Source organism: Gossypium arboreum, chromosome 5, assembly GCF_025698485.1.
Source record: "Gossypium arboreum isolate Shixiya-1 chromosome 5, ASM2569848v2, whole genome shotgun sequence".
NCBI lineage: Eukaryota > Viridiplantae > Streptophyta > Magnoliopsida > Malvales > Malvaceae > Gossypium > Gossypium arboreum.
The window spans coordinates 8,580,372-8,651,486 of NC_069074.1; the positions used below are offsets into that span (position 1 = coordinate 8,580,372).

Here is a 71,115-nt window from a genome sequence, read left to right on the forward strand (position 1 = left end):
GAAGTAGGGTTGGACGTGTTTTGCCCATCCAAATCCACAATTTTATATATTATAATGTGATTCACAATTTTAGAATTAAAAAAAACTATATTACAATCCGTCGAGCCACTGCCTACTATACTTTCTTTATTTTCTTTATATATATATATATATATATATATATATATATATATTCCGACATTTCCAGTTTTATACGGCCAATAGATTACTATAATACTGTGTATTGGTAGATTCATGTTAGAACATTCTTCCGAAACTTATGCCGCAATCACTAGATGGATAGATTTTATAACAAAAATTGAGATAATTTTGTATTAGTTATTTTTACTTTGTAATTATTTGGTATTGATGTTTTCTTACAGTAACAGATAGCAAATATAGGATATTGATGTGTAAAGGAAATCAAATCATGTTTAGTAGAGTTTATAACTCTTTGAAGATGATAGTCGATCACTTTAAAAACCAGATAAGGGATCATCTAAAGGGATATATTTACTAAGACAAAAGGTGTTTTCTAAGAAGATATTATTAGGTTTTATTTGCAGGATTCATTCAAAAGAAGCATGGATAATTTTAAGGATTAGAGATTTATTTAGCCTCCAATTTTATAAAAAATATTTTACTCTTTCATTTAATTGTTTTTATTTTTTTAATTCTTGAATTTGTATTTTTATCAAATCATTTAAAAATAGATGGGAACGCTTTAAATTTATTGATGTGACATTTGTGTGATAGACTATATTATGCCACATTAGTAATTAATTAACTTTTGAAAATTAAATAAAATATTTTTAATAAATTTATTTTTAAAATAATTTTATAGATTTTAAAAAAATTAATTGTCAACTTGACATCAAGTAACAATCCACGATATGTCATATCAAAAAAGTTAAAAAATATTAACTTTTCTATTCATTTTGGGGTGATTCGACAAATAACGTAAATTTAAGAACTAAAAAAGAAAAAAATTAAATAAAAGGCTGAAATGAATTTTTATAAAGTTGGAGGGCCAAATAAACCATTATACCTAATTTAAACTACAAATAAATAGACTTGGAAGAGATTAATTTTGGTGGAATTCTTTTGGCTACAGATAAGTGAAAAACCTTATCAGTGAGTCAACTATGTTATCTCGTTAATGCTGGTTTGTAAACATGGATTTTAATTATTACATAAATGACAAGGATAAAATGTATATATTATGAGTAAATTAGTTTAAATTTAATTTATAATATTTCAAAAATATTTTAAGAATTTCAAATTTATTATCAAATATGTTTCTATTAAATCCATAGATTTGAAAAATGATCATAAATGTTATATTTCTAAATAATTTACTACTTAATTTACATTATTTTTATGAATTTAAAAATGATAAAAAATATCATGAATATTACATTTCTAAATAATTTACTACTTAATTTATACTGTTTTTGAAATCCAAATATAAATTTTGAAATCATACTTAAAAGTATTTAAAATAAATATAAATAAGCTTAGTTCAATTAAGTAAAATATTTTTATGGAAAAATAAGTAGCATTGAAAGTCTATATACACTCTCAATATATCAAAATTTAAATATAAATGATAATGATAAGTTTGAAACTTGTTAAAAATAAATTGAATGGATTATCACCAACACCAAGTCAATCCTTTAAAAAGAAAAAGTAAAATAAAATTTAAAAAAGAAGAAGAGAGGTTTGAATGCAATAATGCAATGCTTAGTGCTTAGATTAGAGTGCGAATAAGTTGATTATATTTTATAAGTTCGTTCGTATGCACCCAATCGTAGCAAAAGTTTGAAACCAACACTAATTGGGCTAAGCACTTTAGTATTTTTTTTTTTTTATCATTGTTTATTCATTGATAAGTAATAAGCAGTTTGTTTATTCTAATGTATACGGCCACTATACATTAAAAAAGAAAGAGCAGAGTGAAACAAGGAAGATAAGCATTGTTAATTACTCACCTTAAACCTTAAGGTGATGGCTTTTTTAAACAAATGTACTATCTTGACTATGATAAAGTAATGATTCGTTTACTAACATGAGATACATTCATAAAACTCTTAAATAATATTTAATTAAGTTGAAAGATATATATTTAGAGTTTAATTTCGCTACATTTATTGAATATTAAATTATTTTTGGATCGATGAATTTAATTAGATAAAGTCATTTACCACATGTTATATTTGTTTCGATGGTTGACCTCAGTAAACTTGGAAGGAAGAGTTTGTTCAATCTGTTCACTATTGGATAGTATGGTTCCCATCCCTCTATTCTAAAGTCTAATAATTGCTTCTGAGTTGATGAACGGAATGGTGTGTCTATTTGGTTAAATATGCTTTATCATGTGGAATTGGTAAGGAAGTTGGAAGTTGACGCCCCTAACGTTCAGTTGCAATCGCCGTTGGTTCTTATTTTTTGGTTGACAAATGTTCAATAATTTACTTCCTTCCTACGCATACTAATATTTTTCATCGTGGTATTTCTGAATACGTTTTGTGTAGGTTGTGTCGTTAAGATGTCAAAAAATGATTTTCTTTTCCTTTTTTTTTTTTTTGGCAGTGCCTGTGATATCTTTTGTAACAATGACTGATGTTTTGACAAACTTAATGCTAGCTTCTTACAGGAAGATTGCTGTGAATTTTGTTTCGCATTGTTACACGAACTCTTTTACAATTTATATTCTCATGGGTATATTACACATAAGGTCATTAAATTATTAGTAAATTTATATTTTGGTTACTCAACTTTAAAAAGATACAAAATGGTTATTGGACTATTCAAAATTTTTTATTTAAATCACTGAATTATTCGAAAGTTTTTATTGAAGTCACTAAATTATTAACTTTTTTTTAAAGTTTAACTAGCAAGCTCCAAGCAACGATTCAACGACCAATACGTTGGTTTAGTACGTATTGACGAGTAGAAAAACATACCTAAGATTCAAATCAATACAGTTAGTGTCAAAAATCGGATAAGAAAGTTACTTGAATTTTGATTTGTAGATTCGTGACGTTCAAATTTATTTCATTACAAAAAAATTAAATTGTAGAATAGAAGGGAAAGAAAACTTTCAATTGGTGTAGTAGGTGTGAACGGATAAGGGCATACAATATCAATTTTAACAGTTCAATAATTTAAATAAAAATTTTAAAATAATTTAATAATAATTTCGTAACTTTTTTGAAATTGAATGATGAAAATGTAAATTTTATTAATAGTTTAACACCACCTTGAGAGTAGAAAGGTTTGGCGCATAAGTTTTTCATCATGCAAATAGAGATGTTTATCTTTCTTAGGTTATGATCTTGTGCAAGAATTTTCTTGAAAGAGCTGACAGCTTTTTCCCAACTATATGTTAGCTGGCACTGTTCCCACGGCAACAAGGCGGTACAAGCCTCAGTCGGGTATGGTGAAATTAAATTTTGATGTGGGCGTTGATTGGTTGACCAGGAAAAAGCTGGTTTTGTGGGCAATGGGGGTACTTTTTGGCAGTGCAGACAGCTCACTATTTAACTAGTGATAAGATTATTTCTACTTGATGGCATCATCCACTGATTTGTATAGGATGAGAACAATTTTACTTGGTGACGATCCACCGATTTGTATAGTCATTGGAATTGAAAGGGCAAATTGTTTAATGAATGATCAACAGAATCACTTCTTTTAACAAGGCATTCTTTTTACATAAAATTTTAACTGACTGAAGCGTGACTACAGAGTATGTTCATTTTCTAGATTCCTATTCAGTCAGTAGTGAAAGAATCTGCACACATAAAAAACAAGTACCAATAAATTTTATTGTTATTGGGTACTAAAATAGTTTGAGACCACTAGGTCAAAGACCTAAAATTTCTAACTTGACATTCCAGATTTAGCACTTTGATCTAAGCCTAGGTATATTTACAAATTTTTTTACTACAAAAGTGTTCACAAATTCAGGGCATCACTGTTGTGTTGAATGAACCCCCAACTTTTCCAACAACTTGGAACTCTTCTTCTACATCTCTTTTCTCCCATAACATCACCTACCAACCGACCTCATCTTCAAGCAGTCTGTCACACCATTTCAAAATGTAAAAGCAAACATTAGATGTTTCATATCAAGAAATCTTCCTTGAAAGTAAGCTTTTACTATTATTATTAAATAAAACCACAGCATAGGCACAACTCTATTACTGCTTTAGAGCATACTATGATTTCTATTTCCTCCTCTTCCTTCTGTCTTTTTCAAGCATAACTGTTTCAGTTAATGCAGCTTAAAAACCTTCAACTTAACAAATTGACTTACACAAGACAAACACAATTCTAACAGGCTTCACTGACACGCTGTTAAAGCATGCTAGAGTCCATAACCCATGCATGGTGTGTGTAATTCTTGGATACCCTGGACCTATCCAGTCTCTAAGGCTACTATTTTCAGATTTTTGCTGGAACTTTGAATTTTCACTCAGTTGGAAAGAAACTGAAAAAGGCAAATATGAGTTTCCATTCACAATAACAAAAACCGATCTTTCAAATTGGAAAGAGTACCAGAGAGAAAATGAAAAAGATGAAAGATGTGAGTTCACTTAATGCAAATTTACAAGATATGCCATCCTTCTCTTAATCGCTGTTTCTTTTCACTTACAAAATATATGCCAATAAACTAACGTTAATTTTATTGTTTTCCTCTTTTCAATTGCGAATGTATACTCAAGAAGTTCAAAGTGACCTGGGACCAGAGGTAGTGTCAACACCGGCATACTTTAAGTAGGATGCATGATTCCCACTAGTTTCAATACAAGACTCTCAATGTTCAAGGGACATCATATCATGCCTATACATACCCTGCACTTCTGTTAAATGAGAAATCCTAACAGGTTTTAATTTCTGAAATTTGCCTTTCTATTTCATATGCACTATCTGTTCTTTTCTTGCTTATGGTCTGCTTTTCTAATAGGAATTCTTCCAAATGTTTCAACACCATCATAGATTTTTAAGGACAAGGCAAACAATCATAAAAAGATGTTCTGAGGTTAGAATCAACCAGGAAGAGGTGCACCAGAACTTACCACTAAATCCTTCAATGTTTTTCTTTGGCAAGAAACCGATCCATTTCATCTTCAGCATAAAGAATTTTAGCCCCACATCCTCCTTCATCCACTGACCCAACAGCTTCTTCATCGACCAAAACCGCATTCACCCTGTGAGATTCCATCTTGGTGTTTGGAATCTGTCCAAAATGCAAGAAATATACCGGGGCATAGAATAAATAGCTTTCTTCGAAAATATCACTTCTAGAAAAGAAAAGGTAAATATCAATTATCTGCGACTAAAAACTATGTTTTTATGTGGAATATAATATTAAGCTCACGAGCAGATATCCTTTTTTTCTGATGAAAGAAAAGAGAGCCCATAATACTGTTTACTGGCTTTAGGAAAAAACCAGCATAGGAAAAAGCACCAACCAGAACTAGTTTGCAATCATGTTACAAAGACAAAGAAACTTCAAGAAACCATTTTCTGTATATACCTCAAACATAGCTTCTGTAAGAATGTTTTCCAGTATGGCTCTTAAACCTCGAGCACCAGTATTCTTAGCCATTGCCTTCTTTGAAATCAATCTCAATGCAGTTTCAGTAAAATATAATTTGACCTGAAAAGCTAAACCGAAACAAGTAGTACATGGTACAACAAATGAAATGCTTGAATCATTTCTTGGAAGACCAAAAAAACCAACAGAAAAGAGAGAAAAGGGTGGACAGAAAAGGGTAGAAGAGTTTCTTGACCAACAGTAGAAAAGGATAGAAAGCTTACGCCATTCATGTTAAACATTTTCTTGTACTGCTTACCAAGAGCATTCTTTGGTTTCATGAGGACCTGTTAATGAATTAACAGTTTACATTTTGTCAATTATCATAACAGGTATGACTGAAACTGAGAAATCCATCCATGATTCATACAAAGTTTTCTAGATGAGGGAGCCCAATGGAGGTGTCCATGTGGCACCCACTTTTGGCTCCCTCCTCCTTTACCACTTTTGCCCAAAACCCACCATTTTTTACTTTTACATCTAACAGAAAGGAATGAAAGAAGAAGGATAATAGAGAGGTTGGTGAGAAAAATGATGACAGTAAAACATCAGTTGCTGAGAAAGAATGACATAAAAAACAAGGATCAGGAGTAGGACCCTTTTTCCTTTTGGAAGTGTCTTTATAGAACTCTTCATCAAAACAACGAATATCCATCTAGTTTATTTTGAATTTCTAAACATCACTCAACCATTATATAATCTAACATCTCAGGAAAAGACCCCTTACAGAACAACTTATGTCCAAGGCCCTAGAACAAAATACATGCAGAGCAAAAACAAAAAAAGAAGAAAAGAACGAACCTCAACAAGTTGGTCCTCATCCAAAGCTGACAAGCCAACTAAAATAGGAAAGCGGCCAATAAATTCAGGAATCAATCCATATGCAATAAGATCATCACTTTCAACCTGCAGGTTAAGCATGAGGCTTTCCAATATAGTGGACAGCAATTTTTAAGAGAAATATAGAATGAAACCAGAATTACACTCCAAGCAAATATGAGAAGGCAATCAAAAATATTTAGTTGCCTTCTAGCCATATTGAGTTTTGATTCTCACAGATTCCAACAATGATGATGCAACTGCAGCAGTAATCAAGGGACTGGTCCTCATATTTTCACGGACAGGTGCTCCAAAGCCGATAGAAGAATCTTGCCGCCTGAAAAAAAAAAAAAAAACACAGCTAGAAGAAAAGTTCAACAGACAATGGGCATGAGTATTAAGACAGTAAATGATAGTGTTACCTTTCTGAAATGGTTTTCTCCAAATCATTAAATGCTCCACCACATATGAAAAGTATATCTTTTGTATCTATCTGCAGCGTTGTAAGGTTACCATACCAATAAACTCAAGGTGAACTAAAAGAATGAATAATTCCAGACTCTTATTTATATGTTATTCTCTGTGTTCCTCCTAACAGATAATTACTTTGAAGACGACTCAAGATCATTGCACTATAAATCAAATGATAGGTTATTTAAATAGATGAGATTAGTAGATTGAATGCAGAATACCTTTCTCCCAGAACATTTAGGGTGTGCTTAGGAATTTAAATTTGGATTACAACTTTTTTAAAAAATATTGTGTTTAAAAACTTACTAAACCGTACATCTTCATTTGGCAAAATCCAATACATGAACAGAAGAAGCAATGTTTACCAAACACTTCCGAAAATTAGGATGAATTTTGCAAAATTCAACCTATATGAAGATGTAATTTGAAATCAAAAGTTGAGCCTTTTAAATTCCTAATAGTTTTTACTGATTCAAATTTAACCAGTTAAAACTATTTAACAATATATTGATTTTAAATCCAAAATAAAATTACAACCCAAAGATACAAGTTTCATGATGAACCATTAAAAAATATGTTTTTGCAATTTTGTGCCTTTGTTTACAACAAAAGACAAGTCAGTGGAATTCTATCGATCAATCAATGGATAAAACTTCCTAGCTTCTTGATACCAGTGTTAGGCATTCAACCTAAAATCAATTTGTTGATGTATGATAGCTAGCTGATTAGAGTTTATGGCAGTTATCTTATTTAAGTTCAGAAAATGTTCCAAAATTTTGAGAGAGAGAAGTATACCTGAAAGCTATCACCATGAGGATTCCTTCGAGCTCCTTTATCAGGCATGGGAATGTTCACTATCTGCCAACAAAATATTCACCATCTCAGATGGTCAAAATAGGGGACTCTTTTTCTATATATTGGGGATGGAGGAGCATTGCTTGGGTTCAAACCTAAGCCTAAATGTCTTACACACATTATTGTTGCCACTAGGCCAAGAAGTAGGGGGCAGAAAGATGTAGCAAAATTTCAACACATTATTTTTAACATAGATAGATGTTGCAAAAAGTATTTGGTAGAGGAAATTAGGTGAATTGCGTCTTTTCAAGTGTTTGACTTAGATTGAGATCATACTGAGGTAAGGTGAGAGAGAAGTTTAATGTTGGAAGAAAATTACATAATTGAGAATGAAAGATCGGGGAATTATTATTTAATGCTTTCATTGTTTAAAAAAACTATTGCATATTTGACGTTTGAATATTAGACTTAAGATAACTTATCATAATTATTTTCAATCGACCTAATAATAAAATAAAATTATACAAAGTATCCATGCATCCATTTCCTTTTCTTTTAACCTTAGTAGTTGTATCCCCATGTCTCAAATTTAGAATTGACATATCAAACACTTAGATACATACCAATACCTGATTCTCATACCCAGGTCCAAGCAACATAGCTCATATGTATAATAAATCAAGAATATGTTTTAAGGACCTTATTCTAAATTAGCACCTTGAAACATTAATCAAAAGCACAATGTTCATAGAATCTATGTATAACGCAAATTAGTGACAGTATAATGAGATCTGAAACCGATTTCAATTGAGGTAAGCAATAATAAGCAACATGCTTAAGGACCATATCAATTAGAAAAATGATTCACTCACTGTTCCTTCCAGCATTTTTAGCAATGCTTGTTGAACACCCTCTCCAGACACATCCCTCCCAATATTCGAACTCTCAGCCTGAAGAAAAAACAATCTAAGCTATCAAAATGGCATATTTAGCATCAATATGCTTGGCTCACATATTAACAATTCAAAATACCTTCTTAGTTATCTTATCAACTTCATCAATATATACAATTCCATGTTGAGCTGCTTCAACATCAAACTTTGCTTCCTATACACCAAGGAAAATAACAAAAAAAATGGCACCACTTGATATAAGATGAGACAGGATATGCAAAGAAATAGCAGAAATTCTCAGAAGCTTGAGAACAAAAATACAGTCTCATGCTTCAAGATTACGAAACAGAGGCAATAAAGATAAAGGGCAAGTACATTAATAAGGTAAAATAACTATTGTTCCATCATAAATTCAATTTTTGAGTTGTAACAACAACTGCTTAACAACAGGGGTACGACATTTCTGTAAGTGATTAAAATATGGTTCCATAACACACTTTTGTATTAGTTTGTAGGTCGTGCATTCCAGTTTTGTCTAATCTTTTTTTTTTTTTTTTTGCTGCATGTACATCACCTTCAAATATTTAATATGAAAAATCAGAAATAACAGAAGAAAGCAAAATAGAAAGGAAATGGAAGATAGCAGAGTGCCAAATTTTCTGCGTGAGTATATGAAAACCAGGACATACTACAATAAACATACCACAAGTAGCTTATACAATATTGATTCTACGTCTTCTCCAACATAACCTGCCTGAAGAATAAAAGGCCAAATTGTTAGCATGCTCTAGCTCAGTGGCAGCAAAAACATGTTCCTATCCTTAAAGACATATTACTAAATCAGAAACAAAAACAGCAGAGTTTCATTACACTTCAGAGCAGAGGTATAAGCAGTCCAAAAAGATCTATCATCTACCTTTTATGTCAACTTTTATCTCATTGGTTTCCCTTTAGAGTACAAAAGAACAATAAGATAGGAAAACAGTATATTGCATCCCAGTCCTCATTACAATATAGAGAAGCAAAATATTTTGACCAGTTGTTCGTTTTCAATACCTATATGCACACTTCAATAATGCAAGGCTGTCAATGTTGCCCATGTGACCAAGTTGTCTAAACAGTATTGTCAGTTATTGTCTTTGTTGAAGTTAAGAATGGCCTCCAGGACTAACTATTTTTGGAAAAATTTACCAGGTCATTAACAATATATTTGAAGATGTCCTCTAGGACTATTTCTGGAAAAAGGTACCAGTCATTAACATTTTTCTTTTTGAAACTGCATTAACAAAATATTTGAAACACAGATTGGCTAAATAAGGTATATATCTCTTTCCTAGTTCCTTTATCTAATGCAAACAATATGACCCTGAATATGATTTCTAATGTTATTCTTCGAAACACAAATTTGAAAACTTCACTTTAGATTTCATTTGCTGTATAATTTAGAAAGTGAAATGCATACATCACAATTTGAGCTAGTGCCTTTATTCTGGGGGTCAACTTGCCTGTGTTAAACTTGTTGCATCAGCAATGACAAATGGTACATTCACAATGCGTGCTAGTGTCTTTGCAAGTAATGTTTTTCCTGTCCTCATAATTAAGGTTTTAAAATTTAAACAAAAAAAAAAAAACACAAGAGAATAATCAATAGAAGCAGCAAGAAGTTATTCAGCATATAAGACTGTACCTGAACCAGTGGGACCTATTAACAGTACATTGCTCTTATCCAGCTCAACAAAATCATTGGCAACATGTTCATCATTGTCACCCAATTCAGATGCCCTGGCATTGAGATGCAAGTATTCAGTCTAGGAAGGTAAACCAAATAGACAAGCAATCTGTTATAAAGCATTCATAATTAAGTTAACATAAATCAGACATGAAACTGAAAGAAATTATATAAACCACTAATTGAGGACTCATTGGTTACTGAACTGATTAACCAAGAAGACCAGAAAGCACTAACTCATTTTTCTCGGAGGAATGGTATATCCTTTTATAGTGGTTGTAAACTGCCACAGATAACACCTGTTAAGATAAGTAGACCTTCAATAAAACAATGAAACTGTGAATGAAAACTGCTGTTGAAAATTTTAACAATGCTAGGGCTTTTTTTTCCAAAAATTCTAAAAGTTCTCATAAAAAAGGTTATTGTAATAATTACAGGCCATAAAAGTTTAATAAATGAGTGCAGAAAGGATTTCAACTTGGGAGGAAGATTAGGGGGATGGCAGGAGGGGAAAAGAAAAAGGTGCTATATTTTTCCTTGTTAGTGTAGAAATTAAAAATGTTTGGATGTGCTGCTTCCATCTCCTTGGGAAATCAATCCTTCCAACAATACGAGGAAAGTGGATGCGAATCAAACATTCAACAAAAGAATAGTTATTTTATTTAGGATTTTAAGATTAACTTTTTCTTTCCTTCCATTATCCATATCTTGTACTAAACATGTGTACCTAAAAACAAAAATCCCCATTCTTTCCTTCCCTCCATTGTCCTCCCTTCCATTCTAACAAATACAGAGAAGGAAACCTTGAAAAACCTTTCTAAGACGAAAAGGCTTCCTTACCCGCATTCATTGAGTAATCTCTCTTGCGTTGAAGCAAAGTTAAGATTTATTTGTTCAAAATTCAGAACATACTTAACCAGAAAAGTCAAGGAATTCAATTCAAAACAGGCATCGGAAGTAGAAGGAAGGGTTTACCTTCTTTGCCTTTTGTTGGCCGATGACAAATTCATCCAACCTCCCATAAATTTCCTTCGGGGTCGGTAATTCCCTCTCTAACCTCCCCGAAACGTCATCCTTGTCCCCATCACAGTCATCATTCAGTTTCTGAATTCCCCCCGGGTCTTTCCTCGAGATCCCCTCCGCATCCCCTTTGATCCTCCCCAACTCCACGAAGCTCCCTTGCAAGGGAACCAGCTTAAAGGGCCGGAAATAGAAGGCCGTTTTACAGTTACGGCAGAGATTGAGAGCCTGGAAAAGGCCTGGCTCCCTAGCGGTGATGGATAGTGGGCGGTTAGAGAAAAGGACGGGCATCTGATTAGAGCATCGAGGACAGTTCACTTCAGCCCTAATGTGGTCGTACTCCTCCGTGCCGTTCCATTTCTGACGAAAAATCGACCAGGATGAGGTAATCCCAACAGGGGTTTTACGGGAGCGGAGAGAGGTGAGTCTGAAGAGTGATGAAAGCATGGCGTAGGAGGTAGTTGGCTCCGTGGAGAGGGGAAAATACAAGCAGCCGATTAGGAAAAGTACAGAGATAGAGCGATTTGTGCTGTTGTTTGTAGGAAATTTGTTAGGTTTCGGTTTAGGAAGTAGTCCGGTCCTGTCCTGTGAGAACATGAGGCAGCAGTTTAGAGTGGTTCATTTTCCATCTGCTTAAAACGGCACCGTCCCTTTTGGTTTCCAGTTTAGGATTTTTTCTTTTCTTTTGTTTCTTATCAAATTGAAGGGCATTGATTGTTTCTTTCTTGGCGAGTAGTGATTGCTTGGATTTCATTCATGTCCTGCTAGTATTTTCTTCTTCCTTTTGTCCATTAGTCACGTCATACATGACCTTGTCTTCCATTACCATACAATCATTTTTTTGGCTTTATTTTGAATGGTGAAATGCCGTTGCAGCAACGGTCATAAAATTTGAAACCTAAACGGCATAGCATCTGCTTCTTCTTGACGCGCCTTTTTCTTGTGAGTAAGCATTAAAAAGCAGTGCAATTATTTCAGCACCGGCAGACTCAGTCTAGAATAAACGGTGAAAATGTTTAAAGCTGTGAAGAAGCTCAAATTCTGGTCAAGAAAGAAGAGGAAGAGGAAGAGGAAGTCCCTTGCCCCTCAGCCCTCCCATTGCATTTGCCATTGCTCTCACTCCACCTCCCCCCACTATTATCAATGCAATTACCCATACTCACCACTTCAGCCCTCAGCACCACCGTTACCGCCATGGCTCCAAGCAGAGTTGACCCAAGATGAGTTTCCAACATTAGAGCAGGCTGAGGCTGAGCCATTCCCTGAATTTTCCCATCCAACAGATTTGGTTCAAGATATTGAATCAGCCACCATGATTCCAGCAGCAGCAGGCCCATCCTATCAGCAGTACATGGTATCGAATCCCGTCTATGGGCCGCCTGTAGTGCAACAGACAGGTAGAAGAGAGAGATCAGGTGGGTATTTTGGATGTATTATTGATATTAGCCTCCGTCTAATCCGATGTTTTTGTCCGTGCGTCCATGTCAGAGAAGTTTCACAGAGAATTATGAAAAAGCCCTCAGTTTCCGTATTATCATAATATAGGACATTACAACGAGACCTCCATTTTCCTTTATAGACATATACGTTAGTTTAAAGGGTGTTTCTTCTTCTTCTTGTTATTATATTATTAGTATCAAGTGTTTGTAAGTAGAGATCGATGTTTTCTTCTTCTTTTTGTTTTTCATGAGTCATTTGTGATCCTGTCTATGCGACTTCTTTTCTTTTTTGGATATGCTTTATATTCATCCAAAGAAACAGCAAAGCTGCTGCAACAGTCATTGCTACTCATTTAAGTCCGGTGGCAGTTGCTGTGGCCACTACTAATGTGCAAAGATATGGTCTACAGGTAACTCATTTCATTGTATCAGTACTAGTGACAGAGTGGGGAAAAAAAATTAAAAAAAAATTTACATCGGAATTAAATTGTATATTTTTAGGATAGTAAAAATATAATTTTATTATTTTAATAGTTATTGATTTATCATTTTGAGGTTAATTAGTGATTTTATTATTACTAATTTAAAATTTTATAAATTATAAAAATTTAAAATTAAAAGGATGCCATTTTTTTCCATTTTATTAGTACTAAACTCTGCCACTTATTAGTACGAATTTAGTTTGCAGTTAGTATACAGACTGCCTAGACCCTATTGAAAACTGCAAATGCTTCCTAAATTTGTATTATGCACAAAGCAAAATTAATAGTTTGACGTATTACAAAGAGGAAAAGGAAAAATCAAAAAGAAAGAATCAGTGCTATTATGGTGCCCGATCGATCACCATGGCAGTTTGGATAAAAGACTCTGCATGGAAATCTCCAATTCTTTGTTGCAGAACAAGATATAGGATGAGCATTTGTCGTGATTAGTCAAGATAAGTTAGATTTGAATGATTTATGCAAGACTACATGTCTTAAAATTGAAGAAAACATAATTTTGCTGTAAATAAACAAATTATACTGCCATAATCTTTTATAATATATAAAAAATTTCAAACATTTTATAACATACATTTATAAATTCAATACCAATAAGTGATGGATGTAGTGGTAAAATATATTTTATATAAAATCTATAAAAAAAACCTAAAATAATGTGACACAATTCATATGATGTCCTCAAAATTCGAAAAAATTCATAAAACCTCAAAACCTAAAAATAATTGAGAACCTAAAAACTTGAGAAATTCAAAACCTGAGAAACCCAATAATCTAGGTTTACGTTTTTTACATTTCAAGGTTATGTTTTATGGTTTTGAAATTTTTAGATTTTTTTAGGGTTTTTTTGTGGTTTTTGTTTTAGAATTTTGACTTTATGATTAATATTTAGGGCTAATGTTTTAGTGTTTCAACTTTCAAGGTTTAGTGTTCATGTTCCAAGATTTTCTTTTAGGGTTTACGGTCTTGGTACCCAATGCTTTTATTTCACCTTTTATGATTTTTAGGGTTTAAAAGGTAAGGCTAGGGCTTATGAATTTTGTTTTATGGTTTAGGATTTAGGATTTTAAGGTTTATAATTTTATTGTTTATATTTGTGTTTTAAGGTTTTATCTTTTTCATTTAGGGTTAATGTTTTAGTGTTTTAATTTTCAAGGTTTAGTGTTCACATTTTAAGATTTTCTTTTGGGGTTTACAATCTTGGTACCCAATGCTTTTATTTTGCAGTTTTATGATTTTTAGGGTTTAAGAGGTAAGATTAGTGCTTATGAAATTTGTTTTATGGTTTAAGATTTACAGTTTATAATTTTATTGTTTATATTTGGGTTTTAAGGTTTTATTTTTTCTTTTAGGGTTTCAAGGCTAGAGTTGAGGGTCTTAGGTGCTGATTCAAGGTTTTCTTTCAGGGTTTTCGATTTTCCCTGTCTACTAGGATTTGTGGTCTTTATTGGTTGCATACACTATGAAATCAAAACCCACAAAACCTCAATTTGATGGTCTAAACCGAAACTTTATTAGTTTCTTCAGTAATATTTTTATAACATAGCTTTTACATAATTTCTTTTTCACGAGTTTGCTATAAAAATAATCCTACAAAGAAAAATATTCTTCACAAATATTTCGATTCACCACCCAAAAAGCCCCCAAGCAACTCGAGTTTATTGAACTCTCATAAGTGATACAATTCTTCCAAGATAAAGCGTTTTGCACTCGCTACAACTTTATAGAGGCCAACCAACATATTTTTGAATCAAAATTAAAAAATTGGAACAAATATGGTTGATAGACTATAACACACCACTAATTTCAAAATCTTCCCTCTTTTTTTTCCTCTAGATTATTTAACTCCTGTTAAATGTATTACTATTAGTTTGCCCTGAAAAAAGAAACCAAAAACAAAAGAACTGTTAAAAACAGGAAGCAAGCAGATGACTATAATAATATCATCATCCAAATTTAACAAATATTGCAAGAATAAACAGTACCTGGATATCGGTTCTTAAGAAATATCTACTATTCGATAGTTATCAATAATAAGCTTTTTCTTAATATTCACAATAGAAAACAAAAGAATATAGAGAAATGGAAAACAAGTGAGGTGGAAAAAAAGGAGAGACCACAAGAATGCTATTTTTCTTTCATTGTGCTTTTGGCATGGAGGATTAAATCCATGAAAGGAGGCCCAAGTAAAAATTGTTAATTTAAGTTGGAAGAGTGTCTTTTTTATTTTGGAAAATCATAGAGGGGAAAGCCAAGGAGCAAATTCACCTATTTTCCTTCCCTCCTACCAAATGGAAGAAAGAATGAAAATGATGTAATTCTTCCATTCCTCTTTCCCCACCGCCGACAAGTGTATGTGTGGAGGCAAGAATATAACTGAACATGGCTGATACTAGTTCAAATTGGTTCAAAGAGTATCAACCATACTGAGTTAAAGCACAAATCATTGCTTCCAATGCAGATTTTCCTACCAGTAACATCTTACATATTTTTTTTGTTTACTCGGTTGAGAATACTTTGCCCTCTGGCTCTCAATTATTCCTTCTCTTAAAGGCAAATCAAGCACAAAGGAAAAGAGAAAGAGAGATGCACATAGAAAAACGGTATGTCGTATTCATTTCATCAAGCAAACTAAACTCTTGCATACCCCATTCTTTCAGCTTAAAAGCATTTTAAATCTTTAAAGGAAAAAGCAAGCATGGCGCTCAAATGATAAAGAGCAAAACTTTATACCATTCCTGATGCATAAAAACTTAACCATGTGTCACCCTTTCAATAAAAATAGCAAAATATTCTCCGAAAGCAACCAAATGTCCACACAAGAGTCTAAATATGAGATGCCAAAGAAATTACGTAATGTAATTTATTGCAAGACAAATAGAATAGTGAAATTCACCTGCCAAGGTATGAATCATCTTCAGTACTGATAATTATTTCTTCTCCTGTATCAAGATAGGGCGGTACCTGAGGAAGTTGAAATTAAGTCGCAACATTCACATTAACTAAAAATATCGAAGGATATCAGAGCACCATAGAATCCATAAGCACGAGCATGAAGAAAGTTTCTAACTACATGCCCTACAACAATTATAATGAACAAATTCAACAAATAAGCAATAATATAGTCCATGGATGAAAGATGGAAATAAGTTCGTTGAGAGATTAAGATATCTAAGGCCTTTTTTAGGTGGGATTTTAATCTTTGCATGTATCTTGGCTTTTTTAGATTGTTAGTGTTATTTTGTAGGATCTTAGGATCTTCTCTTTGAAGCCTTGAGAGTTTTAGGGTTATATTTGGTATTTTAAATTTTATTAAGGTTTGAGTTCTGTTATTGTTAGTCTTGTACTAACTGCTATTCTTATATGACAAAAACTTCAAAGCTATGTTGGAAACTTAAATTTCAAAATTTTGATTTAGAGTTTGTCATATAAATTGTGAGAAAGAAATCCATGCATCATGTATAAATTAGTTAAAGATTCAATATGATTATATATTTGAAAGACAAAAAACATGAACTTCAAATTCAAAAATATATCCACCAATTTCAAAGTCACCAGAAAATAACTGTCCAAGAAACCAATGAATTTTAAAATAATCATTAATACTACATAGCATATGTTTTCTTATACAATTTATACTATTTCACAAATCTAAATCCATATTTAAAATTTAGTGCCCAAAAGCAACTTAAATGTGTTTTTCAAATAAAATTAATTAATATTTTTGTATATTTCTCAAACCAAAATGTCATAAATAGTATTTGTTTGAACTTAAATTTAAATGCCACTCCAACTGATAGTCAAAGAATATTTAATTTTCTTGGACTTTATATCAGTGTTTTTTCCTTTTTAATATCTGTTATTAACAATTTTAACTATCAAAACCAATATTTCATGTGCATATGCTTTAAGAATAGAATGATAATCATACAACAATAGAAAATTAAGAATAGCATGATAAAGAACATTTCATTTAGATATATAAGAATATATGCTGAAGTATCAGCAATAGCAAATTTGAAATGGATGACTAAATTTATGAATTAATGAAATTATTGCCTTGTCTATAATGATTAATCCATCCATCATAGGAGGGTTCAACTTAAAATAATATTATTTATTCAGGCATCTCAGAGCTAATATTGAAGAGTGTGTTGTCAAGGAATGCCAGATAACAAAAGTGCCTCAAACCTTTTCGGATGAGCCGCATTAAATCAGGTGCACACCTGAAGCACCTAGGCATGATAAAATATTCCTTTAAAAGACACCCCGATTGAATTCTCTTTAATTTCTTTAAATTGTTATTTATTTTTTCATTAGTTGTACCTCACCGGTAAGAAAGGAGATAATACCAAACTCCACCCTCCAATATTTGAGCATTTAACAACTAACATGAAACCATAAGGAAAACATGCATATTGGCCTTAAAAAAAAGGAGAAATTTTTTAATATCTTGTAAGATAAATCGGATTACATTTTAGAGTTTATTATAATTATATAACTTAAGCTTATTTTATTTTTATATATAGGCACATTCAAAACACGCATATATACATAATATGCCTCATTTTACTCAGGTAAGCAAATTTTTAGTTGCTAGCACCTCGGGTTCAGTGCCTAATGTCACCCTATGCCCTTGACAACACTAAGGAAGACAATGATATATTTTGGGTGTATGGTGTTGCAAGGATTTGAGCCCAAGCTCTCATGCATCACAAGCATCTTGCCACTAGGCCAAGAGATTGTTGGCAAAAGACTGAAATGTTAGTTAGGAAACTAACGTTCAAGTTCAATTTAACCAAGTCTGTTTGCGCTATATTGGTGTACAGGGGTCAGTTATACATTGTTTAAACTGTAGGTTTGTAAGGTTCAAGTTAGGAACACTCCTTGAGTCTCTATTTTGTGTTTTAGAATTAGGAATAGCTTACCTTGGAAATTGCTTGATGAAGGTTGTTAACTTTATTAGTTTAGTGAAATTAGGATTAGAAATCTTTGACAAGGATTGTCAAGGTAAAGGATGTAGGTTTAGGAGGGCCGAACCACTATAAATAGCTAGTGATGTCCACTTCTCAACCATTTCTTATTTGGTGAACTCTTTCCTTTTTCTTTTTAATTCTTCACAGTTTCATTTTGTTTAAGGTTCAAAGGTTAATGTTTTCTAACTGCCGTTCATCCTCCTCAAGCAATTTTACTATACAGCAGAATGAAGTGAAATGCCTATGGGTATAATCCTTTAAAAGATTCAAATACACAAAGAAAACAACTCCATGTTTGACTTACTTGAACAGTAACACCATTGTCCAGCAAAGCTTTTTTATACCTGCACCAACGAGAAGGATAAAGACAAAATCTTGAAGTCCAAAAATCTACAATAGATCTAGCAAGCGGAATTCTTTGACTGAGATTGTTGCCATCTTAACAAAAATTAATATGATGTCAAAATGCAGGGGATTTTCAATTATCACAAACAATCATTTACTAATTTCTTAATGAAGTAAAATGAGGGGAAATACAAATTGAAAAAGAAAAAGATAATTAACAATATTATCATACTCGACCATGAACGAGTCTATGGTTGCAATTTTCAAATGCAAATGCTGTTTGGGTTGAGGAAAAAAATCTTATCTAAATGCCTTTAAGAAAGAGAGAAAAAGACTGTTAGTGCTGTTGTTGAAAAGAAATTGCATAAATTTACAGTGACAACTGCCAATTTAAAGAAAGAATTCACATCAACAGGAAGAAAGTGGAAGTGTTTCAATAAGGAAAACTTCGTTGGATACTAAAATCTTTTAAGTGCAAATGAATTTGAAGCTTCGAAGTCCCAAAAGAATTTTGCTCAAAATCAAATTGATTTAAAATAATTCCTAAACTATGAATTCAGTTTTGTCTTAATTCAACTAAACATATATGGTTATCCTAAAAGCAATGCTGCCTAATGGCTAAAATAGTTTTCTTCAGTGAGTCCTGAAACAATGAACAGGCAGATAGAGGACATCACACCTAGAAAGGAATATAAAGAAAAGTAAACATTTTACTCAAAATTTAACCCAACACATATCAATATCCCCAAGCCCAAACCAACAGTTCGGCAATCTCTATCCATTACCAACTTCTTTAGTTCCATTGTGGCAACTAGTTGTGTAAAACTTGCCCATCATAAGCAACCACATCCATCACACACATTTACATTTTTATATATATGGATATCCAGTATCCACAGGAATCTAGGCCTACACAAAGATAGGCAATTACATGGAGTCTGAGGTTCTAAACACTGGGGTGTCCTGAAGGGGATACATCCTTTAAAATGTACTCCATTTTTCACCATATAAAAAACAGAACTTATTTGTCCAAAGTTCAAAACTAAAATTGACTTCCCAAGTAATAGAAGAGTAATACGGACCAACAAACAACTTAAGCCAAATTAATTTAAGTTGAAGGAAAAATAAGGCTCGTTTAAATGTATTTTCACATAAGATGTAAGTAAAATATACTTCCACTGGTCCTTTATAATACATGCAGACAAGATAATTAATGTAAATATAGCTAGCACTATTGATAGGATATTTAGTGTAACATTTTCAGCAACATGCCAAGTAGATATCTATAATAACTGAAACAAGTTGACACAATAATAACAAAGCATTGCTTGTCAGAGGATGTAGGAATAAGCAGGTTAACAAAATGACAGATATTATTGTATTAATATTGCTAAAAACAAATGAGAATTAATTGGAAAACATACCTAGGGGTGGCTGAAACCCCTTTCATTGGGGTTTGTGTTTCCTTAATAGTACATGTCACACGCTTTGGAACTGATGCAGTCAAAGGCCTTCCATCATATAACTGTAGTGTAACTTTCATTTCCTCTGTCATGAATGAAACAACATTCAGTGAGGCAAATACGAGTTCAATCCTGAAATCCACAACCATGCTTAAAGGAAAGAAGCAAAGGAAAATAATATGGCACTAGCACTTAATGCTTTAAAAAACTGGAGTACACTGGCAACAGCCTCAAAAGGTGTTTAGGATGCATACTAAAACTGGCCCTATTGCCAAAGCGATAATTTGCCCATAGGACCAATACCTGTTGGCGAGAAGCTAAGCTGTGGGAGTTTGTGTAACCTTTTGGTTTCTTATCCTTTTTCATTTTTTCTTTTTACTTGTTTTTTTTTCAGTACATAGACTTATTGTTTCTTTAATTCGTCATTTTTTTTCTTTCATTTTCTTGTCAATCATACTTTTATAATTTTTTGGTTTGATGGAAACTTCACTTTTTTACTATGCTCTTGGTTTGTGATTCCCTTATCTTGTTGCATTTGGTTGTTTTTTTATTTTTTTTTCAATATCAATTTGCCAATAGAGTATTTGTTAAATTCCTAAGAGACCAAGAATTTTTTTTTCTTTTAGCACTTGCACTAGGAATCATTATAAATCAGTTATCTCTGTGCTCTTCCAATCAAGATGTAGCTTAATATCAGAAATTTTCAAGTACTATCTCTCTGTGATTGTGTGATGTAATAAATCTCAGCCATGACTCCATAAGGAATTCTTTTTTTGTTCTTTTTAATATGGACTCTATAAGGATATCTATGTCTGAAACTTAAGGATCCTTTTTTTTTTTTACCCTTTCTCTTATTTAATTTTTCCTGTCTTCCTTGAGTATTCATATCTGAAAGCAGCCATGAACTTAACCTTCTAGTCCTAGATGTCCTACATTCGAAACATGGTAAAAAACATATATGATGTGCATAGAGGTAAGAAGGAAGGCAAAGATAGTGATACATCAACAATAAAGATATGATGAAACTAATAGATTAATAGTTCATTACTATTTTTTAATAAAACCATATAAATACATACAAGCACAATAAGACTACTGCAATATCCATCTATTACAACTAATTGCAGGATCATTCCCTCCAAATGATTGCCTTTCCTAAGAAGAGAAGACAGGCTTTTGTCTGGGGATGTAATTTGATAAAAGCCACTTGCAATAAAAATAACTGCTAAATGGCTCTGAACTAGAAGTGACATTCACTAGTAGATTACAATTGGGAAAAGAAGTTAAAATGGTGGTAGATCACATTCTAGTTTTAATGGCATAGCAAGATCTTAATGATGATGAAGATGAGTGCAAGGATAATTAGTGACTGTAGTAATGGAAGTGTCAACTTCATAACAGAAAACAGAGGTATTAGTTACCAGCAGACCAAGTACACAACAAGTCCAGTCTTAATTTTATCAACCTTTTAGGTAAGCAGCAGACTTGCCGAATAAGTCCAATGGTACTTGCAGTTGGTCAAATGTCTCAGGCCTGCAAAACAATATAAAAGGAATATAACTCATTGATCCCGTAGTAGAATCTTTCCATCACTTTCAATTCTTTAAATGCAAAATATTTTATGCAAGTCTTAAGAAGATGACGGTGAAAACAAATCAAACTCACTCAATCAGAAATGCAGTGTTTTTCTCTGTATACAAACACGTGAAAGACTTCTCCTCAACAAATACTCCTGCAAAAAATAATGAGACATTAATCTAATACCGACAAATAATGACCTTAAGTCATATCTGATGTTCAAGCTCAATGCAATAACATAACCATAGCCCACAAATACTTAAACTTAAGCAAACTGGGTAAAGAATTCAACAAGTTAAGATGCATACTTTCAACAGGCTCCTCAGGGCCGAAGCGTAAACTTACTTTGTTTCCATTGTCAACATCACGAAGCTCTACCTGTAGTTTTGGGGGGGGGGGAACAAAAACAAAACAAAACAAAAAGGAGAAATTAACAGTATGAATCTATAGAAAATAATCAAACAAAATTTTTATATATGTTTTGTCAATTTCTTCCACTTTCTCCCTTCATTATATATGTTTTGTCACTATTACAGGGTAACTGCGATTTCTGAAGATAGTTGGAAAAAACCTAATATTCTGATAAGTACCCAAAGACTGAAAAAATCATATGACTAAACAAACTAACCTGCACTTTTAGCATTGAAAAAAAATAAAAATCTCAAGCTAACCTGCATCAATGCACCTCCTCTACCTCGCTGCTTATGCTCTGATTCTACTATCTACAAACAAGTTATGTAAGAAATGTTAAACTACAGCACTATGAGTAACCTAAAAGCGAATATTTAAGCAACAACCAAGAAATAGCCATTATTACGCCTCTAGACAAGAGAGTAGCTCCGAGTTTCGAATCCCCTTTCCCCCTTGGACTTCCTCTAATGGAATAAAACATAGAAAACCTATCTTTAAGGGCACAGAATGCAAACAAGTACCTGGTAGACTCGTCCTGAGGAATTTGTAGAATGAAAACAGCATCAGTTAGTATATTAATTCAAGGGGAAAAATAAGATAATAACTAAATTTTGGTCTATGATGTTAAAAGCTAACCTGATTTTTCAATTACATTCCCAGGCCTTAGCTGCAGTACAATTAGGAGTGATCACCATCCACAAAGGAAAAGCTTTTTAATTAACAAAATCAATAGACAAAATTGAAAAAAAATAATAAAAGCAACAAATTCCACTTTTTCCAAATAAAAGAATCGTGAAGCGAAAGTGAATAGAACATGTTAAGCAGCAGTGGAGAAAGCGAAAAAGAGTAGTTTGAAGAGTGGAGCGTAAAGATGAAAATGGAGATCTAATTGAAGTTCACGAAAAGGTAAAAGTAGTTTACATGAATGGCATTGACTTTGACGCCGCGATGTTGAGAGGCGGACCACCATGGAGAGCTGCTAAGCAGAGAATGAGTAGAAGCATTCAAATTTAAGATGGTGGATAGAGATGGAGAAAGTCGCTTCGCAAGTTGAGCTCCCTTCTTCATCGTAACCGCCTGTTCCAGCTGCTTGGCCTTCTATGATTTTGCATAGCAACAGGTTGCTTTTGCTTATACTTTTATTTATTCAGGGTTTCGCAGTTTCACTTGCTGTCCAACTAGTGACTGCAGTACTATGCATGCAGGGGCATTTAGTCGGGTTAAATTAGAGTGGGCTTATGTATGACATTAACCCAATCCATGTTTTGGGCTTAAAATTTTGACTAAGGCCAATCAAATAGTCAATTTAAGTTTATTTCAAATTTGTTCGTGTTATTTTTTAGATTTTACAATATTTATATATTTTATTTAATATTTAATAACTTTACATAGTTTTTAATTTATTAAGATTTTATGTATAAGTATCTTGATCTTTTTTGGTAGTTATTATATAATATAAAAGGAAATTAATTTTAACATAAAATAAATATTTAAAAATATATCATATTATAGATTTTTATACATAATGTGGTCATAAATATTTTCATCTTTGAAACAAATTTGTTTATATCAATATCAATAACAATATTAACAAAAATATATAGTGTAATATACAATTATTAATTTAGAAACATTTAAATTGAATTAATGAAAAATTAATCGTTATGTGTAAAAAAAAAAAAACAGAAAGCAACTATTAACATTCACGTTATAATTAGTTTGTAATGTATGTGGTGAAAAACATATATAAGTAAGTTGGTTCGAAGTATTAAAATGAAATCATTTGTAGGTAAAAAAGTTTTGATTTGTATTTTATCTTAAGCGATGAAAATGGAGTAGTTCATAATTAAATAAAACGTTTTGGGTAAAAATGCAAAAGTTTTTTTATTATTAAAATGAAGTCGTAGCTGCTTTTATATATTTAATAAAATTTTGAAAAGCTTTAGAGATGCAAAAGGTTTTTTTACTCTTTTGAAATTTAAATTTTAGTCTCTACATTTTTTAAGATATTATATCTTTGAACCTTTTATTTAAAAATTTTGGTCCTTTTATTATTTAAAGTAGACTGAATAGACTAGTTAAACTAATTAAACCAATAACTTGTTGAAGTAGCAATCTGATGAAAAATTAGTTGACTTACGAATTGATAGTAACTAGTTAAACTGAGCAAAAAAAATCAATTAAATTAATTTCTAAGCTGATCTAATCAATTATTCTAGAAACTAATTTGGTCCCACAAGTTCAAAGTAAATAAATTATTAAAAATTTTAAAAATAATTTATAAAATTCGATTCAACTACTACTTCAATTAACTTTTTAGCCTGGTTTGATTCGGTTTGGGACTAACCAAATATTAAATTTTTTTAACTCTCAACATTTATAGTTTTCTATCAATTTGATTGGTACCCTTTAAAAGTATTGCAATTTTATAAAATATTTTTCATATTTTAAACAAAAAACTTAAAATTTTAAAAATTACAAAATTTTAAAAATAAAAATATTTAAAATTCAAAACTTAAAATACTTGAAAAATATAAAATTTCAAAATACAATGTTATCTAAACTGGATCAGATATATTGAATCAGGAACTAACTAAGGTATCAGTCCAATAAGAGGTAAAGAACTTGTTGACTCAAGGACCGATACAGGTTGGCAGGGGCGAAGCTAGAAAATTTTTTTAATAGAGCCGGATGAAATTTTAATTTTTTTATAGTTTATATCTTTATAATTTATAAATGATTAAATCAAAATTTTATAATTTTAAGGGTGCCAAAGTACAATTTTACCTTTACTAATTTTAAAATTTTAAAAAATTTAAAGGGCTTAAAATATAATTTTACATTTTAGGGGGGTCGGGGCCCATGCCAACCCCCTGGCTTCGCCCCTATAGGTTGATTAACCGGGCTAAAAAAAGTTGAATTGGCAGTTGAACCAAATTTTATAAATTTTTTTATTTTTTAATATTTATTTGCTTTGAATATGTTGGATTCATTGTTCTGAGAACTAAAGAGTCAAGTCAGCTCAAAATTGATTTAAGTGCCCGTTCAAACTAATTTTTTAGTTGGATTCAACCAGTTGATACTACTTCGCAAGTCAAACATTTGATTAGTTGGTCCGATCCAATTTAGATAATATTGAAATTTAGATTTATATATATATATATTTGAATTATAAAAAGTTTTTATTTTTAAAATTTTTAAATATAATTTTAAATACTTATTTTTTATTCATAGCATAAAAACATATATTCTTAATTTTATCTGCTTTTAAAAGATAAAGATTAAATTGACAAAAAATTATAAATATTGAGAGCTAAAAATATTATTTTACATTTGGTGGTGTGAAAAGAAAATTGAAGGTAAAAATTAAAAGGATAGTTTTTTTCTTTACTAAGCTTTAAAAAAATATTTTTTCATTACCTGTTTGATAGAGTAAAAGACTTAAAAGAAAAGAAAAGAAAATATTTCAATTTACATAATCTTAAACTAACATGTAATTTTTTTATTTTCTCTCCTCTTAAAATGATTCACTTTTATATATTAGTATAGAAAATGATTATCTTTTTAATTTTTTCTTTATTTTTTCTACACAACCAAATACACATTTTAACTGAAAAATATATATAGGGGTCAAGATTTTAAATAAAAATATATAAATTTCTCAAAATTATAATATAAAGATTAAATTATAGAGATTAAATTTTGATTTTCAAAAGAGTACAGTGATCTTGGTATATTTAAACCATTTATTTTTCGTTTCGCCAAACAATCCCACGATTACGGGGTGTGCTTTTGGTTTCCTTCTCTTGCCCGCACGCATATCCATCGACTTGATCGAATCCCAGAAACATCCACTTTTAGTTTTTTTTTTTTCATTGCGTATCCATACGGTTCAGATTGCTAGGGTTTCCTCTGCGGCACATCTTTTCCTTTCTTTTATTTAAAATTGCTGAATCCTAGGGTTTCCTTTTCTCTGGTTCATGTCTGAGTTTTTTTAAGGCGATTTCGCTGTTAAATTTTGGCGAAGATGCTTCGGCGTATGGCCGGCGGGAATGTCCACTGCGCCTCCCGTGAGTTTCGCCTTTTTTTTACCTGCGCCGACGTGTATGCCATTTCTTGTGAATTTAATTGAATTCGGTGGCTTCTTGCTGGTGAAGTTTCTGTTTGGATGCTGGCAAAATTGCAAAAAAGAAAAAAAAAATATTAAGGGCTTGAAATAATGTGTTTCAATGTACGGTATTGGGTAAAAACGTTTGTACTCGGAATTCGTCATTGTTAGAGTAGTGGTACAATATAGAGTATGGGCCGTTTTGTCTGGCGAATTTTCAACTTCGTTGATTGTTCCATTCAAACGAAGTTTATAAAAAGTCAGGCGGCATTTGCTACGCCATAAAATGAGTGCCCCTTTTTATTTATTTATTTTGAATCAGTGGCCGGTATTCAAATGTGAAGTTCAGCGTTTGTTCTTGTGCATCAATGTGTTCTTCTGACTGCCTTTATTAGAGGGAAATCTTGTGTTTTTGTTTGCTCTAGTTATGCACTGGTATGTTTTAGATTTGCAAAGAGACAGAAATAGTTGTTTTTCTTCCAAGTAGGTTAGATTTGGAGTCACAATCTTGTGCTGCCCTTATTTTATTCCCTAATAAGCCTTGTGGAAGGAAATAATACTTAAGGGTTGGGGCCATGGTTGCTGTTAGTTTACAGTTGACTTATATGTGTACCATTTTCTGTCCACGTATTCTTCAGACAGTGTAGCTTTTATTGCTTCGTCTATTGACAATTTTATTTTTTATAATCAATGCAGGTTGAGACAATTTCAAATAAAAGAAAATTTTACCCTGGAGGAGCTTCTTGATGAGGGTGAAATTATTCAGGAATGCAAAGCCCTTAATTGGCGACTTAAAAACTTGTACTGTTTCTAGCCTTCAGTTGTACTTTCTTCTTTCATCTCATAGCATGTTAAATTGCTCTATACCATAATGTTTCAACGAGACAATATATGGGTTCTAATGTGTTTAAATAATGTTTTTTTTTTTTTACTTTAATTATCATGCAGGGTTCTCTTGTAAGTGAGAAATTGTGTTAATGTTTGATCATGGGTGATAGATTTAAATGTTAAAGGCTTAGGCAAAGCCTTCTGAAGCTTGATAGAATTTTCGTTTTACAGTGTATATGAAGAATCTAAAATGGGGCAAGGAAATGATTAAACACATGAAGGTACATAGGTCGGCATTCACCTTTTGGGATTATCATTGATTCTTGTCTTATTAACTCGACAAGTAAATATTATTAATTAAAGTTGTTATGATACTTACTATTACCGACCCATAACCCGAATGGGTCTGGGTCGGATTCTACACATTTTACACGCTGAGCTTGCATATCGAGCTCGCACATTGAGCTCGCATGATACTAAGTGTTCGCAGGAGGGGAACTTACTCCCTCCCATGAGATCACACGTGAGATCGCACATAGGACCGTGTGATGTGGCTTCGCACATCACTACATAGGCGAACCCCTATCGTATTAACACGTGTTAAGTCTAGTGCAGGGTACGTGTTGGCATGCATGAAACCTACCTAGGATATCACATCAATGAATTGTAACCATATCATATAAATATACAACCTTGCCATCTAAAGAAGATAGAGAAAAACACTCAACAAAAGTCAATCTATTAAGTTCATTAAATATGCGGATATCACCTGTTGACTAAAAGACTAGTTTCTTGCAGAGTTTGCTACTTTGCTTATTACATCCTGTTTTAGCGCAGGGGAAGGATATATCCTAAGAGTTTGTGCAAAGGCATGGCTAAGGGAAAGCTTATTTTGGTTTCTCGGTCAAGGGGGAAATTTACTCTACATAATGATGGTTCTTTGTCATATATTGGTGAAGAAGCTCATGCTCTTAGTATTAACACTGAAAGCAAATTTGAAGACCTGAAAGCAGAAGTGGCAGAGATGTGGAATCATGATCCTGATTCCTTGACCATTAAATACTTTCTTCCACACAACAATAAGACACTTATCACAGTTTCTAATGACAAAGACCTGCAACACTTGCTGGATTTTCATGGAAATTCGGCAACTGTGGATGTTTATGTCTTAACAAACGAGCATCAAACAAGCGACCAGTTGACCATGTACCACTGTAGGTACAATTCATTTCACAATGCTTAGATAATGAATTATATTGTTTCCTACCCAGAATAAATAAGATGCCCTGCGGACTTGTGGTTGTTATTATAACCAAATTTGTCTTCAAGCTAACATTCTTAAGCCTCTAGGTTCAAACCTAAGATTAATCGATGTTGTTATCTTTATCACCTTTTTAATATTATATGGTTTTGATATATACATTGCAGGTCTGGAATGGTTGATGAGCCTGTGACTCCTGCTGCATCTGTTTCTGGAGCTACTGAGCAGCTTGATTCATCGGCTTCTCTTACTACAGATGTGGACAATCAAAATAACTTAACTCCTGAAGCTCCTAATGCTAATGCACTGCAGAAACTTGTTAAATCATGGGAGAATTGCTTAACTGGTCTGGAGCAACGGTTTAATAATGCTCACGATTTTCGAGTTGCTCTGAATAAGTTCTCCATAGCTCATGGATTCGAATATACCTTTAAAACTAATAGGTCTAGGTATATAATTGCAAATTGCAAAGCTGAAGGTTGTCCTTGGACAATTCAAGCTGCAAGGTTGTCTACTACAAAGTTGTTTCTGATTAAAAGGATGAGTGAAACTCATACATGTGGAGCAGGAAATAGTTCATCTCGGCATCCTAAGGTCTCTAGGAAATTGGTCAAGTTTCTTGTAAAGGAAAAATTACGAGATTCCCCAAATGCTAAACCGAGAGAAATTATTAATGAAATCCTTCACGATTATGGATTCAAAGCAAGATACGCACATGTGTGGCGTGGAGTGGAGTCTGCCAAAGAGAAGCCTCAAGTTTCTTACGACGAAGGTTACAATCAGATACCTAGTCTATTTAAGCAGATCATCGAGAACAACCCTGGTAGCATGGCAACTCTAGTCACTGGGGAGGACTTAAGCTTCCATCTTCTATTTGTTTCCTTGCAAGCTTCGTTACATGGCTTTAAGAATGGATGTCGCCCCCTCCTTTTCCTTGACACTATGACCATAAAATCCAAGTATCAGTCCGAGCTGTTGACCGCTACAGCTTTGGATGGAAATGAGGGCATTTTCCCTGTTGCTTTTGCTGTAGTTGATGTTGTCAATGATGATAATTGGCATTGGTTTTTGGTGCAACTGAAATCTGCACTTTCAATATTCCAACCAGTAACCTTTGTGGCAGATAGAAGGGTTGGGTTTAAAAAGCCTATTTCCATGATCTTTAAGAATTCACATCATGGTTATTGTCTCCATCGGCTAATAGAGGGATTAAAAGGGGATTTCAACGGCTCATGTAGTGAAGAAGTTCTTCAAGTGATTATCACACATTTCTATGATGCTGCTCGTGCAACTGCACTTGATGGATTCAGACAATCAATCGAGAACATCAGAAATATTTCACCAGAGGCTTGTGAATGGATCTTGCAAAGTGGACCTGAACACTGGTCAAATGCACTTTTTCAAGGTTCACGATATGGATATTTTTCATCAAATGTTGCAGAGACATTTTATAGTTGGGTAACTGAAGTTCCAATTACATCTATTGCTAAGTTGATTGAGACCATCTGCTGTAAGATGATGGAGTTGATGATTACTCAGAAGTCAGATTCATGTCTGTGGTTGACAAAATTAACTCCAGCTGTGGAGTTCAAATTAGAACAACATATTCTTAAAGCTAACATGCTTCAAGTGCCAGTGTCACTTGGTAGCACCTTTGAGGTATGTGACAGTTTGGGTGCAATAAATGTAGTGAACATTGATCTCTGGGACTGTAGCTGCAGGGAATGGCAACTGAAAGGTTTTCCATGTTGCCATGCTGTTGCTGTCCTTCAGCAATTAGAAAGGAGTTTATATGATTATTGCTCTGAGTACTTCACGGTCGATGCTTTCCGGTCAACATATTCAAACTCTATAAACCCGATTGCAACTGCAGATATGGCAGTGCTAAAGAAAACCTCTACAATTGAAGTACGCCCTCCTGCTCTCCGTCATGTCTTGGACCCTCCAAAGAGGAGAAAGAAAAAATATATACATAAAGGACCCTTTAAGCGGCCATTGCATTGCAGCAAGTGCCAAGGAGCTGGACACAACAGACAAACATGCCATCTATTCTCGTAATGCACCAAAGTTAATTAATGTAGAATAGCAGTTGATAAATCAAGTTAGGTAATTTAGGTATCGTCTAGGGAGCTAGCTAAGGCCCCGTTTTTGGTTGGGACATGCAGGTATTGTTTGTTTAACTTCAGCATTGTCGACCATCATGTACCATTATAGGGTTTAATGGTAATCCCGTTCTCATGGATGCTGGTTTTCTGTTTCTTCTTTTTTCCCCCTCGAAGTGTACTGAGGTTTAGAACATAAATTTAGGTTAAACCCATCAGACATTTGGTTTTCAATTAATCAATTGATTAATTAGTTGGGTCGATGGTTGGATAACTTTTTAAAATTGGTTTTAATTGACCAATATTCATACGGTTCATGATTAAGAAAATGGTTCATAATTGAGAAAATTATGCATTTGGCTTTATCGGTTAGTCTCATTCTTTATTGGTTAATGGCTTATCTCTTAGTTTTCCATTTCACCAATTTAACGAGCTATATACAAAAGTAACATAAATTGCATGTAAATTTTAATTTAGGGTGGGTTTGAATGGGGTGGGTTAAAAATATTATAGTGTAAGATAAAAAGTAAACTAAATGTATTGTACTGCACCTAATCATTCATCCAATCCACCTCTAATCACCTGTAATTTTAAAATTTAACCAGAGATTTATTTTACTAAATGCCAAATTTTGTAACATTAATTTATCATTTTAACTTAGAAAAAAATAAAAGAACCCTGGAGGTACCTTAAGAAATCCCTCCCTCCAACTTTAAATGCGAAAAAAAAAAAAGAAAGAAAGAGAGAGTTCACATTGAATGATCTCCTCAACCAAGTGGACAGCAGTCTTTATCTTTTAGCTTTATTTCTCTGGCATTTAGTTTTTTTTTTTTTTTTCATTACTCACAAATTTTATTTATATTATATATTGAATGCTACTATTGTTTTATTTAAAACACTACCTTATAGTAGTACTATTTTTATATAAAATAAAAAATCTGTACATAATAATAGTAATTCATGATTATAGTAATTCTCTAGTAAATAGAGAATAGTTTATATCTTGCAATGTACAAAAAAAAAAACTGATGAAGTGGAAAATATGTTTCTTTTGACAAAAGAAAAAAGAAAAATAAATCCTACAAACCTCTTGTTTAATACATCATTGAAAAATATCTAAAATGGTTTAATTTTATATACATGTTTAATAATCTAAAATAAAATAATTTGATAGAATTTTCTATAAAAAGGTGTGGAAAATAGTAATTAGCTAATAATTATTTGTCACTTAATAGAAAATATTTTCAATTAATTTTATTTTATTATGTTTTAATATTATATTATCCTATAAAAATTATATATAAAATTTAATTTTTATTTTAAATAAAGTGAAATATTTTAAAATAAAATTAAAATGTAAAATTTATATTTTATAATTTAAAATCTATATTCATTAAATAATTTAATTATATTCTCTAATTAATTTTAAGTAATATATCAAATAATTTTATAATTTAAATTCAGTACTTAACTTTTTAATATTTAATTTTTAACTATTAATTTTCAATTTATCAAACATTACTAACTTAAAAGCATGTAAATCATAATTTTATTAAAGAAAAACAAATTATAGATTCAAACTTAGTGCATTTAACGTAAAAATTTCAAAAATCTTAATCATATTATTTCAATAAAAATCATTTATTCTTCCCCATTTTCTCATTTAAATCAAAATTAAAATAAGTGACTAATAATAATTCAAGATATAAAAATGGAAAATATTTTTATATTAATAAAAAAGGGTAAAATATATTTATTTTTAGTTTCTCCCAACAATCCCGCGGTTACTGGGTGTGTTTTTTGGTTGCCCTCTCTCGCCCGCACGCACATCCATCGACTTGATCGAATCCCAGAAACATCCACTTTTGGGTTTTTTTTTTTTTTTTCATTTCGAATCCATACGGTTCAGATTGCTAGGGTTTCCTCTGCGGCGGATCTTTTCCTTTTCCTTAATTAAATTTGCTGAATTCTAGGGTTTTCTTTTATCTGGCTCAGATCTGAGTTTTTTTAAGGCGATTTCGCTGTTAAATTTTTGCAAAGATGTTTTGGCGTATGGCCGCATTGTCCACTGCGTCTCCTGTGAGTTTCGCCTTTTTTCTAATCTGTGCCAACGTTTATGCCATTTCTTGTGAATTTAATGAATTGGGGGGTTTCTTGCCCGTGAAATTTCTGTTTGGATGCTGGTAAATCGCAAAAAAGAAAAAAAAAACATATTAAGGGCCTGAAATAATGTGTTTCGATGTACCGTATTGGGTAAAAACGTTCGTACTCGGTATTCCTCATTGTAAGAGTAGTGGTACAATATAGAGTATGGGCCGTTTTATCTGGAGAATTTTCAACTTCGTTTATTGTTCCATTCATATCAAGTTTATAAAAAGTCAGGCAGAATTTGCTACGGGATAAAATGAGTGCCCCCTTTTTTTTTTTTTTGAATCAATTGGCGGTTTTTCAAATGTGAAATTCAGTGTTTGTTCTTGTGCATCAATGTGTTCTTCTATCTGCCTTTATTAGAGGGAAATATTGCGCTGTTGTTTCCTCTAGTAGGTTAGATTTGGGGGGGAAATCTTCTTAGGCTTGCATTATTATGGTAGCTGTGGTAGAAAATAATTTTGGCTATGATTGTCTCTAGAAGGCTATGATGACATTCCTGTAATAATAATTTATCTTTTAGTTTTAGGTGTGGCTGATAGTTGTGTGTCATCCTAATTTTATTCCCTAATAAGCCTTGTGGAAGGAAATGATATTTAAGGGTCGAGGCCATTCTTGTTGTTAGTTTACAGTTGACTTGTTTGCGTACCATTTTCTGTGCATGTATTCTTCAGAGAGTGTAGCTTTTATTACTTCGTTTATTGACAATTTATTTTTTATAATCATTGCAGGTTGAGACAATTTTAGATAAGGAAAATTTTACCCTGGAGGAGCTTCTTGATGAGGATGAAATTATTCAGGAATGCAAAGCCCTTAACGGGCGACTTATAAACTTGTACTGTTTCTAGCCTTCAGTTGTGCTTCCTTCTTTCACCTCATAGCATGTTAAATTTTTCTATACCGTAATGTTTCAACTAGACTATATATGGGTTCTAAATGTGCGTAAATAATGCTTTTTTCTATTACTTTAATCATCATGCAGCGTTCTGTTCTATGTGAGAAATTGTGTTAATGTTTGATCATTCATAAGGTCATAGATTTAAATGTTAAGGCCTTAGGCAAAGCCTTCTGAAACCTCATAGAATTTTCATTTTACAGTGTATGTGACGAATCTAAAATGGTGCAAGGAAATGATTAGACTCTTATAAACATGAAGGTACATAGATTGGCATTCACCTTTGGGATCATTATTGATTCTTGTCTTCTTATCTTGACAAGTAAATATTATTAATAAAAGTCAATCTATTAATTTCATTAAATATGTGGATATCAATGCAAACCTCGTTGATGAGATCCACAAGATTATACCTTTTACTTAAGATTAAAGCAGTTGAAAGTTTTTGGTAAAGAACAAATGTTGAAGTATGGTGAAGCATAATGTACAATGCTGTTAATTTTGTAGAAAGCCAAACAAAGTACGTTGGAAAAGAATCAGTTCAAGATTTGTAGAGGTCTTTTGCTAAACTGTTTGAAATTTTCAGTGGAGGTGGCCAGTTGTGTTTCATACTGTGTATAGAAAGTTATGCAAGATCACTTTTAAAAAAAATGAATAAGAAACACGTTATCAGTAAATTGTAAGCCAGAATGTAACTAATGTATGTACCATAGTTTCTAGCAATATTGCTATCTAGGGTGCCATATATATGAAATAAATGCTTTGAATAAATTGTCTAGTTTGGAAGAGTCTTTTTTTGCTTGCTACTGTACTGAAGGTGTTCATAGATAGATCTATCTTTTGATAACATCCAGAGCATGCCTTGCTTCTAATAATTATTGGTTATGAAACCAACCGTAAGTAAGAGTGTAAAACCAAGTTTCCAACACTTGGTCCTTTTTTTTAACTTGGAACATGGATCAAAGCTATGGCTTCACCGCCTATACAGGAATTTAACACTTCCAAGCCTGTAACTTCTTTTCAATTAACTGGAGCCTAGGTGGGCTTTTTTGTAAGGCAATAGGCATAAAAAAATGCCTAATTGAGGTTCTTTTTAACCTTTTTTTTCATGAGATGTACCTTTACTTGTTTGGAAAGGAGATGTTATCAAACTCTTTACTTATCAATATTTGAGTATCCAACAATCAACATGGAATCTTAAGGAAACCATTCATATTGGCCAACAAAAAACTGCACGTTCTTTTATAAATATGGTAAACTCTTTAGAGTTTATTATCATAATTATATATCTTATGCTTATATACACATGCACAGACCACATAAAAACGCACACATACATTACTTACTCAGGCAAGTGCTCATTTTGCGCTGTGTACCTGAGGTAATATAATGGTTCTAGCACCTAAAGTGCGTCATACACCCTCAACAACACTGCTCATGCCTCTTCTTATGAAAGAAAGTAACCTTATTTGGGATCTCTTTAGGGAATGTTGATGGCTTGAGATGTGGGAGGCTTGAATATTAACTCCTTTTGGAGATGCACTTTGCAAATTAGTTGTATGTCAATGACTAATCTTTGTTTTTACTTCATTGGTTCTTTTTTTTGCTGACATATTTTATTCTCATTTGCAGCTTGCGGGAGAAGGCTCAAGTTGAACAACTTCTTCGATATATTGTGGTAGAACCTCCAGAGGATGCGGAGAATAGGAGAACATTTAAGTAGGTTTTAATAGTTTAGCAAATGGGTTTGCCCTGACTCCCTTGATTTTACTGTATGCTAATTGTAATGCTTGATTTGTGTGATTGTAGGTTTCCTTTTATTGCGTGTGAGCTTTTTACATGTGAGGTTGATATTATACTAAAAACATTGGTAGAAGATGAGGAAGTAAGAAGTTGACCACATTATTCTCCCTGTATTTGCATTTGTACTTTTCCTTTATTAATGTAAGTTTCTATTGGTGATTGTTTGTTTGCAGTTAATGAATTTGTTATTTTCCTTTTTGGATACCAATCACTCCCATAGCACACCATTGGCTGGGTACTTCAGCAAGGTATCTTGTTTTAAACTTTAGAGAATTCACTTGTTTAAATTTGTATCTTGTGTGCATTTCCTTTCATTTATTATATTTAAATAGCAAGGGACTTTGAATATCTTGTTATCTATGTTAGTATGTTTCATAATTGGTTTTCTTGCTAGGTTGTCATATGTTTGCTGTTGCGGAAGACATTGCCATTCGTGCAGTATGTTAAGGTATGTCTAAGATTTTATTCAACTTGATTGAGGATTTTTTTTTTTCAATTTTTTTATGCTGTTAAATCAGGAATGGTGGTTTTTCTGGTAGTATGGCATGCATGTATGAGGATATTGTTTTACTAGCATTCTAAGAAAGAAATTGAAATTTTATATTGCCCTGCAAATTATGTTTTAATTTTAAACAATTGACCATGCGATATTTGGACTTTTTTGTATGATTTGCCATTTGGTCCATGGGTAGTTTCATCTCTCTTCTGGGTTTTTTTTTCTTTTTCTTTGATCAGTTAAAGATATGTAAAATCTGCCAATTTTTTCCCTTGTCATCTTAGAAGACACCTTTTTAACCAATAATAGCCATTACTCTCTCCTTAGACCACCAATTTGTTGAGTTGCGGGTTTAACTTTATGAGAGTTCTGGGACTACAGTAGTACAGTAGTAACTGTATGCAGATTGAATCTTTCCATTAACGGGTCTCTGAATCTAAGTTACTTAGAATGTAGATTGATTGGGTTCATGTGACAGGAAGTGGGATTTAGAACACCACCTATCTCAAGAGGGGTTATTATTGGGGTATTCTCTCCCTTTATTTCTATCTGATTCTTTTGGACTTCTAAATTAGTTAGGCATTAGAAAATAGTGGATCATTTTATTTGATAGCCGGCAAGCACAAGCTTATTCTGACAAGAGTTTTTTTTCTAGGTGCAATTTCCTCTTTCTTTGTAATCATTTAAAATGTTGATTGCATAATCTTTTTCGTCTTTTTTGGAAGATACAAACTCCAGATTGTGTTGCATTGCACCTAGAAGTATAACAAGGACTAAGGTGCCAATGATTGTCAATATAACACGGACTTGGTGTTCTTTACATGGCTGAGTTTATTGGATTCTGGACGAATCTGTTGTGTCTCTTGAATTGAACTGCCTATTATACTTTTCTTTCTAGAATTATCCTTGAACTGTGCTGAATTTGTGGATGCTTATCATTGATCTCATACTATGTATGGGGAATAAAGATGTCTTTGAATTGGCTTTGAAGGTGCTTCTGTATTTTTGATCTGATTTGTTGCCTTTATGATGCTGTCCAGGGCCATCAGGAAATTGTGAAGCGTCTGGTTGATCTGATTGGCATAACTTCCATAATGGAGGTTGGCGTTTATCTGTTTTGTTTTTACATTGAATAATGAACCTCTCAAAAGCTTGTCAAGTTTTAAATCTTTCTATAGTTTCTGCTCATTTAATGTTATTACTTGTGCATTTGGTTGTTTACTAGAGTTCCATGTTATTAAAATATTTTAAGTAGTTTGCGATGAATAAAATATACTTTTGATCCTAGATTGCCACTCACTACCCCGCTGAGGGGTTTTTGTTAGCTTATGCAAGTCACTCCTTGTTAAACAGGTTTTGATACGTTTGATTGGTGCTGATGAGCATATGTACACAAACTACAAGGAGTATATGCAATGGATAGAGGATACAGATATATTGGAGATGATTGTGGATAAATTCAGCTCTTCAGTAAGTGTTTTTTTTCTACTTTGTTAAAATGTAGTTGCTACTTGAGGCTTCTTCTCTTTTATGGGTGGATAGTTGGAGCTTTTTCTTTTACTTGTTTTACTGCTTATCATCTTGCCTTCATTTTCCTATACTGTTTTGGGGTTATATCCTTTTGATCTTGTCAAAGGATTGACACTTTCTATCCCTTCTACGGACTCCTTTAGGTAGAGAATATGTTCTCAATGGCTCTTTTTGTAATCATTTGATGTGACCTAATGCAATCATTAGCGTGTCCTGTACTTTAGATTGTTCATGGCACCACTGTGTCTACACAATTTTTTTTTGTGTTGAATGCTCATCCAGATGCACGCACACATGCAAGGAGGAAGTGATTTATCTCCACACCTGTATTTGTATTTTAATAATCCAACTAATGAATTTTATTCATTATTTGCATAGCCTTTGTACAGTGAATTTCAATTTAATATAAAACTTATAACTATTTTTTAGATTACAGAAAAAAAATATTCACTAAAAAATAAAAATATAATGAAAAAAAAAACTATATTCTTGCAATCTAATATGAGCCCTTTACTTCTTCCCCCCCCCCTTTCCTTACTGTTTATTTAGATAAGCTTTTTCCCTTGTCCTCCAAACCGTCCTTGCACCCTCAATTCCCTTGCAGTATGCCCGAAAGTGACTCAAATTCTACATCTTTCTTTCGAACCCTGAACAAGATCACCCATTTAGTACCTCATCTAATATTTGTTTTTTCATTCTTTCAACCAGCTGTTTAAATATATATTTATATATTCATAAATATATATTTATATATTCATTTATTTGTGTGTGTATATATATTCCTTGGGTTTTTGGCATAGGGTGCCTGGATGAGTGAAAGATTAGCAATAGATGGAAATATATTTTTTTCTATTTTTTCTTTTTGTTGGGAGTATTTATGGGTGAGAATTGGTATTGTTGATGGTGGAAAGCCACCCTTTGGCAGAGGTTGAGCCAACCTTGTGTACTTCCCTTTTACTCTTTTTGATTTTATAGTTCACAGAGGGGAATCCATTGTAGGTCAGTCCTAGAATAAGTTAAAGGGAAGACAGACGAAATTACCCTAGACAGAGTGTGCTGCTTACATACCTCCTTTGCATTGCCTTTTAAATTACCCTAGACAGAGTGTGCTGCTTACATACCTCCTTTGCATTGCCTTTTACTCCTGATTGTGCTCATTATCTATACCCAATTCATATGTTATTCACTTGTGCCTTGATTAGAACACAAGTGCTGGCCTTGCATCACTCCTTCAAATTCTCTTCAACTACTGGAATTATTGTCTGCCAATATAGTAATGATAGAGATGATGTGCTGATTCTTTGTTAGATATCTTGGAGGACATTCCTGATCTATGGAATATCACTGATTTAAGATCATTAAGGTCTTCTGATGAAGGTGTCATTTCATTTTTGGTGTTCAAATTTGGATTAGTATTTGTAAAATGTTAAAGTGTTTTTTTACAGGATTCTGCTGAGGTGCATGCCAATGCAGCTGAAACCTTATGTGCAATAACAAGATTTGCTCCTCCTGGTCTTGCTGCCAAAATTACAAGCCCAAAGTAGGTGTCATTATTTTCCTCTTATGTTGCTTATAGATGTGTGCTAACAGTGTGCTCTGAGTCTTCAATCATTTAATTTGGGTGTTTTTTCTTCTTGGTGCTGTCATGAAGTTTCACTGGAAGATTATTTCGTCATGCTTTGGAAGACTCTAGACCAAAATCTGTTCTGGTCAATTCCTTGACCGTCTGCATATCTTTGTTAGATCCCAAGAGGCTAACATTCGGCATATATCAAACATACCGCCAAGTTTCTCAAGGACCAATGATAGCTGCTAACCCTGAGACAGTTGAAGGAATGCTGGAGAGTTTAGGTGAAAGTTATCCTTTTTTACTGTTAGCTTTGATAGAATCAGAAAATGAATTAACTAAAGATGTTATGGTAGGGGTGCTCTTTCGGCATGCCCCTCTATGTCAGACATGTATGCTATTGTGTTGAATGCATGTGCATTTGATACTGCTTTATAGCTCATGGCAGAAGCTTAAGCAATTCTTTTCAACTAAACTTTAAGGTCAATGTTATCCTACAGGAGAAATTATAAATCAGGTTTCCATTCTGCAGGTGATTTGCTGAAGCTTTTAGATGTTTCCTCTTCAGAATTAACCTTGTTAACCACGTATGGAAAACTACAGCCTCCTCTTGGAAAACATCGGTTGAAGGTATTTTTCTTTTAAACTTGCATTTTTCAATTTTGAGGATTGTCTTTTTTGTTGTTTGTTGTCTTGCATGAATCAGCTATAGCTGATAGTTGAACTTATTAATTTGTATACCAGAACACTATTTCAATGGTCCTTTTCTATGGACCAGAAATTTGCTCAACCAGAAAAGGCTGATTGGTTATTTATAAATTGGCATGGGATTTTACAGATTGTAGAGTTTATTTCTGTCTTACTGACGGTTGGTAGTGAAGCTGCTGAAAAGGAATTAATTCGACTGGGTGCTGTGCAGAGGATTTTGAACTTGTTCTTTGAGTAAGTTTATAATCCGCTTTGCAATGATTTCATTGCTGGGTGAATCCTCTTTCTCATTCTCTTAGTTAATTATGCATGCAGGTACCCATACAACAATTTTTTGCATCACCATGTGGAGAACATAATACTGTCATGTTTAGAGAGCAAAAATGTTCCGCTTGTTGAGCATCTTCTTCGTGAATGTAACCTTTTGGGGAAAATACTTGAAGCTGAAAAGAATTGCACATTAACTTCTGATCTGAATATGGTGGTTACTGTGTCATTCTTTACTTTGCTCTCATACCATTTCTGTAGCATGCTTTTTGGTTCCAAATAAATTTAATGTTTGATCTCGTTAACCTTTTTATCCCCCACCCCCTCTATTTTAGCTGAATTGGTTCTTGTTTTTTCCTTTACTCTAATATTCTGCAGCCAACAATTAGTGCTGAAGGTAGACCGCCTCCAAAGATAGGAAATCTTGGACACTTGACACGCATATCTAACAAACTTGTTCAGCTTGGAAATAGCAATGCTGAAATTCAGGCACATCTGCAGGTTTTAAATCTCTCAAAGATATTTCATTTTGTTTTCTCAAATACTTAACAACATAATTGCAAGTTGCAACATTTTATCGAACTTGAATTTTTTTTCATTTTTATTCTTTTTTGATCTCTGGATAGAGAGTCAGAAGTAGAACTTAATTCCTACAGTTTAATGATATCTAACATTCAATCTATCCGATAGTGAGTCTACATTTCTATTTGGGATGTCTGATAAATATTATCCGCAATCAAAAGTTACAGTAGTGTGATTTCTCAAAAAAAACAAACAAACAGACAGTTGCAGTAGTGTGACATTGTGAACAACATTTAGTTTTAAGTATTTCTGATCAACAAAGGAAAAAGAAATTGGAATCTTAAATCAGATAATGATTAGTTCTTTTGAGTGCAGTCAACTATGAGGAATGTGTTAAAATACACATCTGACTCCTTTTTTTTTCTGCATCCAATTAATTTAACTGCGACATCATTGTTTTAACACATTCCAAATTATGTCATGGTCAATTTTTCTTTCTTTGCATGCTCACATACTGGTCTTTAAACCTTGAATTTTCAAGTTCTAACCATCAGATGTTCCCGGTGGAAAGTTTCTGCCAATTGCTCCTTGATGCAATACCTTGTAGATTCAAAGTTTTTCAACAACCCGAGAGCTGTGTTCTTAATTTTTGTTTTCTGTCTTTTGACAGGAAAACAGTGAATGGGTTGATTGGCACACTAATGTCTTATTAAAGCGTAATGCTGCAGAAAATATCTATCAGTGGGCTTGTGGGTATGTCAGCTTCCTCAAATGTTGCCTTTTTTCTTTTCTTTTATCCTGATGCCATCTACAATTTACGCATTTCAGATTGGTGATTTTTGGTATGTGGCTAAAATTAGTATTCTTTAGGGTTGAACCTTGTTGAAACTGCGCTTGTTCCAAAGGTTGCATTCTTCATGAAACCTTTAACCCATAACTAGTTTCACTTGGTATTGTTGAACAAGGATTATAAGATGGTAGTATAATGTTTATAGGATATAATCGATAAATGCTAAAGGACTTGACTGAATGTGATTTTCTGTTGAACCTGTTTGTAAATTTGCTATAAATTACTGTTGAACAAAACGAAACTGCTGGGGATTAGTAAAATAAAACAAACTAGAATTAATTTCTACATAAGGCTTAATTTTCTAGCCAGTGTCTCTATACAAGTAAATTTATCCAGCTTATTTGTTTGAAATGTTGAGATTTTTTAAATTGGTTGGTTGTACCATTGGCAGATGTGTAAAGTGTACTGTATCTTACAATTCTTGATCTGATAGTAAGACTTTCCTGGCAGTATAAGATGGGAGTCCTGGCCTATCTCAAGTCAGTGTAAAGACATTTATGGACAAAAATATAAACATGAACGGAAATTGGGAAGTTGTGATGGGAGAAAAAAGCATGGGTGGGGGAGGGGTGAATCTATGGAGATAGATATATTCTTTTTACCCTTTAAGCTGGTACTCTTAGAAGCTTTTTGAAATGTTAAAATGTTTTATATTATTTGGATTTTCAACATTCTGGTCATCCCATAATCTCTCTCACATTCCCAAATAGTGTCAAGGTGTTGTAATATTGGATGTAATCTCATTTCCACCTATTCTTTCAATTTTAGACTAATTTACCTTTTTTTTTAATCACTTTAGTCCTTTTTTTCCCAAATAAAATTTAAGTCTAACTTTTTCTTAACATTAAAACTTTAGATGTCATATTTTAAAATTAAAATTATTATATTTACTCTAATGATTTATTTTTACTATATTAACTATAATTATAATTATGATTGGTGATGCAATCACTTTTCATTAATTACTTTATCTATCATAATTTTACAGAAATTGGGACTAAAAATATTAAGGGAAAAACTTGTTTAAAAGAGAAAGAATTCTATAACAACAATTTAGTAAAATATGCATCTACTTAATCTTATATTCCAATAGCCAAACACCTGAATCTTACATGCTAGCCAAATAAACCAAACAAGTTATTGTAACATTCCATTTGAATGTAGTCACCTGTTATGTATTAATTTTCTATACTATTAGTGGAAGCATTGTTATGACAATTGAATCTTTGTGGTAGTTTGATCCTTGATTTATCATTTTTTGGTTTGGTATTTTAGGATAGTCCACGCGAATTGATTTGTCACTGTTACATGAATGACTTCAGTCACCAGGCTGAAGAGCATGAAAGATTTTGAATGTTAGGCCAGAAAAGGAATGATTTTGAATGAGCTTTAGCAACTTCAATCTTTTAGTAGCAGAAACGCAGACAAGAAAAATGCTTAGAAGTTTCATCAAGTTTCTGCTGCCAGAAGACCTTTTTTGTTTGATGTAATATTTATTACTTTTTCGAAGTTAATTTAATGTGATTTCATCTATTTTAACAGGAGGCCAACGGCTCTACACGACCGAACCAGAGACAGTGATGATGATGATTACCATGATAGGGATTATGATGTTGCAGCCTTGGCAAATAACTTAAGCCAGGCATTTCGATATGGCATTTACAGTAATGATGATATGGATCAGGTTCTTTCCAGAACTTTTGTACTACTCTGGCTATGTTTGATTTTTTTTTTTTAAATACCACTACCTAGATAAAGAACATAAATATATATTTCTGAATTAAGCAATTATTTTCACATTTTTAAGTGGCTATATATTGTATTGCAATTGATGAACCTTATTTGCTATAATTTTGTAGCTATGCAAGAAATGGTTGTCATATTAAAACTACATTCGATACTATTTGATATGCTTCATCGACTTGCTCTTCGTTCTTCCTTTTCTTTTGGCCTTAAAAGGAGTGTCTTTATGTTTTTGCAAAGCTGTTTGTGCAATTGTTGTGGCTTTCCCTACTATTCTTTGTTAGTTACTGTATTAGCTGTATATCTGTAGTCTCTTTTACCATATAAGATTTATTAGGTCTTATCTTTAATATCTTTAATTCCCTCTTTGTTCTTATCTTAAATATTACTGGTTTTGTTATGTTTTTATTTAAGTATTTGTTACGTATTGATTCTTGTGTTAAATTAGCACACTCCTGTTTATAGTGTAGACTCTTTTTTCTTTAGCTGATATCTTTTTCATGTGTCAGGTACATAGCTCACTCGAAAGAGATGATGAGGTACATGTTATGTGTTATGATCTGAAATCTAAATACAATAGTTGGATTCTGGTCTGTTGAATAATTATGGAAAAAACTTGCTGAACTTGCTCTTGAAGACTTCCTATTTGTGCATTTATACTGTGAAGTTATTAATTTTTGCTAACTTATTTCTGGTATTCTAAAAGGGGATTTCCATCTTTTATGGTCCAGAACTTCCCCTCTCCCTGCCCCTTTTTTTGCTCTTCCTTTTAGCTTTTGGAATTGTATTTTGCCTACCCTATCTTTGGGTAAAGAGAATTTTTTGTGCATAACCGAACTTCTATTGCTGTAATATTTTTCAGGATGTTTACTTTGATGATGAATCTGCTGAGGTTGTAATATCTTCCCTGCGCCTAGGAGACGACCAAGAAAGGTAAGGTTAAAAGAAGCTTTTGACTAACTGGTGGAAATTGGAATTTAGTCACTTTATTAGCCATTATGAAAATTTTATCCTGTTAATCAAATTTCTTGAAGTAATTGGTGAGAAATTTCCATTTTGCCTGCAGTGGTTCTCTTTTTACAAATTCCAACTGGTTTGCGTTTGAAGATGATAGAGTTTCCAATGAGTGCTCGACTGGGGCATTGGCTTCTGCATCACCCAACACTGGGAGAGCTGCTGTTGTCAATGGTGAAGGCAAAGATGACGAGGTTGTTGGTGGTGAAGATGACGATGACTTAGATGATACTGCAACATCTTCTGAGGTTTCTGAAGGAAATAAAATAGATCACTCCAGTGACGAGTCTAAAGACTCCAAAGAAGCTGGACCCAGTGCAAATGAGAAACCGCCTGCATGGGTTGAATGGAGAGAGACCCCGGGCTCCAATGAAGCATCTGGTTCTGGTGAATCTGCTGCTGTTCCAAATGGTGAAGTGCAAGTGAAGCTGGAGGAAAAAGGCAGGGATGATAACCCACCCTCTTCATCATCTTCTGTTAATACAAGTGAAATTGTTTTGGGGACAAACGAAAGCCTCAGCTCAACCCCCCCTGAGTCCTCTGCAAGTCCACTTGTTACCAAGGATGATGATACAACTTCAGGAACAGAGTCTGCCCCTGAGATTACCGAAGATGTTGGAGATCCAACCAAGGAAACAAAGAACTAATGTACTTTCTGAAGAAATGGTTTGGTTCAGCTATTATTACTCATTCTGTGGCATGACATTGATCTGATGGGGGGTGGGCAGGCACTGCTTGGTTTGATCAAAAGCTGTCGGTTCTCAAACAGCCTTTGTGTACACGGTGGTGGTTGATTGGAGTCGATGATTCTTTACCTCGTCCACCTACCCACCCAGCAATGCATGGAAAGTTTCTGTTATTTGAGAGCAGGTAGGTTCTAAGCCACGGGACGCTACCCAAGTAAACCAAAATTTAATCAAATATGTTGTCTAGCTTCTTATAGTGTTGTGACTAAGTAAGAAAATGGCAGACACGATGCTATTCCAACCTTACTTGTTAATATCACATTATTCTCCTTTCCCCTTAAAATTGTTAATCGTAGAAATGATTTTTTGTGAAATGCTGAACTTTCTTTAACCAGCCTCCTGAGCTTCCTTCCTCTCTTCATCTTTCACTTTTTGCACTGTTTTATGATCGTATCATATGAGAAGAGGAAGAGGGGCAAGGCTGGCAGATACCCCCACGTAACTAATGGGATAATACTTTTAGCAATGCTATATCCATATAAGTATGCACCCAAGGCATTGCGCAGCGGTAGGTATATGCTCTGTTGATATGATTTGATTGGAAAAGAGACGTGTTGAAGAACCGTTTTGCATCTTTCAACACATTCAATTAATCTCGAAACATGAAACACGAAATAAGTTAGCAAATCAGTTAAGCCATTTCTAATTATTATCCAAGTCTGAAGGAAAAGAATGTGCAGTAACTACTAGTCCATTTCAACAATACTCATCCTATGCTCCTCTGCCTAATGCCTATCACCTGAAAATCTATACATGAATCTTAGTAGTACGTACAGAACTAGACAGAATGAGACATTACCAACTACTGAGACTATGTTGCTGGTGTCGGTCCTATTTTCACTGCCTGTTGCTAGCAATAAGGCCATTCTATGTATATGAAACGGACTTGCTTCTAAATTCTCAACATTTGCCCTCTGTAGAAGCTAGCTCGTTTTTGTCAGAGTTCAGATTGATATTGGACTGTGATTTATCACTTGGTGCAGCCTCATTCTGTTTGTTTTCATTTTTCTTCGAATTGAGAAACCGACCGCCAGATCCTCTGGCTCTTCTTAATGCATGCAAATGACGGGATTCATGCAAGTATGGCTGCAAAATCAGGGAAGCATTGCAGTGGCAACTAGAGTTAATATCCCAAAACTAAATGCAAACATTTGAATTGACCAAAAAATGAAATTCATAAAACCAAAACTTAACATACTTTCCTAGACTTGGCAAGTTTATTCTCTGATTCAGCTTTCGCACGAGATTGTCGACGTCGCAAGATGCCATGATATTGTTTTGCATTAACAAAGACAGGCTCTTCAACTGCATCTGATGGCAAGGGAACTCCAGCTTGCTGAATACCCATCAACTGAAGGTGGACCTAAAACAGAAGCACAAGACAAGCCAACTTTAGCCTGGAAGTATAATTGAAATACACCAAACATACAGCACAAAGAGTATTATACCATAGGTTGACCGCCATAGGGCTGTGGGGGATATGATTGAGCATCATAGGGTGCAAAGATGCTTCTATAATATGGATCTGGATAAGGGTAAGCAGCCGGTGCCTTCAGTTTCATAAGCCAAGGAAACAAAGAAATGTATCAGAGACCCATAACAAATTGATACCTCCCTATTCTAAATGTTAACAGCAGGTTTTAGCTATACAACTTTCAGCAAGAAAAACAATTTGGACAATCAAAGATGACCATGAGAAGCATAAAACAATTCCTCGAGCTTCAAAATGCCCAAAGGACAGCAAGTTTGATTTTAGAGAAGAGTCAACTCCATTTTGAAGGCAAAATAAGCAAACGCACCAATGCGTGTTCTCACCAGAGATGTTTTCTATCAATCCTGAAGTTACATTAGCTGGGAAAGAAATAAAAAACATTCTAAAAGGTAATTTCTTAGCCAATGAAGAGCCAGTCCAGTGGACAGGCTGACGCCCTTGGTAGTCCCAATCTAATCTACCTGCTACCTAGTGTGACTGTTTTCTTAAACAAAACGAGGAAGGGGGTATTATATCATTATTCAGCCAATTTTCTGCTAATAATTTTATCAATTACATAGCTGAAGTTTCCCCCTGCACCATAGACATTTCATCTTTCAAAAGAAAATGAGAAACAATCAATACCATTCAGACTACTAACTCTGTTTAACAGAAAGGTTCCTTTCTTTTACAAACAAAATTCATGAGTTAAAAGGTCTCAGTAAAAGCAAGAAATATGCTACTATAGACATTTCATCTTTCAAAAGAAAATGTGAAACAATCAATACCATTCAGACTACTAACTCTGTTTAACAGAAAGGTGCCTTTCTTTTAGAAAAACAAAATTCATGAGTTATAAGGTCTCAGTAAAAGCAAGAAATATGCTACTATGTATATGCAGCATATAATGGAACTACATAAAACCTTATGTACTAAGAAAGCTAGGGATGAATGTGCCATCATTAAGCACTAACAGAACAACACAAGGAAGACAGTACCAAATTAACTAGTTGGTTAAGAACAAAGAAATGTATAATCAGAATTGTTACTAAAAGTCTTTTTAAAGGAAAACCCAAAAAATACTTGCTCTCCAAAAACTAAGGCTATTTTTTATTGACGAAACCAAAACAAATTTCTGTTTTCATTTTCAAAAGAACTTTTAAAAAACCATTCTCAATAACCAAAACATGAAGGTCTGCTACTTATTTTCTTGCATTATGCAAATCAAGCATTTGGTTATTTTCAATTTCATTCAAAATGCATTATTGTAAAGTATTCAATATGACGCTGGCTACCTTGTCTTTATTTAGTACCTTGGAACTCTTGATTGATAAATGTCAGTTTCACATTCTAATTTCTTATATACTTGTGCAGTTTATGAAATTAATAATAAATTGAAAATTTTGAAACCATATGTAGGAGAAAAAGGTATTTAATTTGATGATATTGGGACTTGAATACTGTTGATATACACCATTGTATTGAGAAATTTAAATAATATTTAAAGGGGCAAAGGCTACCTAATAATATCAATTCATAACAAACTCATAAATCTTTTTTATTTTGTGCTTACAGATATAAAACACATTTCCCTACTTTGCATTTACAAAATAACTTTTTGCTTTTGATTGACCGAGTGACCAAACACATTTTTCTAGAAAACAAAAACTATTAATTAAAAATTATAAAACAAAAAGTGCTTTTAAAACCAAACTCTGTCTAGATATCCTAATTAACAATCCTCAAGTGCAAAACTGGTAATACCGTCACCTCTCAACAGACAGAAAACAGTAGCACCTGAAAACCATTCCTGAACTCCAAAAATTTCAATAGACTGCAAATAAAATTTTATTCAGCACACAGATACTTGCTTTGTCTATCATAAAAACCTTCCATTGCTAATAGAACTCAAGGCCTAGGAAGTAAACAGAACTCATCAAACCAACAAGGTAAATGCTGCTCCCACTGATGCCTCAAAGAACCAGAGAATTCTGATATATATTGCAAAAAAAAAAAATTATAGAAGAAAATCCATCTGACCCCACCTTTAAACAAGAGATGAGAGTCGCAACTAATTTAGCAGAGCAGAATGACAGGCATTTCAATGTCCTAATTCCTGGAAAAGAACTAAAGAACACCACTGAAAATTTTTAACAAATGCAATAAGGCTCAATAAAACCAAAGAACTCCCAAATGCCCCTCTCTCCGTCTTTTCACTTTAAATTGTTTGATTGCAGGAGGGATCATTAGAATGCTACTACACCCTTATACTCACATTGCTACCATAATGATGATTCCAAGCTTCACTAAGTCTTAGATACATAATCTCGACAATCATGATCACAAACACATCGTCTTCTCACCATCAACTTCCATAAGTAGCACATGAACCCCAAGGACCTTACAAAATCTAACTTACCCTTTCCAATTAAATATCCCAACAGCAGAGAGCACTTGCCATTCTCTAAATCTACCAGTATCATTTCTACAATTAACTAAGATTCTCCGCTATCCCTTTTTCGCCTGCCTATTCTTTTTCTTTTTTATCCCATAGGAAAAGTCTAGTTGCTTAACCAGAAGAGGAGACTTGTACATTGACATCACCATCTTAACAACTTTATCAATCCAATGGTTATTTAATTTTACTTGGTAAACATTTCTTTTTGAAATGTTTTCTCACAAGAAAAACATGTTAAAAGATTTTGTAAGCATAACATTTAATGCTATTGGAGTAGTCAGACAACTTAGATAAAAATAAAAATAATAAACAATTTTCATATGATATTTTTTGTATTGGTCTAATCACATATACATATATGGCCAGGTCAGACATTAATGTATTGTAAGCAATTCATCCTGCATCCAATGTGCCCTGGATGTAAAGGCAGCTATGAATCATGGAGTAAACAAGAGCGAGGAATTACATTTCCAGGCAAAATATTGTAGGCTTTCTGTACAAAACAACTCGCAATACAAATATCTAGGTAAAGGCAGTGTGATGAAGGGGGAAAGGCATAAGGGATGAGAGAAGGCTTTGAGTAGTTATCTTGAATTAAAGGATTGCCTAATTTAAAAACTGTGAAACAATTTTCAGAAAAGATTATTGAAGTGGTTGGGCAATTGCAAAATGTATCCAGGACCAAGAAACTTAGATTAAATTTTGATGATAGTTAATTTTAGATCACAACTAGTTTAGGACAATATTAGCAGCTCAAACAAGAAAGTAAACATGAAAAATAAATGTTAACACTGAAAAAGATTTAACTCTAAAGATGGTACCACAGCATGTTGAGGTGTTGTGTAAGGCATGTATGGGGTGGTGATAGAAGAGGGAGAAAGTCCCGTTACAGGAGATGATGAGTGATCACTGAACTCCGAGTGTATTTTCTGTTCATCAACTTCATTATTGTCTGGTAAAAATAAATTAGTTAAGATCAACACCATAATAAGACAGAACTCCAAATGAGAGCAGCCACAAAGAAAGTTAATAAAATGCAAGCACTCAGACAACTAACATATAAAGCAGTGCAGGGAGAAATAGTGACAAGTAAAACTGTAAAGTAAAACAATGCCGCTTACAGTACCCACCAAATGGTCCCATATTGCATGCATATGATGCGGAGACACAAAGAGCCATCATTCTAATAAATGTAATAAATATTTGAAAATGTCTAATAGAATGCAGTTAACTTAAATTTCAAAAACAGACCAAAGAACAAGGTCATAAAATGAAAGCATAGGGACAAAGAAGATGGCAAGCATCCAGGCACAAAGGGTGATAATCGAGTTACATCATGGAGCCTAGAAAAATACCAAACTAAAGTATCCAGTATGTTTCCTTACCACACAGGGAAAACCCGCACAAGGTGATACCACAATATATGAAATAGCATGGAGGTAATAAGCAGGAATTCAACAGGGTGGAATTGAAAAGGTCCTTTCAATCTCGTTATTTAAATACCAAACCTCAGTTAAACACCAGAAAAGTAATATAAAAAAAAAAAAACAGAAGAAAATTAAAGAATGAAAAATGCCACAAATGTATTCAATATTTTTTCCGTTCACAGAATTCAGAAGAACATAACTACAGCGGTACTATAAAACAAGAAGTTGACGAAGCACTTGAAAAGAATAAATACCAGAAAGATCATGCGCAGAGGAAGTCATAAGGTAGTTGTGAAGAGAGGATAATCTGCAAACTGAAATCTGGCAGCACAACCAGCAGAATCCAGGTCAGGGCAGCAAAAAAAATCAGTGGAATTTAATCAAACCAGGAGAGCTAGAATTGATGTGAAATTTAGATTTGAAGCAAAACCTATATTAGTATATACCGAACAGCTACACTCTAAGATTCTAAATACAAGAAAGTATTTACTTAGGCTTTGTTTGGTTGTTACTTCTACTACTTTTCCTTTTCTTCATAAAAAATATTAAAATGAAGAAATTTCATAAATGATTAAAAAGAAGAAAAACTAGACTACAACACGAATTCAAAGACACACGTTTTCCAGTAAAGTAAAACCATGTTTTCATTCTCTAAAAAATTATATTCTTAAGTTCAAAACTTCAAATCCTTCAAAACGATCTATTTGCTTCCGCATCCGACCACTTTTGGAGGGGAAAAAAGAGTAGCAAAAGTAACAACCAAATAGTACCTCAGTGATTTGCTAATTATTGCAAACCATCACAGGAAAGAGCCGAAATTCGAGAAAACTATATCTACAAGTCAAAACGAAAGTCAATTTAGTAGAATAAGCAACTATTCAAACGTAAATTTGAGTTAATGTTTTGTTGTAATTATGAATTAGGCAACCATACAAGCAGATTGTATCTTGGATAATAACAAAGTGACATCCATGCAAAATGAGTAAACAATTTCAGAAAGAGTAATAAAATTATGAAAAAGTTTGTAAATGAGCCCAATTACAGACCTTTTTTTTCTACCTCAAACTTTCTTAATATCCAAACGGAATAGGAAATTGAGGTGCGGAAGAAGAAAAACATTTCTGAACAATTCGAATTTTAGAAGATTTAAAAAAAAATAATGGAAAATTTGTGTTTCTTTGAAAAGGAAAGAATAAAAAGAGTTGATAATAATTTGAAAAGAGAGAAATGCACAGCTAGGGTTTAGCGCGAGAATCGAAACTTACCTCAAATAGAATCGAGAAATATTTGATTATCGTTTGTTAGTTTTTGTGTCGGGCGGAACTGAAACTGAAATTGAAATACCAATCTTTGCTGTATATGTTTGGGAAATAGAATTGTTATGGTTAAGGAATTGTTGATTTATTTATTTTTAGTAATTTTTTGGTATGTGGGAGGAAAGTTACCCTACATTGGGGTGCACATGGGGTCTAATTTGAATTTCCATTTTTGCCATTCTTTTCTTTCACACTTTCAAATACTTTCCGTGATTTGTATTTCTAAACTAATTTTTTCATTAATTAAATATATTATATTAAATTATTAAAATTGTTACAAATTTTGAAACATTTCATAAATGATCTTATTGAAAAATTAAAATAATATAAATATTTAATTTTAATAATAATGATAGTTCAAATTATAATTAATATAAATTAATAAGAATTTCAATAATTAAAAATGAATATATACAATTTAAATTTTAAAGTATATATATTTAAATTTTTCAATATTGGATATTAAAAATAATATATAATGATTTAATATTAATAAAAAATTAAAACTATTCTCGTGGTGTACATATTTATATTTTTTCGTAATCTATGTCTAAATCAATTATATCGATAATTATTGACATATATAATCCTTGTTGTATGAATAGGTATTCAATGTAAATATAATTTTATAAGGAAATTAGATTGAATTGTTTTTATTTTAAACTTTAGTTAATAAAGATATATCACAAACAATTAACGTGCAAAATGGTAGTTTCTTAATTGTGCCACATTAGAATGCTTTTTTAATTGTATTTTTACATTGTTATATATATTAGATTGGTTTAGGAATGTATATTTGATTTTTTTTCTCTTTCGGATAAATCTCATATTTAAACACTTATTTCAATTTAATGTGTAATTTAATACATGAATTTTGATTCGATGTAAATTTACATATGAGACTTTAATTGCAACTTAAATATACACTTAAAACTTTTTATTTTAGTTTGATTATACAAATTTAGATGAACAAATACATCGATTTAATTTTATATTGAATTAATATATTTTGTAAATATAAAATGATGCTATGTTGATAATAATGTTAGTGATTTTATGAAAATCAAATCAAATCAAAATTCAATTTATAAAATTATATAAATCAAAATCCATGCATCATGTTAACATTTTTTTTGGAGGAGGTGGATGTTGTTTCTACTCTAAAAAGATAATTAAATTTATAAAAAAGCAATAATGTAGGAGGATGAGACTTATACTTTGAGAAGCTTTTTGATATTGCAATCAAATGGAAAATAAATGCTCAATAAAATGTTTTACTAGAGTAATGATTTGATGAAAAAAGGATTAGATAAAAGTAAGTATACTCGAAGATTTATATTGATGTCTCTCTTGTTCTCTGATGTTGAAAACTATTTCAATTATATAGAATCGATTGGGACATATGTCATGATCTAATAATATTTTTTCTAACCCTTCTTTTGATATTATTACTTGGCTTACATTGATTATTGTTGGTGAAATTGACTATTTACTTTCTAATTGTTATACTGTAACAAGATATTTATGGGGTTTAGACTTTTTGAACTACCAATTCATTTAAGTATAGGACTCATTTTGTAGATTAATATATCATATTACATTGCCAAAATTCACATATATTTTATTAAAAATTTATGCATGTTTATCATTAATATTTAATAAAAATAAATGTTAAAAGGATTGATTGACTTTTCAAATTAGAATATTTAAATATTAGTTAATTCTTGTTAAAATGTAGATTTAGAATGAAATTAAAGTTTGATGTATATAAATATATAGAGGATTGTTATATACTTATATTACACTATATATGATTTTAATATTTGTCTTAAATTTTTAATGAAAGTTTAAATCTAATTTTTATGGGACAAATTTTAAAATTATATATGATTTTTAGTCTAATATGTAATATTTTATATGTGAATTTTAATTTTGTATTATTTAATACATAAAAATTAAGAGTTTAATTTCATTCAATTTTCATAGACCACGAACATAATTATCAATATAGCACCATTTTATATTTATGTTTTATGTACACAAATAATCACGTTTACCTAATATAAAAATAAATTGACACATTTATTTAAATGCCTATAATTAAAATAAAATTAAAATTTTATGTATACATTTAAACTAAAATCAAAGTATTATATATAATTACATAAAATTAAAATTCATATATCAAAATATACATTAAATCAAATTTAGTATCCTGTAATATTTGGGTCAATATTATTTAATAGACTATCATGGACGTGGATACACAGGATAGAAAAAGTAGTGTTAAATATTTTTAAATAGAAAAAAACTTCGGGCAGTGAGGTGCTGACCGTTCGACAACTGGAATGAATCAGGGCCACGAAGTAAGCGGGCCCCACGGGAGTGAGAGGATGCGGTTACAGCTGACCGTCGATGCTTGACTAAAAGTTGGTGTCAGTATCTTTTAAATTCACAAAGTACCCTTTGGAACTCATTTTTTTCCGTACTATCTCGATCATTATTGACGAAAATCTAAAGTTTGTAATTTGAATGAACATTACTTCGGTAAATTTACCACTATAGTTAAAAGTCGAAAGTTTGTCACCAAGTAAGTATTGATAAGGGCTAACAATTGCTCCATGTAAATTTATTTTAATTGAGATTTCATTGAATTCTGCTATGAACTCTTTATTTTATCATTCAATTTTAAATTTCAATAATTTAAAATAAAATTTAATAAAACGGTATTAAAAATTGTATAAATAATTAATTTTTATTGTTTACGTAAATTTCAACTAACTATAAGTAAATAAATATAAAATTAGACATAATAACTTATTTGACTATTTAAATTTAAAAAAATCATTTTAACTTTTATTTAATTCTTATTTTTTAGCTCTTAAACTTATATTTTTATCGAATCATCTCAAAATGAATAAAAATATAAACTTTTTAACTTTGAAATTTTAAAATTGAAAAAATTATAAAAACTCATTTTAAAAAGTTTAAAATCATTAAAATTATTTAAAATATAAAAATATTTTAAATTAAAAATAATTAAACTCTAACATATCATATACGTGAAAATTCACGTGTATGATACATTAACAAGGTTAAAAAATATTTAATTTTTCATCTATTTTTAAAATGATTTGACAAAAAATATAAGTTTAAAAATTAAATAAACAACTAAAATAATTTTTATAAAATTAAGAGTCCAAAAAATCATTACACTTATGAAATTATGTGTCCTACGAAAATTGCAAAATTGCATTGGATGTCTTTCTGTCTCTCAAACGTATATATACTTTTTTTAATTTTAAGGAAATTAAGATTATATGTATATGTTCGTATTAGACTTGGAATTTAAATTATGAATGTAATAGCAGAAAAAGTTGAAATCATTCAAGAGTTCTTATTTACTAGAACATAATTATTTCTCCTAACAATAATTCGTTAAAATAATATTTTGTTTGATTTAAAAATAATTATGATAATAAAGTTTTATTTAATTTAAAATTATTAAGAAAACTAACAACGTCAGCATTTTAAAATATATTGACTTGATTTATGCTTGTATGTGGAAATAAAAAGTAACAAATATGGATAGAGTTCAACAACGAAAATCATGATGGGTCACGTTATAACATTCTTAAACTTAAAATGGAGAGTGTTGTTTCAACATTTTAAAAAGAAATCAGATCACTAGACTTCAATAATCACGATTATTGCAGTAACTATTTTCTTTTTCTAATCATAATAAACTTAATACCAATTTTTTTGGATTTATCATAGTTTTGATTTTGACGCATTCCAATGAATAAATTATCTTGTGTGAAAGTTTATTTATATCAAGTATCTTAAATTAATTATTTTTCTTATATGTTAGAGTTTTTATCATTTTACTTGAATGATAAAGGCTTGAGACACATTCTTTCAACTTTTTATGTGACAAGTAAAATATAATGTTGAACAATTGTAGTTCTATTAGCGAGTTTTACCGTCAACATAAGCGTGGTATTAAAAGATATTTCATTCTATTTGTTTGTATTTATTACGTATATTTTATAAATTAAATTAAATTCATTAATTTTCGAGTAATATTTATGAATGAGAACCTCAATATATTTTTCTTCCATTTGATGCAAATGAAACAAATATCCATCAACATACCAATACTTACATCCTCTACATCATTTGTTGCATCTATCTCCATTTATTAAGCCACTTGTATATGGATAATAAGATTTTGTGCTATAATTTCTACATGGCGCTTTGCAGGGCAGCTCATATGCCTCCCGTGTTATTAGAAGGTAAAAATATATTTATATTTCTTATTTGTTTAATTAGATAAAAGTAAATTTAATTTTTAATTCAATTAATTTTGTGTAATCTTTTAAATAAATTGTGTAATTTACTTATCTAATTCAAATATATTTTTTTTTTCGGATGTGCTATATAAAAAATTCAGAAAAATAAATACTAGCAAACTAAAGAAATGTTTATAACATAACACATATCGGATTACATTTTATAAACAACAAATCAAAACATCAACATTTCTAATCAAGAAACTAGTGTAGCTTATCCAAGTAGTAAGAGAGTCTCCAGTTCATCAAGCAACGTAGCTTTGGGTCTTGTGTTGACTAATCACATTTTCTTCTACTACACGAAGCTTTCATTGAATGTGCAGCAAACATTAGCATTAGTAAACTTGCCTTTATTTCCGTCACAATGCCTAAACCTAGCAAAAAAAAAAAACCACTTTAAACCCTAACCAAAAAAAAAAAACTCCAAACTATCAATTTTAAATTTAAAAATTGATTAAATTACTTTCCTCCAGAATTCCCATCAAACTTTAACATCAATTGAAGTCCGGCCACCTTCACTCTCTTGATTTTGATAACATTGAGAAAGGGTGTTGAGGTTAGGGTACACCATTTCATAATGTTTTAGTGATGGCGATAAGATTCTTCAAAATTCTTTGCGAAAGAAACTTGACATCGACATTTATAAATATTGTGATTTGGGTAAAATTATTTAAATAAATACCGACACTCAATAATGTTGATTAAAAACCAACAACAACGATATTTATAGTAAAAAAAACCTATTGATAGCTAAAAAACTTAAATGATAATAGTTATAAGTTCACATATATATAGTTATTGTTGTTGATGCATAATAGCAAACATGGTGGTTGGTGAGGGCTCACACAATGGTGTCACTAATTAATTAATCAATGTGAGTTTAAAGGTTTAAGGTATAAATGATAGTTCTCAGTGAGTTTCTAAAAACAAAAGATATTCGAGAGAATATGGTTAATAAAAGAAATATATATATATATATATATATATATATTGAAATAAGTCTTTTGAAACAAGTGTCTAGTGGAAAGAAATAATGAGTTAAGTTATAATGAGCTTTGAATATGTAAACTTGAATGTAATTGGAATATTTGTTATTTTACTATGAAAAATTTAGGTAGAAACAATGTGACTTAACACTTCTTCACGAATTATACATATAAAAATAATTGTTAATCAAAAAACGGTAAACTTATAAGAGAGTAGTGTCCAACATATTTAGACAAAAAAGCTCATTTGAATAAGGAAACCCTCATTATAAATCAATTAAACCTCTCATTATTTTTTATTTAATTGAGATAATTGATCTAAGTGAAATTCTCAAAGCTAACTAAATTTATTATATAATTATTATATTGTTGTTATTGAAATTTTGTAATTCTACAAATAGTATTAATAATTTAACATGTCTCTTTTGATGTTTTTCATTTTTTAAATATAAAATAGAGACAAGTATCAAACCAAATAAAATTTACATAAGATATATATATATATATATATATATATATATATATATATATATATGACAAGAGTGAAATTTAATCATCGTTGATGTAGACAATTAAATTCAAACTCAAACTTTTAAAATTTAAGTTTCATGATACATCGAATTTTAAAATTTATTTTAACATCTTGTTGGTTAATTTCTTTTGTATTTTTGCTGTTGATTGAATACAGTGCAACTTTTATTTATTTATGTAGGTTTTTAATTAGAGATATATGATTCTGTCTCATGCCTACCTACAAAAAGTAACAAAATCACCCTTCAAAGTTCTTCTTGGGTCATCTTTTGTCTAATAATAATTAATTAAGGACGTTACTATTTGTTACGCTAATTATACACCCACCGAGTTGAGGCTTTAAACACCGGGCAGTCCCTATTCTTCAGTTTTTCGGAAATTTATTAATTTATTTAATGAATAAGATTATATAGATTAGAGAAAATAACTAATATTTGTTGTATGTGTTTAAAGACAAATTCCATCAACATAATAAAAGCTTCAGTTCAACATTAATAGAATATTATGTACGTTGATAGAATATTATGTACGTTGACAATTGGATTTGTCACAACTAGAGCACAACATATCAGGAATAATTGCAAACACTTAATATAATAAAGAAATCAGTCTCAAATGATCTAAAGCGACGAACATAAATAGGCAAAAGAACGGAATATCCACCAAATTAGGGAGAACGACAACAAAACCAACCCTAAAATCACTCGTAAAAGCAAGACTGCATGCATAAGCAAGATTAAAAAACGTATTATAAGAGTAGACAAAAACTCTTAAAAGTGAAGACTTATTAACAATGGAAAAACAAATAAAAAAAACATATAAAACTTAAGACAACATGAGTCCAACCAACACAATAAAATATTTATTATTCTGAAATACTCTTAAAACATGAACAGATTAAGAAGTCAACGAAGAGATACCCACTTTTTAAAAGAAATTGCCGATGGTTGGTGGTGTTTTAACGATGATAGGGAATGTAACACCCCTAACTCGTACCCGTCGCTAGACTAGGGTTAAAGGCGTTACTGGACATATCGGAACATTTAGCATTCATTTCACAAACATCATAGCATCAAAGGTTAAATATCAATACAAAGTCCCTTTCATAGGTCATCGAGACCTTAAACATGCTTTAGAAAAGGATCGGGACCAAACTGAACACATACAAACTTTTTCGAAAATTAAACATTTTTTAAAGTTATAGAGGTCACACGCCCGTGTGAACAAGCCGTATGCCTCACACGGCATTAGACACGCCTATGTGTCTAGATCGTGTCAAATCAGGGTATACATACTGACTTAATCACACGGCCACAAGACATGCCCGTATGCCTTGGCAGTGGTTGAAACTGACTTGGGTCACATGGCTAGCCACACGCCCATGTGTCTTGGCCGTGTTGAAGACTGACTTAAAATCGTAGGGTACCCTAGGGGACACACGGCCGTGCAACATGACCGTGTGTCACACACAGTTGAGACACAACCCGTGTCTCTACCCGTGTAGATAAAAATAGGGCATTTGAAAAGCCAATTTGCCACCCCATTTGAGTCAATCCTACAAGTACCAAACCAAGCATATTTGCATTATAATTTCAGGCAATTTCAATGCCAAAACATAAATCATTCATGCCATATAATTATCAACCAAATTCATGCTTATAAACTATACTCAATCAAATCAAGCCACAAGCCAAAATCATACCAAAACATATGGTTTCATAATCTTTAATCATACAATTAAATCTCATGCCAAAACCTTACCAAATTCCATACTAGGCACATTCCAAAAACTTACCAAATTGACCAACTCTCTTGACCATCCAAAACACTTCGTATAGATAATATTGCATCACATAATTCTTACTAAAAACTCATTTATATGCACAACCAAAACCAAGCCAAATCACATGGCTAGATTTATACACTTCACAACACATAATCAACTATTTCTAGCCTATACATGCCATACTTCCTGAATTTACACTTTCAAAATGTACCAAAATAAAGCTTAATAGTGTGGTGATGTTCCTCGACGATCCCCGAGCTCTCAGTAGCTTCAATATCTATAAAACAATGCAAACACACACAAAGTAAGTTTTCAAAAGCTTAGTATAAACTTAACAAATAACATCAATTCTGTAGGACCAAATTTCTGCCCGGGCCCAATCAAACCAGCCCAAATTAAACACCCTACTAAACCGATCACTAACTCCATCACCCTACTAAACCATCCACTACCTCCATCACCCCCACACCCTACTAAACCGTCCACTACCTCCATCACCCCCACTATATCCATCACCCTACTTGTTATAAGTTGTAAATTTTGGCTATAAAAGCCATGGAAAAACTATTGTATGGGGAGGATTTTGGAGAGGATTTTGAGAGGATTTTTGGAGGAATTTTTTAGAGAATACACATACGAAATCAAAAAAAAATACAAATAAGATTTTTAAGGTAACTTTTTATATTATTCAATTTTGTTTACTTTGGCGTTTACATTTTTTCTTTACACAAACGAAAGAAGGGAAAAGAGAGGGAGTTTACCTCTAATTTTATTTCCTTTTTGATTTGGCCCACAAGTTTTCATTTTTAATTCAATTTAACCCCTTTTTATTTTTGTTATTTTACTTGTTAAATTAATTAATTTGAGCTTTATTCTTATTATTTTTATATTTGTTTTTATTATTTTCTATTAATTTAATTAATTTGAGTTATGTTTCATATTATTATATTATTTATTTATTATTATATATTTATTATGTAAATATAGATATATATTTTAAGCGAAGTTAATTATTTTAAATATAAATTTCTATTATACATAGACTTATTATATTATGTTTTTATACCATTGTTTATTATCGGTTACCATTTTTATATCAAATTATTATTTACTATTTCTCACTATTACTAATTTAACATTGTTATTCCATTTTTTTACTATTATCCCTATATTTAATGTTATCGTCAACATATTTTTGTTATTATCATCATGTTTTTACTAGTATTAATAGCACAATGTTTATTACATTATTGTATTTATTATTACTTGTTGTTTTATTAATTATTTCTATTAATTACTATTATTATTATTTTTATTATTTATATATGGTTAGCATTATTCTCATATTATTATTTTCATGTTGTCTATTATCATCATTTTTAAAAAAATCTATGTCCTTAATTCATTTATCCATTGATCTTCTCTCAAAATTTTTCAAAATAAAGGCAATATTCGGTATTTAAAGAATTCGAAGAATCGTGCCCTAACGTACTGGGTTTCGCTTTCTTTGTTTGTCTTGAATTTTCGAATATCCTCTTACCAGTTCACTCTCAAAAATTTTCAAAATAAAGGTAATGTTCGGTATTTAAAGAATTCGAAGAATCGTGCCTAACGTACTGGGTTTCGCTTTCTTTGTTTGTTTTGAATATTCGAATATCCTCTTAAGGTAAAAACGCACGTTTTAAAGGCAAGTTCACAATTGAGGGTCAAAAATGTTGTGTCTTAACGTACTGGATGTAATGTTTTACCTTGAGGTAAGATAGTCTTTAATACACATTTGACTTACCTAAATGTTTTAAAAGCCAATAAAATGAGGATCGCGTTTTGAACTCTGTCCAAATCTTTAATTTTCGACATTAAGACACTAAATAATCAATCAAGTACCAAATTTGGGCGTGTCGAGGGTGCTAATCCTTCCTCGTACGTAACTGACTCCCGAATCGATTTTCTATTTTCGCAGACCAAAATCGTCGTTTTGAAAAATTTATTTATTTATTAAAAACGATCGTGTTTTGAGGTGATCCAATCACACCCTATTAAAAACGATTAGTGGTGACTCCCAACTTTTCATTTTCAAAAGTCGATTTCCTGTTTTTAAAAAAATGGTTTCGACAGCTTAGCGACTCCACTGGGGACATCAGAGAGTCGAGCTGTAAATTGATTGTTTTCTGTCTTCTTGTCAAAAATTGGAAATTTGGTTTTTAAATCTACGATCCTCTCATTGCATTTTCCGTGTCTTTGTCAGTTTTTATCATGTGGGTTTTACTTTATTTGTCGAGTCTTTCGATATATTCTTGCATCATATTGCATGACCGTTATGGTCGCAACTTTTAAGTGGGAGTGAGAAACTATGCCTTCGTGAGGTTTTCACCTCCGCATGGGCTAGGGGATCGCTTTCAGGATACATCCGTACCTATGTCTTCGTGAGGTTTTCACCTCCGCATGGCCATAGGGAAATATATCCCCCTGAACCGAACTTGGTCCATATGAGCCGATAATGGGTGAGAATCGAGGAATCTGCTGGTTCAGGTACCCCTTTCTTTAGAACTGAACCACATATAGTAAACCCTAGGAGCCTACCCTAGTTAGGGCTACGCCAAATCTTAGTGGTTACCCAAATAGGTGTTCTAGGTTGTTTATTTCTCCTGTACTAACGTGTTTCATTTTGTTTATGTTTGCATCACATTGCATAGCATTTTCATCATAAAAAGGAGGTGTCGATTCACTGTTCGGTTACTAATAGAAAGTTTTTCCATGGAGAGCGAATTCCTTGATAAAGTGGAGGATAATGTGGTTATCCGAAAATGGTCAGAGAGCACACGATCAGAAAAGGGCGACAGAGTTGGAGAAGGCACTACACCAGCATCGTAGCCACAACTCGGTAATGGAATTTAGCGCCAAGCCGTATATGTAATCCACTTTATGTAAAAGATTTTTTTTCTAGTAAAGTTTTCTAAATGGAATTGAATCAGAGTCGACGTCTTCTTTTGCATTCATCCCATGCATTTGCATTACATCACATCATGTGCATTAATTCAAAAAAGAACCCTATTAACTAGAGGTTATTTCTAGTTACCCTGGAACATCTCTATTACACTCGAAGAAAGAAAAAAGCCATGGATCAGAGGTTGGAAAAATTAGAACAGATGCAAAAGGAAATGCAAGAGCAGCTGCATTGTAACAACCTAATTTTCAGTGGTGTCGGAACAGTGATTCGAGATCACTAAATCCGACAAATGAGTAGGAAATATTATTAATTTAGTGAGTATAAGTTAAATGTGAAGTTAGGAAAAATTTTGAAATAGTGAAATGTACTAAAATATATATATATATATTAAAATAATTAAAATTGAAAACGAGGTATCAAGACCTCGGGAATTTTAAATCGAGCCATAAATATTTTTATAAATATTTATGGAGTGTTAATAAGTTAGTATTAAAGTTTCGTCAAGAAATTTTAAAGTACTGATAGCTAATTGAACAAAAAGGACTAAATTGTATCAAATGTAAAATTATGGAAAATGATTAAATAGCTTAAATGATAAAAGAAAGAGGGTTTAAAAGGCAAATAGACCTAAGGTCTATTTGGGCTGGATGGCAAGATCATGAAATCACCAAGAAAATAAGGGGAATTAAGGGAAAAATTGGAAAATTGGAAAATTTACTTAATAAAGCTAGGACTAAAGTGGAATTATCTAGATTTCTCTTTATTTTTCTGCATTCTCATCAGCAAAAACACCATGGAAGATTTCCCTTAAGCTGGTTTTTCATATTTTTACTGCAAGTAAGTTCAATTCTTGATTATTCCTTGAAATTTTTGTGTTTTTGTGACTTTTACAACTAGGTCCATTTGTTGAATTCATTAGTTCTTGATTCTATGAAAGAAATTGAATGTTTCTATGAATATGTGCTGGAAGTATATGATGATTTGACATAGAATTAGAGCTTTAAATTGTTTATATGCTGATTTTATTGAAAGAATTGAATAGAAAGTGAATGTTTGGGACCTAAATTGTAAAAGAGTTTGAATTTAGAGTTTTATGTGGAAATTCTAAATTTCAATAGTTATGAAATAACTTATAATGTCTAGGAAAAGTATTAATTGAGAAAATTAGTTTAATTGAAGGGTTAATTAAGTAAGGACTGAATTGTATGAACTGTGAAATTTGGGGCAGAATGAAAATCAACATTTTGCACTAAAACAGTTTTGGATAGCAGCAATATTCTAACTTTGAAAAATATCCAAAAATTGTAGAAATCTAATTATAGGATAAATAAAATATGAAATTAAAGCTTGTTGAGTGTAGTTTCTTATAGAAGAAACGGTGTAAGCAATGGAATTGTAAATCATGAGATATAATAAGTTTTGCGAGACAATGTCAGAATGATTTCGGGTTCCCCTGTTCTGACTTTGGAAAATCATCAAAAATTGGTTAAAAATAATTAAGGGATTAAATTTATATGTTTAAAATCCTTAAACAGTCTATTTTCAATAGAAATAAGCGGGAATATCATCCGAATCTCGTACGATGAGATAATTAATTCTTAGTGAAGAAGGGTCGAATTGTCGGACAATGAGAGCAGGGAAAATTTAAAGAATAAACTGTACTTATTGGGTAAACCAAAAATTCTGAAAATTTTATAGTAATAAGATAAGTAAGTCTAGTTTCAGGGAAAATTAGTGAATCTTAATTTCAAGTTCTGTAGCTTAAGATATAAATAATTTAGTGACTATGACGCAAATGGACAGTTTTGAATATACATAAGTAAATAGTGAAATTATTGATAATGTTACTTGTTGCATGTTATATAAATTAAGGATGTGGAATGGAGAGGAGGAGGAGGAGGAAAATATGTATGAATATTCAGCTAGCATGGGTAATTTGTATGTTTTAGGCTCATGGACTAAATTGAATAAAAGAAAATTTTATGGGCAATTTTGTAAAAAAAATGTTAGAAATGACCAATTTGCATGAAATGGATTATTTTATTATTTAAATTACAAAATTGAATGAAATTATTAATTTAGCTCAAGATCAGGGAAAAACATGTTTTAAGGATTAAATTGAAAAGTGTTGAAATTATGGAAAATTCTGACATTTTATAGAATTCATAGGTTGTTATCAATTTGTGTGAGAATAACGGCTGGAAATAAGGATTAAATTGCAATAATTTTATTTTATTTTAACCTAAAGATGAAATCGTCATTAATTAAAAGTTTAGGGGTAAAATGATAATTTTGTTTAGAGTATTAGTTGAATGTATTATAACATGAAATAAATGAAAACGACGATCAAATTTCTTTATAAAGATCCGGATGACTTGAATACGAGACTTGAACGTGGAAAAGAAAAGATATCGGATTAATGAAATATCTGATAAATGAATCGGTAACTCCGGTAATGCTCCGTAACTCTATTTCGGTGACAGATTCGGGTTAGGGGCGTTACATGCATTTACAGATGCAGGAACAGTTGGCCAGGATCCAACTAGAGATAAAGGATCAGATGCTGGAATCTCAAAGAAGCATGCTAGAATCCCAGAACAACATGATAAGTCAGCTGACACAGCTGTTTAGGGGAGGGTCTGACAAAGGAAAAGGCCCAATGGTTGATACTGGGAATGACAACGAAGACTCTACTTGTCCTACAAGCTTTGCCCCAATGAACATGCAAGCACAGCCACCAAGGGTGTCTGTTAACGTTAAACCCCTGTATCAAACCGGCATTTCAGCACCGGTAAATTTCCCAATAGGTTCAAGTTCATACCCTGGAGACCATCCTATAACCCTCGATGTCCCCGACTTCGACGATGCAGCAGAAGAGGAAAAAGTAAAAGCTGAGTTCCCAAAACAGTTCGAAGATCGATGCAAATGGTTGGAGGAGAAGTTTAAAGTATTGGAAAGCGCTGATTACCAATGCGAAGTAGATGCTAATGAGTTGAGTTTGGTCCCAGATTTGGTACTCCCTCCAAAGTTCAAGATGCCAGAGTTCGAAAGATACAACGGGATCAGCTGCCCCGAGGCCTATATTACAATGTTCTGTCAAAGAATGACAGGATATGTCAACAACGACCAATTGTTGATTCACTGTTTTCAAGATAGTTTGACCGGGGCCGCGGCTAAATGGTACAATCAGTTGAGTAGGGCTCAAGTCCTTAGCACAGGCCTTCATAAAGCAGTATGGTCATGTAACAGATATAGCGCCCGACAAGATTACATTCCAGAATATGGAGAAGAAGTCAAGCGAAAGTTTTCGGCAGTACGCTCAGAGGTGGAGGGAGGTCGCTGCACAAGTCCAACCACCGTTGCTAAAAAAAAACAACCATGCTCTTCATCAATACCTTGAAGGCACCTTTCATCAATCACATGTTGGGGAGCGCAACTAAGAGCTTCGCAGATATAGTGATGTCTGGTGAAATGATTGAGAATGCAATAAGGTGCGGAAAAATAGAAGCTGGAGAAAGCACGAGGGGGTCAGCTCCGAAGAAGAGATAAAACGAAGTGAGTAATGAGAGCTCAGGATATTCAAAGCCTTTCATTGTTAATCAATCGAGAACGGTAGTCATAGGCCAGCAAGTTGCACCAAGGCAGGAGCCTAGCACAAAGAGAAATACGGAGATGATACATTTTACCCCTATCCCAGTGACATATAAGGAGTTATACAAAAGATTATTTGATGCACATGTTGTAGCACCGTTCTACTCAAAACCCGTGCAACCTCCATACCCTAAGTGGTACAATGAAAACGCCCAATACGAATACCACGCGGGAATCACGGGGCAGTTGATAGAAAATTGCATCCCTTTTAAGAAGTTAGTCGAAAGGCTCATTGAAATAGGTATTATGAAGTTCGACAACAGGTTTGGCGTAGAAAATCTGTTACTGTAACAGCCTAATTTTTAGTGGTATCAGGAATAGATATTTGAGATCACCAAATCCGACGGGTGAGTTAAAAATTTAATAAATTAATACCTATGAGTCAAATGCGAATATAAAAGCATTTTTGAATTAGTGAATTTGGTGATTTAAAAGAATTAATTAGGTAAATTAGGTCGAGAATGAGGTATCGAGACCTCGACTTCATAAATCGAGCCATAAATATTTTTAGAAATATTTATGGAGTGTTGGTGAGGTAGTATTAAAATTTAGTCAGAAAATTTTGACGTTTGGATGGTTAATTAAATAAAAAGGACTAAATTGAAAAGGGTGTAAAAGTTGCTAGAAGGATTAAATAGCTCAATTGTCAAATGAGGAAGGACCTAAAGTGAAAATAGTCCTAAAGGAGATATTTTGGGCGGCAATAGCTGAGAAAAATCAGGAAATGGATGAAATAAGGGCAAAATTGGAAAATTGCCAAAATTGGCTAAATAAAAATGGGACTAAATTGGAATATCTAGAATTCTCTTCATTTTCTCTTCATATTCATCAGCTGAAAAACAGCCATGGAGGAGGGTTCAAGCTGGTTTTCATACTCTAGCTTCATGTAAGTTAAATTCTTGCTTTCTCCTTGAAATTTTTATGTTTTTGTGACTTTTACAACTAGGTCCACTTGTTGAATTCATTAGTTTTTGATTCTATGAAAGAAATTGAAAGTTTCTATGAATATGTGATCGAAGTATATGATGATTTGGCATGGAATTAAATTTTTAAATTATTTATATACTGATTTTATTGAAAGAATTGAATAGAAAGTGAATGTTTGGGACCTAATTGTAAAAGAGTTTGAAGTTAGAGTTTGATATGGAAATTCTGAATTTCAATAGTTATGAAATAACTTATAATGTCTAGAAAAAGTATTAATTGAGAAAATTATCTTAATTGAGGGGTTAATTAAGCAAGGACTGAATTGTATGAATTGTGAAATTTGGGGCAAAATGGAAATCAACATTTTGCACTAAAACTGTTTTATACAGCAGCAGTAGTCTAACTTTGAAAAATCACCAAAAATTATAGAAATCGAATTAGAGGATGAATAAAATATGAAATTAAAGCTTATTGAGTCTAGTTTCTTATAAAAGAAATTATGTAAGCAATAAAATTGTAAATCATGAGATACAATAACTTTTGTGAGACAAGGTCAGAATGATTTCGAGTTCCCCTGTTCTGACTTTGGAAAATCATAAAAAATTGGATAAAAATAATTAGGGGCTTAAATTTATACATTTAGAATCCTAAATGAGTCTATTTTCAAGGGAAACAAACGAGGACATCATTCGAATCCTGTACAAGAAGATAATTAATTTTTAGTGAAGAAGGGTCGGAACTGTCAGACAGCAGAACAGGGGAGACTTTAATGAATAAACTGTATTAATTGGCCCAACCAAAAATTATGAAATTTTTATGGTAAGAAGGTATATGAGTCTAGTTTCAGGGAAAATTATATGATATTAATTTGGAGTTCTGTAGCTCAAGATAAAATAATTTAGTGACTATGACACAGATGGACAGCTTGAATATTCACATAAGTAGATAGTGAAAATTATGGATAATGTTACCTACAAGTGTGTTGTTTATACTAAGGATGTGGAATGGAGAGGAGGAGGAGGAAAATATGTATGAATATTCAGCTAGCATGGCTAATTTGTATGTTTTTGGCTCAAGGACTAAATTGAATAAAAGTAAAACTTTATGGGTAATTTTGTAAAAATGTCGAAAATTACTAAATTGAAGGGAATGAATTGTTTTATTATCTAATTTAATAAATTGAATGAAATTATCAATTTAAGATTGGGTGAAATTTGGGAATATGGTAAATTACCAATATGCTCCTAAATCTTGGTATTTCTGCAATTTAGTCAGGTAGGTTCGTATATCCTGCATGAGCATGTAAATATGAAAATTTAAGTATTGTATCGTATTTTATATGATATTTTGAATTGAATATATGAAAAGAATGTGAAGTCTGGGTAATGCCTCGTATCCTATCCCGGTCTTAGGTACGGGTATGGGGTATTACATTTAATGGTATCAGAGCTACGGTTTAGTCGGTTCTCAGATCAAACGTAGTATATGTGAAGTCTAAAAACACAAGTCATTAAAATATGTGATAGTGTGATATCTCTCGACTAATGAAATTTGTTTTACTTATAGAAAGAGATGTTTTATAACCAAGTTAATTCTGATAATGCTAAAAGCGATACTCAAGTATACAAGTAGAAAGTTGATTATGATGAATCGGTAAAAAAAAAAGGGGCATGAATAAAAGTTTTATAATACATGTCGATGATGAATATTATGTTATATGTATTATTAAAAGTAAATTATATTACTATATGAAATATTGTCTTGATGACTAAATTAGAAAATATATAAATGTGATATATGAAGTACATGATAAGGATTATTAGAGAATTATGAATGAATAGTGAATTTTGAAATATATTACATGTATTGAAGATACATAAGATATAAGCATATAAATTATTGGTACAAGGATTAAATTGTAAAGCATGTAAAAATATTATGCGAAAGGTGTAAAAGTGATATGCATGTATGAAATAATTTTCCCAAGTAGACAAGATTAGAACTACTAGGATGTTAAGGGACTTTAGCATGCTCTCTGATATTTAGCACGCCAGTGCTCTCTGATTAGCACATTTGTGCTCTCTGATATTTAGCACACCAGTACTTTCTGATTAGCACATTTGTGCTCTCTGATATTTAGCACGCCAGTGCTCTCTGATTAGCACATTTGTGCTTTCTGATATTTAGCGCGCCAATGCTCTCTGATTACTAGCACGCCAGTGCTCTCTGATATTTAGCACGTCAGTGCTCTCTGATTAGCACATTTGTGCTCTCTGTATAGCACTTCAGTGCTCTCTGTTCATTAGTGCATAATAATGCACCTCTGTATAAGTCCTGTATATCCGGAGTGTTCTATCTAGTCTATTGGGCCTCTGTTAAATAAAAATTAAACAATTTTCGTTACAAGATAAATGATTATCCCTGAGTAAAAATGTTAGTTATGATGAAGCAGTACTCGTAAAAGTACAGATAAATGTTTTATAATACTTGAGAATAATAAATGTTATATGAGTAAATACATGAAAATTAAATTATGAGGCTTTACGATCTATACCCTTTACTAATACGAGTTATATGCAATGAAATTCATGAGATTTATATTGATTAAATTCGAAGCGGAAAGTGAAAAAGTTCAATGGTTGAACAATTGATAATACTGATCGGATGAGAATGAGTTAATAGGTAAAGATGGGTTACGAATAGAGACATCAAATTTTTCGAAAACTAATTTGGGATATCTGATTACCACTTTGTTAAATAAAGAAGTTATTTATAGGAAAATTGATTTGTTCAAATATGGTATTTACAAAATGGTTAACTGAAAATTCCTTCCAAATTAATTTCTTGAGTGAACTGAATGATGTAAAATTATTGATGACTATACTAGTCAATAGATTGGTGAATAAATTGCAAAAATATTTGAATATAACAGATTATAATTGGGTATATTATAGTAAATTTTTGGGATATTATGTGGGTATCTTATATGTCTGATATTTTCGAGACATATGCAATTGTTAATGTTTGGATGCTATAATAAATATATTAAAAGGTTAGATAAATATGCTAATAGACAGAAATTATCGCAAGTCTGATTGATTCACAAGCGGTACTACTCTATCTTTTTTTGGTTTTCCAAGCTAATATATGTGATAAAACACTTGATAATAAGATTCATATGATATTATCTTCTATTCCTGTTGGTAAAAGCTCTGAGAGGCAAATATGAAAATTGAATTGAAAATAAAATGTGAAATGAAAGGATAGAAAATGGATATAAATGATAAACTAGGTAAATATGTGCAAAAAGAAACTATAGAATTATAGAAATAATGAAATTCATGATCAAAAGAAAATAGTATAAAGAGTTTAGAGATACATGCCATATAAATCTGTGATAGAGTGATGCGTATAATCCGATCAAATTTTTATTTTACTTATAGACAGAAATACTTTTTAAGCGAGTTATTTCAGAAAGTGTTGAAAGTGACACTAATGTGTCTGAGTAAGAATGTGTTTATGATGAGTTGAAACTTGGAAAGGTATGAAAAGAGTTCATGATATGGATGTGATGATGTATGAAATGAAATAAAAGTTTATCTTGTGATGAGCGCGCCTATGTTGTTTGGTATTTATATGATGTTGATTGATAAATGATATGTTAGATGTGTGTATATATATAAGAGCTAAAAGTCGAGGCTTTACAATCTTCACCCCCTATCATTATGGTATTATATAATAAAGTTTATGAAATTTATATTGAATAAGTTCACAAGTGTGAAACAAAAGAGCTCAAAAAAGTGGAATAATTAATACACTACAGGAAAACAGACTTTTAGCGGCGCTTTTTTTAGCCTTTAGCGGCGCTTTCTAAAACGCCGAAAAAAACGCTGCTATAGGTAACACCACAAAAATTTGTGGTGTTTATTGGAAAAAAACGCCGCTAAAGGTCAAGGTTTTTAGCGGCGTTTGTGGTGAAAGCGACGCTAAAGGTCAAGGTTTTTAGCGGCGTTTGAGGGAAAAGCGCCGCTAAAGGTCAAGGTTTTTAACGGCATTTGTGGGAAAAGCGCCGCTAAAGGCCAAGCCTTTTAGCGGCGCTTTTTTTACAAACGCCGCTAAATTTGGCAGATTTGTAATATTTTTTTTCACCAATATCCAGCCCTTCCTGCATTAAAATCCAACCAAATACAACAAATATAATATAAAATGCAACCAAAAACAACAAATTTAACATAAAAATACAACCAAAAACATTAATTCTAAATGATACTTCAAAATTAACTAAAGATATATGATATAATTAATAAATAAAGTATAATTTAAAATATTTTTACAATAATGTTAAGCGTGACAAAACTTAAAAACATTCTTACAATGAGAAAACTAATGTCTAAGGCAATGACTTTTGCGATTGTTGAAACATATGCATCATCTGCTTGAAGTCAGTAGGTGGGCGTCATCGTACTTTTGCTCGTTACGCTACCATCGCTCGTGCCTCTGCCGCTCTCCTCACTGCACCTTGCCTCCTCTCTCTTGCCTCCGCTCTAAGTTGTTCTTTGGAGTTCTTCATATTTTGTTGAACCTCGGCAATTTGCTCAACCGTGTTCGCTTGCATCCGAGCTATCTGGTCTCTTAACCTTTGAACTTGACTT

At 32.1% G+C, this 71,115-nt stretch overlaps 6 protein-coding genes across 14 annotated transcripts; 3 read left to right on the forward strand and 3 right to left on the reverse strand.

Annotated features, from left to right (window-relative positions):
• Positions 1–3,642: 3,642 nt before the first annotated feature.
• Positions 3,643–12,121, reverse strand: LOC108483149 (CLP protease regulatory subunit CLPX2, mitochondrial). Of its 2 annotated transcripts, XM_053028176.1 has the most exons (15): positions 11,267–12,101; positions 10,529–10,590; positions 10,250–10,344; positions 10,064–10,147; positions 9,266–9,312; positions 8,702–8,776; positions 8,542–8,619; positions 7,670–7,732; positions 6,826–6,896; positions 6,641–6,740; positions 6,386–6,490; positions 5,809–5,871; positions 5,525–5,647; positions 5,064–5,224; positions 3,643–4,065 (listed from the first exon to the last, which is right to left on the reverse strand). In XM_053028176.1, exons 1-14 carry the CDS (start codon positions 11,906–11,908, stop codon positions 5,075–5,077), a joined length of 1,758 nt encoding a protein of 585 aa, XP_052884136.1. In that variant the 5' UTR covers positions 11,909–12,101; the 3' UTR covers positions 3,643–4,065; positions 5,064–5,074. The 2 variants fall into 2 exon arrangements, 1 of the variants encoding a protein (XP_052884136.1); XR_008283081.1 differs by lacking the exon at positions 3,643–4,065 and having other exon boundaries at positions 5,111–5,224; positions 5,525–5,655; positions 11,267–12,121.
• Positions 12,122–12,221: 100 nt separating this feature from the next.
• Positions 12,222–13,237, forward strand: LOC108483150 (uncharacterized). The gene has a single exon (XM_017786379.2). The coding sequence runs from the start codon at positions 12,324–12,326 to the stop codon at positions 12,849–12,851; it is 528 nt and encodes a 175-aa protein (XP_017641868.1). The 5' UTR covers positions 12,222–12,323; the 3' UTR covers positions 12,852–13,237.
• Positions 13,238–14,739: 1,502 nt separating this feature from the next.
• Positions 14,740–23,226, reverse strand: LOC108483544 (uncharacterized). 2 transcript variants are annotated; one of them, XM_017787000.2, is made up of 11 exons: positions 22,945–23,226; positions 22,660–22,690; positions 22,545–22,558; positions 22,284–22,334; positions 21,921–21,990; positions 21,700–21,766; positions 21,500–21,567; positions 19,996–20,119; positions 18,531–18,570; positions 16,147–16,214; positions 14,740–15,126 (listed from the first exon to the last, which is right to left on the reverse strand). In XM_017787000.2, the coding sequence occupies exons 1-11, from the start codon at positions 23,089–23,091 to the stop codon at positions 15,117–15,119; spliced, it is 690 nt and encodes a 229-aa protein (XP_017642489.1). In that variant the 5' UTR covers positions 23,092–23,226; the 3' UTR covers positions 14,740–15,116. The 2 variants fall into 2 exon arrangements, with proteins under 2 accessions (XP_017642489.1, XP_052884686.1); XM_053028726.1 differs by having other exon boundaries at positions 22,430–22,558; positions 22,945–23,047.
• Positions 23,227–25,733: 2,507 nt separating this feature from the next.
• LOC108480102 (uncharacterized) lies at positions 25,734–30,670 on the forward strand. Of its 5 annotated transcripts, XM_017782958.2 has the most exons (5): positions 25,734–26,093; positions 26,828–26,932; positions 27,191–27,248; positions 27,797–28,177; positions 28,388–30,670. In XM_017782958.2, the coding sequence occupies exons 2-5, from the start codon at positions 26,878–26,880 to the stop codon at positions 30,276–30,278; spliced, it is 2,385 nt and encodes a 794-aa protein (XP_017638447.1). In that variant the 5' UTR covers positions 25,734–26,093; positions 26,828–26,877; the 3' UTR covers positions 30,279–30,670. The 5 variants fall into 5 exon arrangements, with proteins under 5 accessions (XP_017638447.1, XP_017638450.1, XP_052884549.1 ...); XM_017782961.2 differs by lacking the exon at positions 27,191–27,248; XM_053028589.1 differs by lacking the exon at positions 25,734–26,093 and having other exon boundaries at positions 26,840–26,932; positions 27,080–27,248.
• A 1,389-nt stretch (positions 30,671–32,059) lies between these two features.
• On the forward strand, positions 32,060–44,925 carry LOC108482933 (uncharacterized). The gene is made up of 19 exons (XM_017786042.2): positions 32,060–32,401; positions 33,202–33,305; positions 34,998–35,084; positions 35,175–35,250; positions 35,342–35,416; positions 35,563–35,616; positions 36,705–36,764; positions 37,018–37,134; positions 38,640–38,734; positions 38,846–39,045; positions 39,294–39,391; positions 39,600–39,703; positions 39,785–39,950; positions 40,115–40,237; positions 40,929–41,011; positions 42,651–42,792; positions 43,361–43,390; positions 43,714–43,784; positions 43,918–44,925. Exons 1-19 carry the CDS (start codon positions 32,363–32,365, stop codon positions 44,510–44,512), a joined length of 2,319 nt encoding a protein of 772 aa, XP_017641531.1. The 5' UTR covers positions 32,060–32,362; the 3' UTR covers positions 44,513–44,925.
• Positions 44,926–45,230: 305 nt separating this feature from the next.
• On the reverse strand, positions 45,231–51,369 carry LOC108482934 (nuclear transcription factor Y subunit A-7-like). Of its 3 annotated transcripts, XM_017786044.2 has the most exons (7): positions 51,233–51,366; positions 50,738–50,801; positions 50,222–50,288; positions 49,362–49,492; positions 46,060–46,161; positions 45,810–45,974; positions 45,231–45,697 (listed from the first exon to the last, which is right to left on the reverse strand). In XM_017786044.2, the coding sequence occupies exons 3-7, from the start codon at positions 50,247–50,249 to the stop codon at positions 45,512–45,514; spliced, it is 612 nt and encodes a 203-aa protein (XP_017641533.1). In that variant the 5' UTR covers positions 50,250–50,288; positions 50,738–50,801; positions 51,233–51,366; the 3' UTR covers positions 45,231–45,511. The 3 variants fall into 3 exon arrangements, with proteins under 3 accessions (XP_017641533.1, XP_017641532.1, XP_052884915.1); XM_017786043.2 differs by lacking the exon at positions 50,738–50,801 and having other exon boundaries at positions 51,233–51,369; XM_053028955.1 differs by lacking the exons at positions 50,738–50,801; positions 51,233–51,366 and adding an exon at positions 51,014–51,218.
• Positions 51,370–71,115: the final 19,746 nt, after the last annotated feature.

Bases quoted from the DNA above. Each gene is read 5' to 3' on its own strand.
- LOC108483149 (XM_053028176.1), bottom strand. From the start codon at position 11,908: ATGTTCTCACAGGACAGGACCGGACTACTTCCTAAACCGAAACCTAAC. The intron at 6,897-7,669 runs GTATACTTCTCT...ACAACGCTGCAG, and splicing joins CTCATGGTGATAGCTTTCAG to ATAGATACAAAAGATATACT. The intron at 5,648-5,808 runs GTAAGCTTTCTA...TTAGCTTTTCAG, and splicing joins AAATGTTTAACATGAATGGC to GTCAAATTATATTTTACTGA.
- LOC108483150 (XM_017786379.2), top strand. From the start codon at position 12,324: ATGTTTAAAGCTGTGAAGAAGCTCAAATTCTGGTCAAGAAAGAAGAGG.
- LOC108483544 (XM_017787000.2), bottom strand. From the start codon at position 23,091: ATGAAGAAGGGAGCTCAACTTGCGAAGCGACTTTCTCCATCTCTATCC. The intron at 21,767-21,920 runs GTATGCATCTTA...TATTTTTTGCAG, and splicing joins CCCTGAGGAGCCTGTTGAAA to GAGTATTTGTTGAGGAGAAG. The intron at 16,215-18,530 runs GTAAGTCAAACA...CAACTTCCTCAG, and splicing joins ACAATGGTGTTACTGTTCAA to GTACCGCCCTATCTTGATAC.
- LOC108480102 (XM_017782958.2), top strand. From the start codon at position 26,878: ATGAGGGTGAAATTATTCAGGAATGCAAAGCCCTTAATTGGCGACTTA. The intron at 27,249-27,796 runs GTCGGCATTCAC...GTTTTAGCGCAG, and splicing joins AAACACATGAAGGTACATAG to GGGAAGGATATATCCTAAGA. The intron at 28,178-28,387 runs GTACAATTCATT...TATACATTGCAG, and splicing joins TTGACCATGTACCACTGTAG to GTCTGGAATGGTTGATGAGC.
- LOC108482933 (XM_017786042.2), top strand. From the start codon at position 32,363: ATGTTTTGGCGTATGGCCGCATTGTCCACTGCGTCTCCT. The intron at 35,085-35,174 runs GTAGGTTTTAAT...GTGTGATTGTAG, and splicing joins GAGAATAGGAGAACATTTAA to GTTTCCTTTTATTGCGTGTG. The intron at 39,951-40,114 runs GTGGTTACTGTG...AATATTCTGCAG, and splicing joins TAACTTCTGATCTGAATATG to CCAACAATTAGTGCTGAAGG.
- LOC108482934 (XM_017786043.2), bottom strand. From the start codon at position 50,249: ATGACTTCCTCTGCGCATGATCTTTCTG. The intron at 49,493-50,221 runs GTATTTATTCTT...TATTTTTACCAG, and splicing joins CTCTGCGCATGATCTTTCTG to ACAATAATGAAGTTGATGAA. The intron at 45,698-45,809 runs GTATGTTAAGTT...CTGATTTTGCAG, and splicing joins AACTTGCCAAGTCTAGGAAA to CCATACTTGCATGAATCCCG.